The sequence below is a fragment of the Amphiura filiformis genome, chromosome 17 (assembly GCF_039555335.1).
Source record: "Amphiura filiformis chromosome 17, Afil_fr2py, whole genome shotgun sequence".
NCBI lineage: Eukaryota > Metazoa > Echinodermata > Ophiuroidea > Amphilepidida > Amphiuridae > Amphiura > Amphiura filiformis.
The window spans coordinates 346,758-418,846 of NC_092644.1; the positions used below are offsets into that span (position 1 = coordinate 346,758).

A 72,089-nucleotide genomic window follows, 5' to 3' on the forward strand; every position below is an offset into this window, starting at 1 on the left:
AAGCACCTCATTTACAACCTGTTCCACAACTGCCAATCAATTCCTCATTCGCAGTGATTGGCACATTATTGATTGATATTTTAATCCGTGGAATGGTTTAAAAATGAGATGGGTCGTAAAGTGTTCTATTTTAAGAACAGAGTAGTCAATTGTCAAAATTTAAAAAGTATCTGATTGCTGACTTATTCCTCAACCATTATTATTTATTTAGTTATTTTTGGTTTGGACATTTAAATGCAAGAAAAATCAAGTTTCAACGATATAGTTCTTTCACATGTTTCAGGAGCACCTGTATAAACATAATGGCAAACTTTTTGTACAGCCATGTTACACAAAAAATATGATATTTTGCTACTCTAGCTTACTGTGAATTAAATACTAGAGGACTGCCAGATGTTGTGACAACGTCTGCAATAAGACATGAATTGTACCGCGTGGGTGCATCAAAATCACCCTTTCGTCCGTCTTTAAAAGTATTTCTCACGATTTCGGGCACCACAACCCATACCTTCTCTCTAAATCTAAAATAATTTACTTAAGATATGTATTATATTGTTAATTCACAGAGTGGCAAACAGTTATATCTACAAGCGAAAAAGGTACAATGACACTACCAAAGCGTGCAACTAAACCCAAAGCACCTACAACAGGTTAGTGTTGCGGTTTGACGACCAAAAGCTGTCTAGTAAACGATAACAATGCATGCATGAGTGAAAGTAGGACCAAACAAAAAAGAGAATAAGCTTAAGGACACGCCAACATTTTCTATTATGGATAGAAAATATAAAGTCACTTTCATTGTTTGTCATATTTATAAATGATTTATGAAGATTACTGCATGCACATTTTGCACCAAACTTGCAGTAATATAGTATACAAATAACGGTTACCGAATTATTGCGTCCAAAATAATCATTATACGTGTAAATTTCAACTTAATTACCCGATTGTTCTAAAACTATATTCATACAAAACCAGGATAAAGTATTTTGAGCATTCATCTTTTAACATATCAAAATATCCAAGATGTAACAAACTTTTCACTTAACTAATTTGTCACATACACTAGGTAAATCATCTGCGGCGACTCAGATATATTCCAAACAGCCCGATCCAGTAGACATTAAGAATCTGTTGGAGTTTGTTAACAATAAGAAGGCTAGCGCAGGTGGAAAATTGGCATTTGGAGATCATTATGAGGTATATACGTTATAAGTGATTTCGATTTATGATATTTTACATTACACTTCACAAAATTGATGTTTAAAAGTAACAAATAGATGTGAGTGGACACTACGAATGAGCCGTAAACTCGTCAAATTGTATTCTGAGATACAGTGCAAAATATGCGTGAAAGTCGTATTCATAGATGTCTCAATTAGGCGCGACATGTTTCTCATTTGATAGCGTTTAAACCAATCAATAACCCTACTGCTGAAGAGGATAATAATCTTCTACATATAGAATCATTAAATAGCTGTAGTCTAAGTATGCTTTGGCTACACCCTGTTCAAGTGGTGGGTTACAATTGCATTGTATTTTGTCTGTATAAGCAATAAACAATGAGAGGACATTCCTGAACCTCGTTGACTTGGGGATGATTTGAAATGACCGCCAATTATGACTTTAATACCAGCAATATGGAAAAAGAGACATGTGTAAAACTGAAAAAAGTGTACCATTTTGTTGAAGGAGCAGAGTTCAACAAACCATAACCCCGCTTCTGGATTTGAAGTCAAATGATACACTATTTTAAAACGTAATAAAACAAAATTGATCGGTGCCGAGTTTACGGCTCGTCGTGTCCAGTCACATATACTGGATGTCCCTGAAAGGACTGTACCGTGGGAAGCTTTTGAGAGATTTTAATGCCCCAACCCAGAGAAGATTTATAAGCAGTCCCATGATACCACTGAAACATCCGGGTACTTGAGAACCAGTCTAGTAATCACAGAGTTTCGTACAATTCTTTTCATTCCCGTTCCAAAGACGCGATTTTCAAACACTCAAAATATATCCAAAACTTGGGTCGATAAGCATTTTGAGATGATCTCTGAAAATAACATCGGTACCCTGTTTAAATGAGCTCTTTTTTGTTACTATCGACCCACATTTGAATGAGGAATATTAGTCTGAAAGTACAAGAAATCAGACAATTTAATGGACACAGCTGTACGCGATGCGACCGATTTCGTATGTCGCGTATTTCAAAGTACAAAGCGAACGCACGAAATACTAACCAATCATGAGTGAGTTGGCAAGGTTTGATTCACTTCCGTAATTCACGCACACGCGGGCGTCATCACACATTGTACGCAGAGAATCATCACACTGTTGAGAGCTGTATTCTTTCAATTGAAATTTATAGTAGACTGGTTCTCAAGTACCCGAATGTTTCACTAGTATCATGGGATCGCCTATACATCTTCTCTGGCCCCAACCAAACTAAATGCTGTTGTCGAGGAATAAAATTTTGACCATTGACCGCTCTTTTCTTGAATCATGACAATTAATCCATTGCGCCTCATGCATTGCTTGGTACTCCAAAAACTAAAAGTGCCAGACTGTATAGTTCTTGGACACCCTGGTTAGAAATAGGCATTTGATCATATTTGATAAAAAATTTACAGGCTAGCTGTAACATTTAAGGACTTGGTTTTGTGAAATGTATTAAAGGTTCTATTAAAGAAATTCAGAGAACATAAGAAAAATGGTTTTCACGACATTCTTTTATCATGTTTATTAAACTTTAGATTTTGAATTGATATCGCATTTCAATGAACATCATATTTTAGTATGACTTGCATGTCTTGGTGTCACAATCATCTTGATTTCTTTTGATTTCAGTTACTACCTGACGAGAAGCTTCACTCATGGAATGTAGCATTACATGAAAACAATAAATACAAGAATAGATATGCCAACATAATAGCGTGTAAGGATAGTAGTATATTATCTTATAATGGTTTCATTTCATATTTTCCTTTGCTATGATGGTGATCATAATGCCAATGATGATGACGATGATGACGATAATCCTCATCATCAAGATAATGATGACTATAACAATGATAATGATATTGGTAATAATGAAGAAGAAAATATTATGATGATGATTATAATATTTACTATAACAATGATGATCGTGACGTTGATGAAGATAGTGATGATGATGATGAAGACATAATTATTAATAAACGTGCAACGTACTTAATCAAAGTGATACATTGGTTTTTTGTTCGTTTGTTTCTTTAATTTTAGACGATCACTCTCGTGTTGTGCTTTATACACCTGATGGTGATCCGGACTATATCAATGCGAACTACATTGATGTAAGTACTTTACAATAAGGAGAAGTACGAGTAAGTTTAGGATACTTAAACAAGTGCGCCAATTTATCTAAGATCATGAGGATACCGCTCGAATCAATTATACATCAAAATATGAAATGTTCTACCAGAATATCTTGACATCCATTAAATTCAGCTTTCATTAATTTTTTTAACAAGCATTAAGGGACTGATCGTTATTTACGGTAGGGGTTAATGGGCGTTTTGGAAAAAATATCGACAAAAAAATCGTGTTCCTCCCTCACGTCCGCTCAAAATTTTCGGATTCCCCCTTGTTTTCCCGAGTCCCCCCCCCCCTTTTGGTTCAAAAAATGTCGCGTTCCCCTGTCAAGACCCCCCAAAAAAATCGGGTTTCCCCCTCAAAATGCCCATTCACCCCCTGTTGTAAATAACGATCGCTCCCTAATGTGCTTATATGAACAATGCAAATGACAAACGTGTAAGCAAACTAATATATACAAACAATATCGGATATTTTTAAATTAGGTAGCATATTATTTTCATTCTAGTACGGCTGTCGAATTCGGAACCATGGTTGAATGTGACAGACAACGATGGGGATAAGTATCAAAGAACGAGTCATGTACAAAGCATGAGCTGACATAACTTATTCACAACATTTTGATCATTAATTGAGCAGTAAGAGCTGTGAGGCAATATGTAGTTTACAGAAAAGCTCAGATGATCCCTTTAATAAAATATGGTGGCTTTTGTTTATACTCATAAGTTTACGTGAATTGGTTTATTTATCGTTCTAATTTTGTTGTTGTAAACAGGGGTACTCTAAACCGGAGAAATACATAGCAACACAGGGTAGGTATAGTATCTAATTACCGGATATTAAATTACGTGTAGTTTTACCTACGAATCACTTTTCTGCCATATTTCAAAATAAAGGATAAATCCAAATGTTGAGAATAATATTGCATCATTAAATTTTCATTATGAATACATTAACCGTTTGTATCTGATGAATACATTTTATGTAAGAGTTTTTTCCTATAATAGATATCATTTATATTTTTCAAACATTTTGTTAAAATAAATTTTCTAAAATATGCAATAACTCGTATTTTCTAATATGCAATAATTTGTCTTTTAACACATATTCTTGTTTACAGGACCAAATTCTGCGTCCATATGGGACTTCTGGCGTATGGTATGGCAGGAGGGTGTTCAACATATCGTAATGGTCACCAATTGTAAGGAGGAGGATAAGGTAAACGTGGAAAACGTGGAAAACTAATTGACCTTTTCGGTAAATCCCATAAGCCTTTGCGTAGCCCCTGATGACTTATCCGCGATGAGCACATCTTTATTGCGCAATTCAACGTGCGCAGTAAATATTTGCGCATCGATGATACGTCATCAAAGGTAAATACGCAAAGGCTTATGGGATTTACCGAAAAGACGAATTAGGGAATATACAAGTGCCTTAAAGAATATATAATTTCACCACCCTTACCAGCTAAAAGATCTATGGTGATAACCACTAGTCACACTTTGCCTGTATCATCGGTCCAACACATGTAGAGTGAGAGCTGTTTGTATCGGGAAAGGTCACTAAGTTATCTTCTGTTACTCGTGATCAACAATACAATACAATAAACGAAATTTATATAGCGCCTTAGCATAAGTATGAACAAAGCGCTTTACAATGATCTTAAAAGTACAACTTACACTACATCTTAGGCTACAGTAAAATTACAACTTAATTAAAAATAAAAACTTAGTTTGGAAACAAATAGGTTTTCAGATTAGATTTGAAAGTGGCCAGACTATGTGAAGTACGAAGTTTTACAGGTAATTTGTTCCAGAGAGCTGGCACAGAATTGCAGAAGGCATTATTCCCATATGATGTGTGAGTTCTTTTACATTCAAGCAGACTGCCATCAGCATGTGATCGTAGGAACATACCATCAGAAAATGTGTGAGATTTTAGGAGATTTTGTATGTACAGTGGTGTTGTTTCATGTCTACTTTTATAAGCGAATGTGAGTAGTTTGTAGGTAATACGCTCTTTTACTGGAAGCCAGTGAAGCTTTTTCAGCAGAGGAGTTGTGTGTTCCATACGGTTTGCCTTGAAAACAAGTATGGCAGCTCTGTTTTGTATCTTTTGTAGTTTTTGTGTGTTTTTACAGTTGTACCATATAATAAAGAGTTACAATAATCAATTCGAGAAATAACAAGTGAGCGGACAGCATGGTTGCAAGTATCTTTATCAAAATAACAGCGAATGCGTCCTATATTACGAAGATGATAATTTAAAGAGCGAGAGACAGCAGATATTTGAGATGACATAGACATGGTTGAATCAAAAATAACTCCAAGGTTGCGTACAGAATCAGATGGTTTGATAATTGTTCCACATACGTTAAGAGTTGGTTCATATATATATTTCAAATTATATGCAGAGCTAGCAACAAAGAATTCGGTTTTATCTTCATTCAGTTTAAGCTTATTTACATTCATCCAATTCTTGATTTCAGCAATACATGATTCCAATTTGAAAAGAGCAGTTACACTATCTCCAGGTATGCGGGGATTAAATTCTGTATATATTTGTGTATCATCAACGCTCTGCAGGGTTTATTGTTCTATTGTTCTATTGAACAAAGCATTACGTAATCTATTGCCACTCTATGTTTATTAAAAGCTCTTTGCTCGTGATCATTGATCTGGATCGTGTCAGGCATCTGGATATACGAAGACCTCTTTCACTTCAGAGATACATATCCTGTTTATTTTTGATCAGTTAGGGATAGTCGAATACCGTAAGAACTCGATAGTTAGCATATGTGCTTACTATCGAGCGCTTTGAAAACATGAAATTGTACCAAAATCCGGCGCTTTACCAATTGAGCTAATGGGGTTGAGACATTTGCAGGTTAACTTGTTCGTATATAACTATGTCTATCAATGATTTGCTCAAAACCCTTTACACTTTTGTGGATGGGGCTCTTCATGTTTGCATGTTTGAAAAGCGCTCGATAGTAAGCACATATGCTAACTATCGAATTTTTACGGTATAGCAAAGTACAATTGTCAAGTAAACATAAAATAGACACTACACAGCAAATGCAAACGTTTGAGTTTTGTTTGTATGATTATGTTAGGCTGGCGGGTAAGCATCCTTAATTGATCTCATACACTGTATGTAATGTGTTGTTTGTACTGTTCACCCTTGACTGCTCATATGCATAAGTACCAGACTTGAGTCCTGTTTATCAGGGACAGTCTATGTAGCTCAGTGATAGAGCGCTCGCTCGACAAGCGAGAGGTCTGGGGTTCAAGTCCCCGCAAAGGCAGGTATGTCCGTTTTAATAACATAAAATGTATGGTTTTATAAAAGTCATGAAAACTATAAGAACATGTTGTGCAAATGTTATTATAAAATATCTGTTGCAATCATGTTTTGCCAAACATTTCGTCAACACTTTTAATAACATTATGTAAGAATATTTTGCAGTAAATTTTCAAAAATGTTTTTGAATTTTATGAAAACGTTTTATACCATAATATATAACCCGACATTTAAAGATTTTCTGGCAACCTTTTCTAACCTTTTACTAATAATGTCGTTTTGTGTTTGCTGGGTACCTGGAGAGAACAATACATTCTACCCACTGAAATGGGAGAGAGCGATTCATTCTATCCACTCTCCTGAAATCCTTCGCTATGAGTGGTTAACTACATTTTCAGTTTATTTCATAGTCAGGCGGATCAAGAGCTTTCTCAACTGCACTGTCCAGACGATTTTTTTTTATAAATGAAGACGTTTCTCTGCCTGAAATATCAGTTACGCGGTCAGTTTCTGCACTTTCTATGAGCTTCATTCAACCCAAATTATTCAAGAAAATTTCATTTCATTTTGTAACAGGTTAAGTGTAAACAATATTGGCCAGAAGAACTTCAAAAAAGTGAAACCTATAGCGACATTGTGGTAACCATGATATCTGAAGATGTACAAGCAGACTATACTGTTCGCCATTTTGAAGTCAGGAAGGTAATACATAAAAAAGCAACATAAAATGGCGCTTTTCGCCTTTCTATCCAAAAAAAAAAAAAGTCGGGTGTTTCTATAATATAAATATATATATTTATTTTGAGTTTAATCACTGTAAGGATTCAAGGATAAAACAAAGATAGTTAAAGCCCAAAGTACCATACTATAAGTATAAAAGGTGTAGTGCATTTTTATTTCACCAAGCCAGTAACGTCAACACTTTGACGCACACCTTTAACTCTGCGTGCTAGCCATGCGCTTCAACGGAAAAAGTTGAAGTTTGGAAATATGTTCTCTTAAGAATTACTGAACCAATACTAGGCTTGTTTGTACTCATTTTAATGCATTTTTCAAGCTGATTCCAAATATGGTCATGACAATTTACATTTATGAAATTTGTGAATTTAAATTTTTTTGAAACATGTCGTCTGCAATCGACACCCGCGTGAAAAACTCCATTCCAAAACCACCACCCTTGTCAGGAAAGTAAGAACACATGTGATCACGCTCATGTATGTTCTCTCCCATCATGCTCAGGTGTTTGACAATGACTCTCATATAATCAAGCATTATCATTACACCACATGGCCCGATCACGGAACCCCAGAGTACGCCACTCCACTCCTGAATTTTATCAAGATGGTAAGACGCGCAACTGGAGAGGTGAAAAACAATCCAATCATTGTACATTGTAGGTAAGTTGGAAGCCCAGATGAAAAGAAACAAATTTCTGTCCACTATTGACTACGTGCGTGAATTGGATCAATTAGACCAAGAAATGGAATTTCATCAATTATGTATTTCTTAAATCCCACTATATTAAATAAGTTGTAAATTTTATCACATCGAATTGTATTTATATATTCATATTATGTATTATATTGTGTAATATTTTTTGTAGCGTGAGGCCCATGGAAAAGAAAATATAATCTCATTTTAAATTCTTACAATTTTGTTTGTTAACCGTTGTTTCCTTGCAAATAGTGCTGGTGTTGGTCGAACAGGAACATTCATAGCAATAGAGAACCTGTTGGAGCAAGCTAAATATGAGGAAAAAGTAGACGTCTTCAAGACTGTCTCAGACATGCGTCAAAAACGAATCAAGATGGTCCAGACTGCCGTAAGTACCGTATTGGCTAATTAAATCAATTCATAAAATATCTGCACCTCATTCTCTGAACAAGCTATGCAGCAGCGCGTAACCCTAGTCCGTTTTACGCGATATAATGAGTATTTGCGTCGGCCATCGCGAAAGGACCAAGAGCCATAATTTGCAGGGCTTATACTTGTTAAGATCCGGGCGAAAAATATTAAAATACTATAAAGCAATTGGTTTAGCGTTTATAGAATTTCTAGAAAATATCTGTTTTATGGTATTACCACACCGTGGAACGATTCTAAATCTACATGCCACGCCCACAATCGGGAAACCTCGGAAACACCGGTTTTCAATGGCAAAACTGTGACCAAATCTTTTCGGACACAGATTATACACAATTTAGTCTTGGCCCCCCAATTTATGAATATGGTGAGCCGCCATCTATAGTTACCATGAAAATAAATAGGAAATTACAATAGTAACGCATGGTAAATCTGCAATCATATACGAGCCGTTTATATCTAACTTGTCAATCAATTATTACGACGCATAATCCTACATCATTAAATTGCGCTGTTTATAACTCTTTGTGGGCATGCCGATTTCTGTGAATTATCATGATTATTTTGGCAAACTGAATTTGATGGTGTGCGGTATTTTAATCCGACACTGAATTAAAAAGAGCAGTTTGTGTCTGACGTCACGGTCAATCAAACTCCCCACGACCCTTGATTGGTTAGCAGCCCGTAAAAGGAAGGTTGATTCAGAAAAGAATAACAGAAAATGGCGAAAAATTATGATACTTTTACAAGGTTAAAAAGCAACTTTTCTAGGCACTGTTGATGGTGCTATCAGGAAAGAAGTTTCACATTACCAAGACCTAACTTTTGAGACGGTTTGTATGTTTGAAGGTGCAAAATTAATCATAAGTCGTGCTGTTTTACCATCGCGTTCAGAAACTCGATCATAACGACAACTTGTAATATGAGTTTGATTGACAGGTGACGTCAGACGCAAACTAGTATTTTTATCTGTGGCTCGAAAATACAGATATTCGATGAGAGTTTGATCATTTGCGGCATTTTATTCAACAGGAACAATATGACTTCATATACGATGCATTAGTGGAGGAAATAGTTTGTGGCAATACATTGTTAACCGCTAAACAATTCCATGAGAAATACCATGAATTGGAAGCAACGAATCAAAACACCAAACGATCTGGATTACAACAAGAATTTGAGGTACTTATAATAAATGTAGTAGTTTTAGAAAAATATAGGAAAGAAATTCATTTTAAAATGTGGCGATAATGTTTAAATACATAAATGTATAATTATCATTATTATCATTATTATTACTAATATTATTCGCCAAAGCAACATTGCATCAAAATTGTAATAAAGACATCATAATTATGGAAAATAAGCATGTAAAGCTGCTACATATACTTTTGTATCATTAATATTGTCATTTTCCTACATCTGTCTCATATCAAGAGGTTAGTGCAAGCAGGCTTTATCTGCAATAGCTACCCTATAAGCATTTGACAATTACACATTTTAAAAATATGGCACCTGGCAGCTATTGCAGATTGGGCCTTCTATCACTAACCCTTCTATTTGTTATTTGGCTTGTAAAGAAACTGCAGAGATTAACCAAGGCACCTCGGAGTGTCACGAAGCGAGGAGGTATGGACCCTGTCAACGTTAGCAAGAATAGATTTCCAAATCTTGTACCAGGTAAGAAAGTTTCGATGATTCTTGAACCAGTTTCAAATGCCTTAATGATATATATACTTGAAACAAAGAGCATGATAATTTAATAACTACCTAAAAACCCTTACGTAGTCATCTTTTGTTTTTGTTTTAACGATTTAGTGGACAAGTATCGACCGTACCTGATTACGCAAGGAACCGATGGCAGTACAAACTACATTAACGCTGCATGCCTAGATGTGAGTACTTTACATTTTAAATTACCAGTATGTGACATATCGTCGGTGGCATCACATACTGATCTATTCGACGCAACACACTTTTCGAGAAAATCAATCGTGATTGAAAATTCTGTTGTTGGATTTGGTTTCATACTTACTTATTTCCCAATAGAATTTCCTCGGCAAGGTATTTATGAAGAAGAACTTGGAACTTTTTGGTGAAATTTTGGTGAAATTGACACGTCTATCATTCAAATAAAATTGTTCAGTATGGTGTTAAAGGCACATATAAAATTAACAGATGTGGAAATAGGAGTATAAACTGACCAGCAGATACCAGTTGTAGTCCTACTAATTCATGGCATATTGGATGGCCTAGGGGAAAGTTAGCCCATATTAGCAAGACTATCCTTGCCTTCAAGGTGAAACAAACCTACTCATGTTACCCTCTGGCCATGCGCTGGTCTGGTGTCAGATCTTACCCAGGGAAAGATGACATTCCAATATATACCTTTAAACTTATAGCTCTGTATGTAAAACAATATTTTTTATTGTGTCGCTATATTATGCCAAAGTCTCGCTATGTAATGCGCACATGTATTTGTTACGAACGAAAATAAGTTCCGAATAGATCTGTATGTGATGAGTTGTTCACTTTATAGATCTGCATGTGATATACGTACTAGTGAATGGGCAAAAGTAGTTACGTCGTAGCGCTGTATGTGAAACATTAAATTAAGAAAAACCAGCAAATAGATCAAAGTTTTATATCTCATTAATTTGAAATAATTCAGGTCTGTAAGTTGGTGGATTTGAAGAGCTCCAAAACATATTGCTGCAATTTTCTCAACAAAAAAATCAAAAATCTGGAATAGTACCGTATGTGACGCGACCGACGATTAGGCTTGGCATAATTTTGAAAATAAGTGGAGGCAATATTCATATTATTGAGATACGAAAACAGAACGATTGTCAATCTGATGTTGTGTAATAAGAATCAAAACAACAAAAAGGAAAACATCGTACGACTAGAATCTTCCTAAATACCCAAAAAGACGACCAGGTTTTTATTCAAACAATTAACGCACTTAACTCTAAATGTTGAAGATTTCAAATATTAAAGGACTTGGGTTATGGACAGATAATTCGTTAAATTTTAATGTACATCTACATTTCGATTAAAATGTTTAACAATCATTTAGATTATTTTACATCTTTGAAATTAGTAGTATTAGCATACTACACACGTGCAATTATATACAATATGTGTAATTCAAACAGCTCTTTTCAGAGCTATTTACGGAACTCTTCGAAACCAATGGAGTGATATCAGATTGACGATTGGCTATACGTTCAGCTACTGTGATACCATGTCTTCTATATTCCTATATCAATTTAAGTTTATTTTCTATTCTTAAATAGGGACACAATCGTAAAAATATGTTCCTGTCAACGCAAATGCCGCTACCAAATACAGTGGGAGATTTATGGCGAATGATGTATGATTATAACTCTTACACAATTGTAATGCTCAACCCTTTGAATACGACTGATAAGGTAATGTACAGCAGTAGTATTCGGCATCAGATGCAAGGAATACAATATATACAGTAGTAGTATTCGGCATATTAGCAGTAGTATTCAGCATATCAGATGCAAGGAATACAACCATCAGCACACTTTTACAATTTGTCAAGGAAATAAGCATACGCCATTTTCGGCATGATGTGGCAGTGACGTCAATGCGTTGAGCCAGCAGTTTCGCGATCGCATCTATGTGGCGTTCTTAAGCGCGTGTGAACGATAGCGATTAGCGATTGGAAGCTACACCCAATGGGGACTGCTCTATAATCCGAAGGTTCTATAATCCGAAGGTTCTTTAGTCCGAAGGTTCGCTAGTCCGAACACGTGTTCATAGCATTCGTTAGTCCGAATTTTAAAATAGGTTCTCTAGTCCGAAACAAAATTGAAAAGAGGTTCTTTATTCCGACGATTCTTTATTTCGAAGGTTCTATAGTCCGAATTTTAAAAACGGTTCTCTAGTCCGAATATGAAAATAGTCTCTATAGTCCGAATTTAAAAAAGGGTTCTATAGTCCGAATATGAAAATAGTCTCTATAGTCCGAATTTTAAAAAGAGTTCTATAGTCCGAATATAGAAATAGGCTCTATAATCCGAATTCAAAAAAGGGTTCTCCAGTCCGAAATTGTAAAACGGTTCTATAGTCCGAAACGGATACCGTGTTCTTTAGTCCGAATCAGTAAAAAGGTTCTATAGTCCGAATATTTAAAACATTAACATATACTGCGCCCTCTAGCTAGATAATACTAAAGCAGAGTAGGCCTATATGGCAAACGGAATATGACGCTACTGCTATTAAAAGGGCGCACACCACCAAATCACGATGTAATGACGATGTAATGTAGATGGATTCCGGTAAAAACAAAAATCTTTTTAGAGATATGTTGGCCTTTCTGTGGAAAAAAGAGAGGCATGTTATAGCTTAAATAAATATTTGAGATCTATACATGAACTTGGATCGCCCAACAAGTTGCATAACACAATTTTTTAATAAAGTAGGCCCTCGGATTGAAAAATGGCCAGAAACGGGTATTCAGGGTCTACCCTGAACGGGTCGAAAATGAAAAACGGATAAAAATGAAGAAAATATCACCAGAATAAAGGTGAACGTTAATGTATGCTACGAAAAATATCCAGAGAAACCAACCATGTTAAACTTCAGCGGATTTATATTTAACAAGTGATGATTTGACACTGAAACAAATGATAAAAATAAAATTCGGACTATAGAACCCGTTTACCAATTCGGACTAAAGAACACGGTATCCGTTTCGGACTATAGAACCGTTTTGCAATTTCGGACTATAGAACCTTTTTTTAAATTCGGACTATAGAGCCTATTTCTATATTCGGACTATAGAACCCTTTTTAAAATTCGGACTATAGAGCCTATTTTCATATTCGGACTAGAGAACCGCTTTTAAAATTCGGATTAAAGAACCTCTTTTATTATTCGGATTAGGGAACCTTTTTTGAAATTCGGACTATAGAACCTTCGAAATAAAGAACCGTCGGAATAAAGAACCTTCGTAATAAAGAACCGTCGGATTAAAGAACCTTCGGACTAAAGAACCGTCGGACTAAAGAACCTTCGGACTATAGAGCTTCCACCCACCCAATAACATGCGCACTGACGTTACTGCCACATCAGGGTACAAATGGTACAGTATATAATTATTATAGAAACTATAAATGTAATAACTGATGTGTGATCACAGCAAGAACTTCACAAGGTATAAAGAAAATTCGTAGCATAATAGCGCACCTTGGTTTGTAACAATCATCAGTGCTTTCATCAGTGCTTTTATACCGATTACCCGGATCAATATCATATAGATGTTCTCCATGTTGTGCCGTATTCATAACATCATAATTTGTAATACTTTTAAGACTTCATTATTACAAAGTCAATGGTTATTATTATATATATATTATTTTTTGCTGATTTCTTTGTTTTATTTTCAGACTATGGCAAAGTATTGGCCAGAAAGGTCCACGACATTCCATGGTCCGCTAGCCATCCAGTTTGAGTCGGAAGTCGAACTGATCCATGGAATAATCTGTCGGACGTTTAAATTGAGCAATAGGGAAAAACCGGTAATAAATCAACTCTTGGTAAAAAATTGAAATAGAATAATTGTAAATTGAAACTTAGCCTACTACGATTTAGCGACAAATAAATTTCATTAAATTGTGTTCACATTTTTCTCACTTGAGAGCCGAATGAATACATTGACATATCGGTTTTAAAATAAGGAACTGTGAGGTCAAAAATGGAACTTAATTTATTAATGCAAGAGCTGGTTAATGGACGTTACTTTTACCAGATTCCAAACGATCTAAAAGTTTTAGGAAACGGTTAGAGGTCATTAGACCATTGTCTGAAATAGGGACAAGAATTAACATATAGTACTGAAATAGAGACAAGAATTTATCATACTATTGATATCTTCCTTATCGTACGCTGCCAATAATCGGATTAACTACCATAGCAATAGGTGAACACAATTTCTGAAACATCGCGTTGCACTACAAGCAGGTTGCACTCATCACCTGTGTATGTATGTTATCATAGATTAAATACAATATCGGTCATTTCAAATATACTAATTTTACAGGTGCGAGTGAACAGCATGATGTGGTTCAATGCAGAGGTATCGCGTGAACGTACCAATGTAGCACGGTATATTTAAAGTTAACCCAATTATTACATCACTTTGCCAGCGTACAGAGCTGCTAAATAGTATTTTTGAGTTAATGAGTCCCTCAATTGGTTATAAAACCCGTATCAGTACAAATCCTGGCGTAACTTATTATAATGATATATTGTTTCGTTTGACCTTTTGCAGAAAGAAGCACCTCGTGTCATACGCCAGTATGTGTATCCTGATTGGCCATTGGATAAAGATGTTCCAACCAATACCAAATCATTCTTGAATCTAATCAATAACGTAGACCAATGGCAGCAAGAGGCACCCAATAAAGGGAAACCAATCACTGTCCATTGCATGTAAGATAACCAAGCTTAATAGTGAAAAAAAGATTTATGGGGAGTGGAGGGTGAAACGACAGAGAATGATATTGTTAGCAACAAGATGGCGTTCACCATGCACAATACACACAATATGGTTAGCCATAGATATTACAATTTATCATAATTTCATATCAACATGCTATAGAGATACCTGTAGGCTGACAGAACGTATATAAAAGTGACATACATATTCCAAGTTGCCCTTTACTGCAAAATATAATTAAAAAAACACTGAAAGAATAGTCAACATTTCTATACTAAAAACATAGCATCTACTTATTGATTACCACCAGATACTTCAAAAATATCTGCCTCTCGAATAAAATAACGTATCTGCTTGGTTATTTATTTGTAGATACGGTATTTTATTTTTAGAAGAGACTAAGTATAAAACACTTGTCTCCCATTTTGGCTTTATAGTGACGGTGTAGGAGACTAAGTATAAAACGCTTGCCTATAAAACATTATAAAACAAAATATTATACTCCTTTGGTCTTTATAGTGACGGTGTAGGTGTCAGCACAACCTACTGTGCCCTGACTAGTATTGTAGACCGTTTGAAAGCTGAAGAATGTATTGACGTCTTTCAGACTGTGAAGAGACTACGTATGAACAGATACGGTGCCGTAAAATCTCTGGTAGGTTATTTTTGCACTGAAAATGTCAAAGTAGGCCAACAAACATTTCTTCGATTCCTGACATAGTATCAAAACCGATTTTAAAATATGGTATTAATTTGGGTTTGTTATAGTCATTTTGAATTTTGAATTTCTAATGCAGTTTTCTTATAGATAACTACAATGACATATATAGCTGTAAATAGTGTTGACCTTTCTATAAAAAATTGCTTACTTTTTTATTTATTCCAGGAGCAGTACACGTTCCTGTATGCAGCTGTTATGGAATACATCAACTCCTACAGTATCTATGAGGACTTCTCACAAGTGTAATGAATACATTAAAACTTTTTTGATACACCCTTTAGCTGATGACGTTACTAGATTATCACCTTACTATACTAATTTGACAATAATTCTTTATCACTAATAAAATATAATTGCCTTGATCAACTTTAGCAAATGGGTGTCATTTTAAAGCTTGCAAAATGCTTTCAGCGCAGTTAATTGACTTCACTTAAAAATTTACCGCTTTGGAGGTGCTACATCTTATATAATTATGGTCGACAAATATACCTCACTCAGAGGAAACAGCCACAGATAAATATAGCAGAGTTATCGCTGCCAACAAAGAAGGGGAGACGTATGAAGTGTATCAACAGGACACAACTGACGACAAAAGAGAGGAGTTCAAGAAGGCAACGAAAAACCTTGATTATGTCATGTCTACCAAAAACGACTTCAAAACTAAATGTAGGCAAGTGTAGTATTTTACAATACATGTACGACTTTTTAAGTTGAGACGTATTTAATGTATCCTTGTATATACTTGTATAAAAAGTAAAGTGTAATAGGTTAAGTGAAATAAAATACTACAGGGTATTTTTTATAAGTTGGTATACTGATTTTAAAATTTAAGGTTAAAATGGTCTGAAGTACCCAATTTATTGTTGTATTTTTGACAGTGCCCCTAATCGAAGTGAAAATTTTGAAAAACTCCCATTCAAATTGCCGGAATACATTTGGTTCCCCTTTAATCGAGATCGGTGCTTCCTCAATCGAATGACTTACGTGAGGTGGACACACCAGTAATGTAAGTACAATCGTCTATCATACGCATTGTTGGGGTGTGTCGTCCTTAACATTATTATGAGTGGTATCTCAAATATGCAAGTTTTGTAAATAATTGACACCTTAAGGGATCTAAAATGAGCGTTTATTGCGTTTCGACAGTATTTTTTGTGGGACATGAGAGCACCTCAGACCTATCGAATTGCATTCTGAATACGAAGCATGTCTTTCTGATATCAAATAATTTTCATTTTTTGAAAATCACAATATAATACAAATTTTATGACAAATTATAAAAATTGATACTTTTTCAAATTTTTGATATATAACAGTCCTCGAAGTAAATTATATAAATCTAATGTTATATTCTTAAAGTGTATGTAGGTGGGATGAAAAGCCGACGATCAATTGAAAATTTTGACCTTTCGTATTGAAGATATGGATTTTTTTTTCCCAAAAGACCTAAATTTTTTGGTGTTTTGGGAAAAAATCCATATCTTCAATACGAAAGGTCAAAATTTTCAATTGATCGTCGGCTTTTCATCCCACCTACATACACTTTAAGTATAAATCATCAGATTTCTAAAGTTTACTTCAAGTACTGTTAAATATCAAAAATATCAATTTTTAATGATTTGCTATAAAATGTGCATTAAATTGCGAATTTCAAAAATCAAAATTATTTGATATCAGAATGACATTCTTCGTATTCAGAATGCAATTCGATATGTCTGATGAGCTCTGATGTCCCAAAATAAATACTGTCCAAACGTTCATACCCCATCCCTTAACCTTAACGTACGATAGTGTAGAGGCATAGTCTGTTACTGCCAGTCATTAGAACACTGGCACATATGAAAATATTGTTATGATTTTTAAAAGTTGAGTGCTGATCATCCTGTAGAGCAAATCATATAGTGCCGATCATAATTTGAGTAAGGCAGGAGTAGTTTTGTACATATGAAATTAATTACGTATACTATTATATATATAAAAAACACGTTTTTTACATTCCATTTTATAACCATATTAAGACAATGGTGATAAGAACTGTTATTAATTAGGCTAACTATTAATAAAAGAAAGTGCCTTTGTTTTGTATTTTGTACTTATTTATGTAGCTCATTTTAAATTATTAAAGAGAAAAGAAGTTATTCTACTTTATGTGTAAAGGTGTGTATGATTTAATTTGACGAATTCAATTTAAATTAGAGCAAACAATGAAATGAAAATTTAGAATAATAAATACTTTGATATTTTTGTTTACCCGTTGTCTAGGAATTAGTTTGCATTGTGTCTCTTTCAAAATATGTCTACATAATTGAATAATAATAGGCATACCATAAAACCCCGTCTACAAGCATATATGGTGTTTTTTTATAAAAGCTTAATTAATTCGAAGCAAGCGTTAATATACCAATATAATTGATCAGTCTTAAAATAATACTTGTTTGTATATGCTTGGATCCGTAATTCATTTGCTCAAACTCCATAATTGCGACTGGATTAATGTAGCTTTCATCAGAAGCACACTATATGCTTGTAGACGGGGTTTTACGGTATTTGATTTAAACATAGCCCGAGGGCATCCACACAGGAGGATGAGAGTTCCTTAGGTCTTAAAGGCAATGTCGCGTGAGTTATTACAAACAATGCTGGACTTAAGGTCGCAGTTCACCAAATCACTACGCGAAAGGTGCAATGGTGATGAGTTCCGGTTAAAAGTATATGGCTACTGGAGACAATGTGATGTACACAGGGACCATGTTCTTCGTGAGGTTGGCATGTTCTTCCCTAATCTGACAAAACAAGAGCCATCTGAGTTTACTATTTCAAGATGTTCAATCTGCAATCAATGTCTGGATATGACAAAAAGTATACTACGCCGAAAAAGTATTCGAAAAATCATAATTTTAAAACTAAACTATATTTGGGTAAATGTAGTTTTTGTAATAGATACGTTATCTAATCCTGCACATTATGACACCCCATTGAATCCAACTTGACCTCAAGAAGTGAAGTTACAATCATTTGATTAGATGAAGGTACAGTTTTAAGATTGACAAACTGACCTATACAAGGCGAACAGATTCCAACAATCACAACAATGAGGCAACACAGTTTCTTCAGTCAATCGTTATTTAAAACATTTTTATTTCAGTTTTTTTCGTCTATTTTTCTCCACTTTTATTGTATTTTTCAGTTCTTTTGTTCTAGTTTTCTTTTGTTTTTATTGAAATAAAAAAAAAACATTAGCCATCCACCACTCTCAAACAGAGTTCTAGTCCGTGGATTTTTGAATAGGTCAGTTTATCACTTTTAAAGTGGCCCTTCGTCTAATCAAATACTTGCACCTTCTTGGATTGGATTCAATGGGATGTCATAGTGTTCAGGGTTAAAGGAAGTTGACCTGATATATTTGGAAAATCAAATTCGGTAAAACTAACATATAACATAAAATGTCATCCCTTTCAAGCACTTATGAAAAAAGAACATGTAAATGTTTTTTGTTAATGTGACTTATTCCTAATGGAATTACTGACATTTATACAGCGTGATATTGGTAGTCTACAGTGTTTTTCTTTTAAATTATAATCATCATGATCATGTAATATATTGATTTCAAGTAAAAGGCCTTATTTTTCTCATAAACATATTGAAATTAGAAGTTCCAACTCAGTGTATTTCCGAAGATATCATCAAAAAAACTGCCTAATTAGTCACAAATGGGCTTGAAAAACATCAAGGCAGCAAGGCAGGAAGCCCGGCTGAGGCCGTAAACTATAGTAAGGACTTGCTACTAATGGAGTTCCAGTTTAATGGCCCCGCAGGTCAAGAAAGTAAATATTTATTAAGTTAACTACCTAATATATAATAACATTTACTTGTTTTTATAAACAAAATGCTTAGACCGGTAATCAACTACGTGTACGTCCGACCACTATAACTGGAGTAACATTTATTATCACACGAGGATATAAACATAAACGAATATGACGCTTCACGTGCTGTAGGTCAGGTCAGTGGCAGAGGATGATTTAAGCACTTCTCGGCACTCCACTGGGGTCAACTTGCGGTTAGCAACTGTGTGAGTGAACATGACACCACTGCCCGGGACCACTGCATAACCGTGAATGGTTAAATTTGAATTTGGACTGATATATTTACAATAAAAACACATTCAAAATGTCGGTCGATTTCACATTTTATGTTATCTACAGAAGGTGTGAATTATCCTTCATGCATACACCACTTTAGATCTGAAATCGACTAAGCAATAATGACACACGGGGAATTCTAAAACAACATCTTTTGCACAGACTTCAATGGGATTTGAGAAGTTAAGTGGCAGTTGAAACTCGCGTGATAACACTTTTACAGTGCATGATGGGGCTTCCTTAAATCATCCTCTGGGTCAGTGGTTAAAGATTTTAAAATCACTACACTGGCTGGCTACCAAACCAACGTTCATAGGTTTGCGTTGCTAATAGAACAAACCTGAATTTTGTGTCACCCCCTTGCTCTTACTCGGCCCTTGTATTGAGGTCAGCGCGTAAAGGTGTCATAAGTTTAGCGAATCTTACCTGTTGACGAAAGAACAAACGCCCTCTAGCAAGGTCACGGCACACAGAATTACTCCAGCTACTATAATTCCATCAAGCAGCAGAAACTTTTTTCAAAATAAGTGTTCTAATTTGATATGGAAATGACTTTTTGCAATAGTAATGTAGAAATAAGGGCTTGCTGTCAATAATACGAAGGACATACGAGGTATAAGATATGAAATACAGTAGTATTTGATGTCACAAAAACCTTTGACATCTCACCTGACCTTCCATCATGGCGCCGTATAAAAGACAAATGCCTCGACAACTTGGAAACAGCACGTAAACAAAAATATCAAAGATTAATGATTCCAATTTTCTATTCATTGTTTTTATTTTCTAAATCGTCACATTAAATCACTATAAGCCATTTACAGATAAAGTAGAATAATTTCTCCTCTATTTAATGTTGTGAACTACGTAAATATACACAAAATACAAAAGAAAGAAACAATTTTATTAATAATTTATTAATAACATTCCTTGCCCACTAACGTCTCAATGTAGTTATAAAAAGGAATGTAATTGACAGCATGTGAAATGTGTTTTGCATTTTAAAAGGGCATTTCGTGATCCACAGCCTCCCCCACTTTTTTTTGCACCAGAACAAAACTACAACACATTTTGTCTATGGAGCAATGTAATACACATAATCATGCATAACTCGCAAACGCAAAATCGGAATCAACTGAAATTTTGGGAATAAGCTTTTTTCGTGGACATCTACTGAAAAATGACATAAAAAGAGGATGCTAGGATCACGAAATACTCCTTTAAATAGAATAAAGTCCACCCTAGGACATTTTGGTATAATCCAACAACTACTTGATCAATTCTCTTGTTTTAAAGTTTCGACTGAATAGTTATGCATCAAGTTAGCGGGTTTTTTGTTGTTATCTTTTGCCATCTTCACTGAGAAATACAGCCATTTATGAAATTTTCGAAAACCTGTGTTATTAGACCTTATATTTGAGACACAAACCTACTAACCTTACACACCATAGGATTCTCTTGGACCCCCAAATGTGAGAAGTAAAACGGCTTTATGTGTCCAGTGGACGCCTTAAATTAAATTATTTATTAGCTTTATCTCTGAAATGCATCAAGATATGAAGTAGGTACAAAAGAAAAACATAATAAATTGGGTACATCAGATCATTCTAACCTGCCTTGCAAAAACAAGTATACAAACAAATCTTAATACCTTGTAGTAGTATTCTATTTTACTGAACCTATTACATTTTATTTCTAATAGAGTATATAGTCAATGTAAAATCATGATACATTCAATGCGTTAAAAGTACATACGTTGTATAAATCGTCAAAAATGTGGTCTAGTTTGACAAATTAAAAATTTAGTCATTGCCATGCTGGGAATTTACTTGTAATGATGGAAGACTATTTATAGTACTTTATATTATTTTCAGCATAACAAAATTAATAATTTTCATGACTGATAAAGAAACATTAATGAATGACAAATTAAATGACAAATTATTTAAAAAATTTGTCATTCATTGGTTTGATTTGGGGATTATTTCTCGCCAAACATTTTCCACGAAAAACGTCTCGTCGTCGTAAAGACTTGGCATCTTTTAAGTAGGCTTACACCTTGCTGGTCATGAACTGATCCATCTATTTGGTACCATTCTCATCTGACCTATAAGAAACATATCAGATAAAAACAAGTTTTATGCGAGTAGTATTAAGGGGTACTACACCCCTTGATAAATTTAGTGACTATTTTTGCATTTTTCTCAAAAATAATAACACACTGGTAAAAGTTATGTATATTATAGGGGCAAGGAATCCAAACACTGGAATTTCTGTGACTCAAGACAAGCGGTACGTTATTTATGATAAGAAAAGAGTTACCGCTAGAATGTCTAGAATGTACCTCATTTATTAACATATTTAATGAACCCCTTTTCTTGCATCACTGAAATTTCAGTGAAGTACTTGGATTCCTTGCCCCTTTAATATACATAACTTTGTTACCAGTGCGTAGTTATTTGTTGAGCAAAATGCAAAATTAATCACAAAATTTATCAGGGGGTGTAGTACCACCTTAAGATCGGAGAATATACGCAGCCTCTCAGGACCATCCTGTTTATCAACATACTATAATGAGATATGAAACAACTAATATGGAACAACTCGTTACACATTTACTAGGGACGCACCGTTAGATTCTCGGGGAGGAAGTTTTTGAAAAACTACTACTAAAAAAAACCTTTCCCCACCTAACTGTGTATAAATGTATGAAATTATAAAAAAACCTCGAAAAAATTTTTTCCCCGACCCAAACTTGCTACACGCCTCATAATCAAATGGTGCGTCCCTTAACAGTGATAACAAAGATTTGAATAACAACCCTTTAATTGAACCAATACGGAGGGGCGATTCCTATTTTCCACCATACGAGTATGCCCTTATTAATTTTAATGTGTGATGCGTTAATTTGATAGTCAAGTTAGTACGATGACATGAATTCTACTAACGGTTATCAGCTATAGGGTGTATCAACAAAGTTAAAATGTATTCATTACGCATGTGAGAAGTTCTCATAGATGCTGTAGGAGTTGATATATTCCATAACGGCTGCATACAGGAACGTGTACTGCTCCTAGAATAAGAAAAAAGTAAGCATTTTTTTAGAAAGGTCAACACTATTTCCAGATATTCATGTCATTATTATAGTTATCTATAAAAAAATATATTAGAAATTTATAATGATTATATAATAAATCTAAATTAATACCATAGTTTAACCGGTTTTGATACTAAGTCAGGAATCGAAGACTTGTTTGTTGGCCTATTTTCACATAGTGCAAAAATAACCTACCGAAGATTTTACGGCACCGTATCTGTTCATACGTAGTCTCTTCACAGTCTGGAAGACGTCAATACATTCTTCAGCTTTCAAACGGTCTACAATACTAGTCAGGGCACAGTATGTTGTGCTGACACCTACACCGTCACTATAAAGACAAAAAGTATATTATTATATATTTATTTAGTGTTTTATAGGCAAGTGTATTAAAGTAAGTCTTAAATATTTTTCGGAATCAGGAGGAGTCTCCTCCGAAAGCAAAACACAAAATCTACAAATAAAAAACCTAGCAGATACGTCATTTTGAATCAGTCCGCTGGTGTCAACCGCAGTGTCTGGTGCAAAGATATATCTTTAGTTTGGAGGATAGAGATGTTAACTATTCTTTCTTACCTTTGATTGTCAAGAAAATCTCATTAACATGTTTAGTGTTTTTTATTCATATATAACATGCCCGTCACTTTTATATTCGTTCTGGCAAGCTACAGGTATCTTCATTGGCATGTTGACAGCAAATGATTATAAATTATAATGTCAAATTGCAAAATGAAAATGAAGCATAGGGGAAAACAAAACCATACATACTTTTTAAAGCATCGCAATATTATTTAAAAGAGCATTGTGTGATCGTCATAAAATTACTTTCATCCGTCCAACCATGTTGTGCATTTTCCCACCCTCCACTCCCCATAATTTTCTTGCTTATCTTACATGCAATGGACGGTGATTGGTTTTCCTTTATTGGATGTCTCCTGCTGCCATTGCTCTACATCATTGATTAGATTCAAGATTGATTTAGTATTGGTCGGAACTTCTTTATCCAATGGCCAATCTGGGTACACATACTGGCGTATGACACGCGGTGCTTCTTTCTGCAAAAGGTCAAACGAAACAATAGATCATTATAGTGCACAATGATTTGCAGTGTATTTTTGGTACTGGTGTTATTACCGCTATTGAGAGGCTAATTAACTCAATACTATTTAGCAGCTCTAAGGAATATATCAATAGTAATTATGTAATGATGTACAGTATATTCATACGTCGAGGTTAACAATAAATAGAGTGCAAAATGATACGTCTATGCTACTCAAATTTTGTACACTCACCGGAGTGCTTTCACCAGGTCAACCGGCGTCTTCAGCGGATGTTATTGCTCTGAAGATTTGTTGTTGCTAGTGATGTTGTTGAGACACCTCCGATGACGTCACAGATGTAGATGTAAAATTGTACCAAATTTGAGCAGCGTAAAAGTATAACTTTACTTTCTAGTTATTATGTTATTTCTTGTCCTTATTTTAATTAGGCAATGGTCGCGGTTTAATGCCCTCAATCCTTTTCCTAAAACTCTCAGTTAGTTTGGAATCTGGTAAAAGCAATGTCTCTTAAGCCGCTCCAGCTTTAACGACTAAGTTATATTTGGGACCGCAGAGTTCCATATTAAACAAATAATGTGTTCTCATTCTGCTCTCAAGTAAAACAAAATATGAACACAACTGAATACAATTTATGGGTCGCTAAACCGTAATAGGCCTACTTCTAAATTCTTTATCATTATTTTGGTATATGGTCAATTCCAGCGAAAGCGGGACAAAATTCTCTCTATGTTAACTTTCCACTTCAAAATGTCATTAATAAAGGAAATCACGTTATTGATGGAGCATATCATGTCACGTCCAATGTGCTCTCTTTGTGCATATAGGCCTTTACTAGCAAGTCATACCAGGGGACAAGTTATGATAGCTTAAATGAATTGGCGTTACCCACGAATTCAAAGATAAAGCACCATATATGTCATTGAATGTCCTTCAATCAAAATGAAATTATTACCGTTAGAAAGACGTTTGCATGATCTCTCATCATATGTAAAAACGATTGAATTCCACCAAAGTTTGTGGACTCTAGAGGCCATTAAGTCAATTTGGCTAATAATTTTGTTACCCGCGTATCAAAAATAAAATGATCGTTCTGAAAATGTTAAGTGAATATGCCATAAATGACTATATCATGAAACGAAGTTTCGTTCTATAATTCTGAGGTCCAAGTGATTATTTTATGCAAATACGTTTTACCCATAAAATTACATAAAATCAAATTTGACGTTACCCACGTATGAACTGTTACCCACGAGTCCAGCAAATATAATTGCCATAACTTAAATTAACATTTAATGACTTTGGACACTGAATTTAGTTTGACAAGCGCTTAAAATTGTAAATCGTAAAAATACGTTCACCTCTTTAAAAAAGAATCTACGACGGTTTAAACTTTTGTTACCCACGAATCCCGAATAGATGCTAACCTTGAAAAATAAGGAGATTGTTTATTTTAAGTTTAAATCAGCCCATATTCAAGCCATGATTATGCTATAATTTTGACAGTACTTACAGTTTATACACCTAAGAAACGCAAACCCCAAACGGTACTATAGTACTTATAGCTTTACCCACGAATTCGGCGTTACCCACGAATCCAAGGATTTACTCGTAAATGATATGTTTCTTATGCATCTTAACATTTTGAAAACATGCGAAATAGGTTCCAAAACAGTCCTGTTTAATAGCGTCCTCTTGAAGGTATACTGAAGCTGCATCATGAAGTTTTGATTGATTATCCTAAATTACCATTTTTTGGGTAAATGCAATTGGTTAGAGAAACAGGAATCATTGAAACACAATGGAGGAATAACCGCATGGTGGTTTCCAACCTTCTGTAATATTTTCTATTTTGCCGCTTACCAATACATACCTTCAAATACGTGTTACCCACGAACATTTTGGTTACCCACGAATCCCTACTTAAATTATAGTTAACAATGTATTGATAGTGTTTTAGTTCATAGGAACTGTCAAACACGAGTTAATAGAATATTGCTGCATGAAAATATGGAATGATTTTACTAAAATAATAATAAAAAACTGTTTGCTCTGTCTATTTAAATTTGGCAACTTCATTATTCTCAAAATTTTTATACCCAAAATGCCACTAGATCCATTCTAAATATTCCATGTAGTCTGTATTTTGATTAAAATTCATTTTAGTGCCATTGCAGCCTGAATTATTGACATACGGAAAAGTATTTTTTATTTTTATTTAAAAAAGATTAATAGGAATTGCTATTTTCCAGACGCTGTTACCCACGAATCCATCCGAGATCCTCATCCTGCGACGAGATACAAAATCTAACTTTATATTTATATGAAGCATTTATTCTAATCTTTCGAAATAATACAGTAATGTTAAATGACAGCCACTTTGGAAAGAGTTCGAAGAATTGACACAATCTTAACTGTACACCTGGTTCTTTCTTAAAATTTGTAATAACCAAAATATTTCTTTGTAGATATATGTAATAAAATTCTATTTTATGTTCAAAGTCTTCACCGATTTCTAGTGTATATGAGTCACACATAAAATATTGAAAGATATTAAAGAAAGTGAAATTTTATGGCGTACAACAGGTGAAAAAATGCTTGAATTCGTGGGTAACATGCATATTCGCATTTAACACTTTATTTGGTCTAGCAAGAAAAGTTATTTTGCAATCCGATGGCACTTCCACCTGATGATTCACTAGACATGATCGTCTCATTTGATAAGTCTAGAATTGAAAAGGAAAATATTTTCAAAATGGCCCCCAGAGAGAATTTTGGCCCGCTTTGGCTGGAATTGACCATATAGATAAGTTGGTAGATTACCGGTTTTTCCTTATTGCTCAATTTAAACGTGCGATAGATTATCCCATGGGTCATTTCGGCTTCCGACTCAAACTGGATGGCTAGTGGACCATGGAAGCTCATGGACCTTTCTGGCCAATACTTCGCCATAGTCTGAAAAGTAAATAAAATAAATCAATGTTCATTTAGTTCTTACACGTGGGAATACAATGTTTTCCTTGACACCGTACACCGATTTTGGAATGATGATATGATTGCGGTTTAAAATGGTTTAATATGATTTCGGTACATCTGAGAGTAGCATCAATATAATATTGCTCCAGGTATTCAGTTGTTACGCATACAACAAAAGCGCCGATGAAAGACAAGAGTGTACATGTAGACAAATCAAGGTACGCTGTTGTGTTACGTTTTTCCTTAATATCTTGTGAAGCTCTTGATTTGACCACACATAAATCCACCGGGATTCCCACTTTTTAATGTTTGCATTGACCAAACTTTACGTTGTATACATTTCCCTGCATCTATTGAAAACCCTTTGTAAAAGTGTGCTAATGGTTGTATTCCTTTCATCTGATAAGCCGAATACTACTGCTGCTATGCCGAATGCTACTGCTGATATGCCGAATACAACTGCTGTTTATATTGTATTCCTTGCATCTGATGCCGAATACTACATTACCTTATCAGTCGTATTCAAAGGGTTGAGCATTACAATTGTGTAAGAATTATAATCATACATCATTCGCCATAAATCTCCCACAGTATTTGGTAGCGGCATTTGAGTTGACAGGAACATGTCCTTACGATTGTGTCCCTGTTCAAGAATAGAAAATAAAGTTGAATTAATATAGGAATACAGAAGACATGGCATCATAATTGCTGAACGTATAGTCAATTGTCAATATGATAATTATAACTCCGTTGGTTTCGAAGAGCTTAATAAATGGAGCTGAAAAGAGCTGTTTGGATTACTCCTACTGTGTGTAAGTGCACTAGTGTGGTATGATAATGCTACTTATTCCAAGGATTTAGAATAATCTAAATCATTGTTAAATATTTTAATCGAAATACAAGTATTTAAATTTTTTTAGATGTGTATTAAAATGTTACAAATTATTCTTCCATAATCCAGTCTTTCAGCCACGGTGGTACGGTAAATATTAATATCTTTACTTATTTTCAAAATAATGTGCACATATAGTAATTTGAAATGTTTTAACATTTCAAGTACTCACATCTAGATATGCAGCATTAATGTAGTTTGTACTACCATCGGTTCCTTGCGTCATCAGGTACGGTCGAGACTTGTCCACTAAACCGTCAAAACAAACACAAAATACCTTTGATTATCGAAAGGTTTGTAGGTAATATAAATTACTATGTCATTAAAGCATTTGAAAACCGATATTTAAAAAAAATCATCGAAACTTTCTTACCTGGTACAAGATTTGGAAATCTATTCTTGCTAACGTTGACAGGGTCCATACCTCCTCGCTTCGTGACACTCCGAGGTGCCTTGGATAATCTCTGCAGTTTCTTTACAGGCCAAATGACAAATCGAGGGGTTAGTATAAGAAGGCGCTGTCTGCAATAGCTGCCGGGTGCATTATATTGAATTTAGAATACATAAATTGACAAATGCCTATAGGGCAGCAATTGCAGATAAAGCTTTCTTGCATTAACATCTTTAAATTGTGACTTAATGCGAATGGGTGAGACGGATGTAGAAAAATAAGTATTAATGATATAAAAAGCGTTTATAGCAGTTTTGCCTGCTGGTTTCCTTATTATGTCTTTATATTATTTTTAATGTAATGTTGCTTTGGCCAATAATAATAATAATAATAATAATAATAATAATAATAATAATAATAATAATAATAATAATAATAATAATAATAATAATAATTATTATAATAAATGTATGTATTTAATGAATTGCTTTCCTACATTATTCTAAAAATTTATTTATAAGTACCTCAAATTCTTGTTGCAATCCAGATCGTTTGGTGTTCTGATTCGTTGTTTGCAATTCACGGTATTTCTCTTGGAATTGTTTAGCGCTTAACAATGTATTGCCACAAACTATTTCCTCCACTAATGCATCGTATATGAAGTCATATTGGGTCTGTAAAATACAATCATCAAACTTTCAGCGAATGTTTGTAAATACTGTAATATCCATGGAGCTATTAAAGATGGAGAAGCAATAGATTATGTAACGCATTGTTCACTTGTGCCGATTTGAAATCTGACAAGCTATTCATCGAAAGGTACCTTTTGTTTGAGACATAGGGCTTCCGCCATTAAATCGGTAAGCTGACCCGACAGTGTATTAACGCTTTACCTAGCAGGCTACTGTCAATAAGTGATCAAACGAAAGTCGCATGAAATCGCCTACTGGAACGAAAAGTACCTTTTGTTACCATAAAACCCAAGGGTGTGATTGAGTAGCCGTAAGCACAAAAGGCACACATTAGCCGCTGACACGTACAGTTCGTTGTCACCCCACTGACTTTAGGTGCTTCATTTAAATAAATTGAATGCGCTTGCTGAATGATTAAACATCAAGGCTGCCATGTCTGCATGGCTATAGTACTGTATAATGGTAATCATAGCTACGTATACATGTAACATATAATAAGTATACCGGTATAGGCCTATATAAAAGTTGTTTCCCAAATTGACATTTTATGTTATTTTAAGAAGGAGAATGTCATAAACAGTGGCGTACTGAAGGGGGCAGCTCTTCTGTAAGAGGTCTTGAGAGGGGATGAGGGAGGAAGAGGTGGAGGAGGGGATATGAAGAATGAGAGGGGGACTGGAGGAAGAGAGAAAAAGGAAGAAATTAAGAGAAATAAATAAATAGAAGTAAATAAATAGAAAGGTAAGGAAAATGATAGGACTGAGAGGAGACAAAAAGTAAGAGGGGATGGAGAAGGGAAGGGAGATAAGAAGAGGGAGTGATACTTTAGCAAGGAAAGAATAAGTACAGAGAAAGGAAAAGAAAGGAATGACAAATAAATGTAGGCCTTATAATAATTATTATAGAAACTAAACACAGCCCCCCCCACATAGGCCTAACACTAACAGCACTATAGGCAGCCATTCGATGATGTCAATGCCTTTATGCGTTACGTATTTAAAACGCGCAGTCAGATGTATTTTACACCTGCCAAGCACAAGTCACCCAATTTTGAAAATTGGACGTTGAATGTATACTCTCATGAATATTGATTTTCCAATATGTCAGCGCTCAACTCGGACACAATAGAACAATAGACCATTCAGTGCGTTGGTAATATCACACACCATCAGATTTAGTTCACCAAATTTATTCACAAAAATCGACACGCCCATAAATCCACCGCTGTAACGGTATATGTTGCAGATTTACCTCTCATAATTCCTAAAAATATTTTTATTTTTAATTAAACATGACCCACAATTCTTTGTGGACGATATTCCAAAAATTTTCCGAAGGCAGCGTGTTGACTTTAAATGGATTAACACAATACGGTACTCACGGCAGTCTGGACCATCTTGATTCGTTTTTGACGCATGTCTGAGACAGTCTTAAAGACGTCTACTTTTTTCTCATGTTTAGCTTGCTCCAGCAGGTTCTCTATTGCTATGAATGTCCCTGTTCTACCAACACCAGCACTATTTGCAAGGGAGCAAGGGTTAACAAACAAGTTTGTAAGAATTTAAAAGGAGATATTGTTTTCTTTTTCACGGGCCTCACGATACAAAAAGCAATATCATATTCAACAATATAATACAGTCATGGACAAAAGTTTTTTCAAAAGAATATTTTCATTTTGGTATCAAATGCAGTTTTCAATCATATTAGGAACAGGTTGATTGTTCTGCAGTAGTGCTCAGTTGAATGAATTGAATTGAAAGATACAAATGTCCTCTGATGTTTATATTACACAGTTTGTCAATTAAGCAAAGAATTACCTGAGGAAGCGCATTGCAATGGAAGGATCACACAATTGCAACACTTTTTGGTGGTCACTTTGTATCACAAAATGAGATTAAAGACTCTAGAAAACTTTTTTGTTTGAAAAAAAATAAATTAAATTTTCACTGTGACTTGTTCAGTCTCTTACTTGCAAAGTTGATAATTGAGCAAGTAATATCGTAAAAGTCTCAGGAGAGATCGGTCTTCCCTGGCGGTTGTCTTTTGGGGCCGACATGACCAAGGTCTAGGTGTGGTCTTTCGACGGTAGGAGCGGTCTTTCGACGTCTCTTTAAAATGTTAGAAATGGCACCTTGTGTAATTCCGAAAGCGGCACCAAAATCCTTCTGTTTGTAGCCGCGATTACGTAAGTCAATGACGCGGGCGTTTAAACCTGCGCTCAACTCGCACACCAAGATCAGAAATATCGTATACAACAAAAAGATGCAACAAAGTTAAGCTGGTTTTTTACACGGTAATGCAAAAGGCAATGCAAGCTTATAAATCATATCGCTAAAATAACTGCGATTGTTCATTGGTCAGGTTTAAGAAGCCATTGTAGTACATTATGTGTAATATAGACTGGTACCTGAGACAGCCGTGATCCATTTTGCATTGCTGACAGGTCATTGATGGTAAGAAATCTGCACTTAAAAACAGGGATATGCAAAAAATAAAAATATTCCAAACTTTTGTCCGTGACTGTATGCGGTAAATTTGAATTCAAAATCAATTTACGCACATACATAGTCAATAGTGGACAGCGATAAAATTGTTTCTTTTCATCTAGGCTTCCCACTTACCTACAATGCACAATGATTGGATTGTCTTTCTCCTCTTCAGTTGCACGTCTTACCATCTTGATAAAATTGAGGAGTGGAGTGGCGTACTCTGGTGTTCCGTGATCGGGCCATGAGGTGTAATGATAATGTTTGATTACACGAGTAGCATTGTCAAACACCTGGACATGATCGGAGAAAACATTATCTAAACATATACATGAGCGTGATCATTTGTGTTCTTACTTTCCTGAAACAGTGACAAAGGTGGTGGTGTTGAATAGGGTTTAAGATATGCGTCACAGGCTTGATGAAACAAAAATGCACTATACCTATTATACTTTTTTATATAGTAAGGCACTGTTGGTTTTTACTATCTTTGTGTTACCCTTGAGTCCCCAGTCTTTAAACTATAGAGATTTATAACGCGCGACGTATGTCAACCATGTGAATCGAAAAGCGATGCTGGGAATGGATGGGCAATTTTATGCTGCCTTTTTATGTATTACCTTCTTGACTTCAAAATGGCGAACAGTATAGTCTGCTTGTACGTCTTCAGATATCATAGTTACCACAATATCGCAATAGGTTTCACTTTTTTGAAGTTCTTCTGGCCAATATTGTTCACACTTAACCTGTTACAAAAGCAATTACATTTTCATGAGTTATTTGGAATGAATGAAACTCATACAATGTGCAGACATGGACCATGAAACTGATTATTATTATAAAGATCGTCTGGAGATCTTGACGGTCCTGTTGAGGAAGCTCTGGATCTATGAACTATGAGATAAACTGATATTGTACTTGACAATCATTGCAGAGGATTTCATGAGAGTAGCTCGAATGAAATGCTCTCTTCGAGTGGATAAAATAGACAGTGTGTGTGTTTTTGTTTGCTTGAAAATTGTACTTGTAATTAGCTAATTTCGACTATTATTAACCAATAAAAGAATAAACAGGGATTGGTTTTACTGATTACAAACTATAAATCAGTGACAGTTTGTCTCTGGATTAAAAATATCAGTACATAACGCTTCGCCTGCCTTAATTTAATTTCGCATTTTCACTGAAGGTCTATGAAGTGACCATATAAATAGGTTGTCGTATAGCCTGAGGCAGGACACGGATCAGATGGGTCAATGATCATGAGTTACAGAAAAAAACAATGTGCAATCACGTAGTGACCATCGCTGATCACTCTGCATCGGTATATGATACAGGCAAAGTTTGACTAGCGGTTATTACCATATATCTAGTTTCTGGAAAATGTGGTTCATTTTTTTTAAAGACATGTGTAGTCTAATCCACCTTTTCTGTCAATCCCATAAGCCATTGCGTATTTACCTTTGATGGCGTATCATCGATGCGCAAATATTTACTGCGCACGTTGATCATTGATTTGCACAGTAAAGACATACGAATCGATACGTCATCAGAGGATATTCACAGAAAAGGTTAATTAGTTTTCCACGTTTACCTTATCTTCCTCTTTACATTTGGTGACCATTACGATATATTGAACACCCTCCTGCCATACCATGCGCCAGAAGTCCCATATGGACGCAGAATTTGGTCCTGTAAACCAGAATAATAGACGTATGTACAGTTATATACGAGTTATTGCATATTTTAGAAAATGTAAACAAACTCTTACATAAAATATATATGTATATTAATCAGATACAAACAGTTAATTTATTCATAATATTTATTCAATATTCATTCTCAATATTTTGAAGCTTTATGATTTATTCTCTATTTTGAAAGATTGCAGAAAAGTGATTCGTCAGTCAAAACTATAAGCAATTTAATATACGGTAATAAGACACTATACAAACCTTGTGTTGCTATGTATTTCTTCGGTTTAGAGTACCCCTGTTTCCAAAAAAATAAAACAAAACGATGCATTAACAAATTCCTGTTAACGTATAAGTATAGACCAAAGATATTTGATTATCTCTTTGGTATATAATAGGGAGTATTAAAGGCAGTATTAAAGGCAGTATCAGTGCTTTTCTGTAAAATATATATTGACTCACATCTCTCACTGTTCAATTAATGATAAACAAGTGTAAATATGTCTATATGTCAGCTAATGCTTATTTCATATAATAGTGCTTATAGCATCTGTATGTGTAAATACATTATCATCGTCGGCTCGCGTTCAACCATGGTTAGAATTCGACAGCCTGTCTATCGTACAAAAAATATACTTATATGATCCTGTGTCATATACTGGGGTACCCAAAAAGGTGGATTTGTTACATTTTGATGTGCAGCTTGGACTTCAAAACAGTGTCGCTTGAGTATTCCTTCACTTAGAAGATTCAATTAGGTCTTAAATTAAGTTTTTATCCTGTTTTAAAATTATTTTTAATTATTTTTACTTATGACGTTTGGCATGAAATGTGCCAAGGGTGGTTGAGGATTAGGAGGAGGAGGATTAAGAGGAGGGATTCGTATCGTACATTTGATCTAAAACCCCCATTAAAAATTCGAATCTAGTAAAAAAATGTCTAAATGAACTCCCAGACATCTAAACCAAGTAAATAAATACAGAAGGTCATTTAAAAGACTAATACTTGCTCAGAATGATTGTAAATATGGAAAAAAGAGGTGGGGTTTAAAATCCCACCTACTTTGTGATTGTTTTTGCTCGCACTCTCTCATTTTTTAACCGATATCCAAAAAAAAGGTGTCAAAATGCTCAGGAGGATGAACCACTTCAAATGAGACGTGTATGTAAAATGTTTGAAACATTTCATTTTTTTACTATGTAACACAAATGTACCCCAGGTTGTGACACAGGACCATATCTTACCTAATTTCAAAATGTCCGATTTTGATTTATATATTAGATTACTTTCACGTTTCCATTTGTATGGTTTATATAAGCACATTAATGCTTGTTACAAAAATTGATGAAAGCTGAAACTAATGGATGTCAAGGTATTCTTGTAGAGCATTTCATATCCTGGTGTAGTATATCATTGATTCGAGCGGTATCATGATCTTAGAATAATTGGCTCACTTTTAAGACATTATTTAATCATAATATCCTTGAATTTGAAATATGTGACGTGTCATATCAAAACGAGACACTTTTGGGCAGGATCGTAAATGGAAAATAGCCAAAATTCTGCCCGGGTGATTTTTTTTCACAATTTGGGTTTGTTGCGAACTTGTGATGTTATTAATGTTAAAAATATTGTCTGATAGTTTCAGACCGGAATATATAACTGGCATCTTATATTTTTGAGACATTTTTCAAGGTAATTCTTACTTTCAACATCGTCAATAATAATTTTCAAGGCCGATATCTCAATTTCTAATTTTGAAATACCATAACTTACGAACTCAATATCTTCGCTTAGGAATGTCCGATTTTATTGGGAAAAACGGCCTTGTGGAGCAAAATATCTCTATATTTAAGATATGTAAAAACCATGACACGTCACATATTGTAAAGTACTTACATCAATGTAGTTCGCATTGATATAGTCCGAATATGGATCACCATCAAGTTTATGAAGCACAACACGAGAATGGTCGTCTAAAATTCCACAAAAAAAGTATATCACTTTGATTATAAATTTCTTAGAATATTACTCTCTTACTCTTTTTTTCAACATTATCATCATTTTCACCTTTAGCATTTATCATTATCTTCTTCTTCACCATCATCATCTTCACCATCATAGCAATTATTATCTTTAATGATAATCATCATAATTGTCTTCTTCATTATCATCATCATCGTTATAATCATCATTTTCATCCTTCATCATACTCATCATTATCGTCATCATCATCATCATCATCATCATCATCATCATCATCCTCGTCGTCGTCGTCGTCGTAATCGTCGTCGTCGTCATCATCATCATCATCATCATCATCATCATCATCATCATCATCATCATCAACATCATCATTATCATCATAAAAGATGAAATTGTGTAATAATACAATTATAAGATAATGATAATTATGTATTCTTGCGCTTACACGCTATTATGTTGGCATATCTATTCTTGTATTTATTTTTTTCATGTGATGCTACATTGCATGAGTGAAGCTTCTCGTCAGGTATTAACTGAAATCAAAAGAAATCAAAATGAGAGTGACAACAGAAAATACGGCATATACAAGTCGTACTAAAAGTTCTTATTCTTTGAAATGCGATATCAATTAAAAATCGATAAGTTTAACAGACCATTATTCTTTTAAGCTCTTTGAATTTATATCATAGGACCTGTAATACTTTATTACATTTCACAAAATTACAGTTCACAAAAAAAGCCTAAAATGTTACTAGCTGTAATCAATACGATCAAATGCCTATTTCTAACCATACAGGGTGTCCCTGAAAGAACTGTTCCGTCAAGCCGACACACTTTACCTGATGAATCTGGAGTACCACAATATTGTTTATATATGATTCCGTGAAATAGATTATATTGTACAACGAGGTGTGATTTTCAAACCGCCATAGATCAAGAACAGAGCGGTCAATTCTAAGTATGTGACAGCTGTTTTAATCATCTACAAGATCAACTATTTAGTTTGGTTGGGGCATTGAAATAATAACTATATCATCTAGTTTTTACTTTTATACATCACTTTTGTGATGTTTAATTTAAAATATCATAAATTAAAATCACTTAATATAACGTATATACCTCATAATGATCTCCAAATGCCAATTTTCCACCAGCGCTAGCCTTCTTATTGTTAACAAACTCCAGCAGATGCTTAATGTCTACTGGATCGGGCTGTTTGGAATATATCTCAGTCGCCGCAGATGATTTACCTAGTGTATGTGACAAATTAGTTAAGTGGGGGTGTTTGTTACATCTTGCATTTTTTATATAAATGTTTAAAAAAATAAATGTTGGTATTTATACAGCGCCTTTCACATGTGAACATGTACCAAAGCGCTTTACATTTATTCCGCCGTCATTAGAATATGTCAGCTGACATACAATGCCCAAGGCATACTCATACCTTTGGGCGGCGCTCAATGGACAGTATTCATAACAGCTCCCCATTTCACACCTGGGTGGAGAGGAGTAATCGAGATAAAGTGCCTTACTCAAGGGCACAACACGATAGCGTCGCCGGGGCTCGAACCCGCAACCTTACGATTATGAGTCCTAGCCCGTTCCGCTCGGCCACCGTGCTATATACGCCTATCGAAAGATTGACGCTCAAAGTACTTTGTCCTCGTTTTTACAAGGTCTTACATAAGATGTTTAAGGATAAATTATACTCTAATCAATATTGAAGAAAAACAAAATAATGTAGCATTCTATAGCATTGCAACTTGTTGCAGATTGTATGTTTTATGTTGATGATTGTATACCATATTACTGCAAGTTTGGTACATGGAAATACAGTAATCTTCATAAATCATTCATAAACATGACAAACAATGAAAGGGACTGTTTTTTCTGTCCATAATAGATCATGTTTGACTATGTTGTTTCTTTACTACATAGTGTTAGATAAACTTAAGCATATTCTCTTTTCCTGTTCCTACTCACCACACATCAGTATTTTTGAAATTACGAGTTTCACAATGAATTAGCAAAAATCTGATACTTATACAACTCTGCAGCTTTTGTGGGCTCATTTATTTGTAGCCGTGTAGTATTGTGAGTAGGGACTATGGATGCTGTGTACTTTCGGTTACGGTTGGCAATGGCATTATAGATTTTTGGTACTATTATTACTACAAACATTATTTATTGACCTTTTCGGTAAATCCCATAAGCCTTTGCGAGTACACCTGAGAACTCGTCATTTGATGTCACACCGACTTGCAATGCGCAGTAACGATGTTCGATAAAGATGTGCGCATCAGCGCAGATCGGCGTGATGTCAAATGCCGAGTTCTCAGGTGTACTCGCAAAGGCGTATGGGATTTACCGATAAGGTCAATAAATAATGTTTGTAGTAATAATAGTACCAATGACCAGTAGAAAAAAGAGAAAATTGGTGATTAGATACTCCGTTTAAAAATCTATAATCATGCCAACCGAAAGTACACAGCATCCATACTCACAATACTGCAGGTATTGATTAAGGTCGATTAACTCATCTGTGAGGATTTGATTTTCATTTCGTTTTTTGTTTGTTTTTTGTTTACTGGACGGCTTTTGACCATCAAACCGGAATACTAACCCGGAGTAGGCGCTTTGGGTTTGGTTGCACGTTTTGGTGTGTTTGTACCGATTCCTTTGGTAGATACTTCTGCTTGCCGCTCTGCAAATTAACAATATTATTTAGATAAATATGAGTTGTGGAGCCCGGAATCGTGAGACAATTTAACACTTTTTAAGGCAGAAGAAAGAGTGACGTTGAGTAGAATTCCAACTACCAAGTTTATATGCCTCTTGTATTGCCTTTTTATGCCTTTTTATTGACGACAGACACGAATGGCAGACATCCTCCACAAAAACATTACAATAAATTGGTCTTATAATAATACAAGTTTGTACAGCCGCCTGTGTCAGTAATATCTGAATTTGTTTATTTACAAAAAGTATTTCTTCAATTGAATTTTTTTGGTATAAAATCATCAGAACACTCGTAGCATCAAAACTCCGTTTTCATACTTTACTTCATGATTGAGTGAGCATATATCAAATGAAAAAGTTCACTAGTTCAAAAGTTTTAAAAAGTAAATCAAGTACTCGAAATGCACATTTTCCTTCTATCGGGTGCTCGATTATAATCCAAGTGTACTTGTCCAATTTTAATGCAAATTGTCCTGATACCGGGTGCCTGATTATAATACACGTGCTCGATTGCAAATGCCTATTCGGTCAGACAGGCGGAGCGTGATATCAAATTGAAAATCATTGATAATGATCAAAATGCAGGCAACACCATTAGCCTTTCAGAGATATGGCGTACACAATTGGTGGGCAGTCTTCAATATGGGTACCAATTTCATGCAACCAATGTGACTGAACGGAATGACGTGTGACGCCATAAATTGGTCCACATGTGTAAAACAAAAAAGACCATACATATCTTTTTACATTTTTACATTTCGTAAAATATTATTCGTGACTTATTCTAAAAAGTATTAGGGGGAACTTATAAGTTTTGTACCGTATAGTACAAATTTCGCCACAATTTGTTTAAAATGTCTCCAAGTATCGATTTATTGAGACTTACCAAGTTCTATGTTGTCAAAACCGGCATTGGCGTGTCCTTCCTTCTCTAGACCTTTCGATTTATTGCGACTGTAAAATAATATCAATTTATAAGCCACCATCATGAGTTGTCAATCTTTTTTCATATAATTCTATATGACCTAACACTTGAGCTTACTTGATTGAGAGACCAATATCGGTGTTTTCGGTGAGTAAAACATGATGCGCAAAATCGGGAGAAAAATTATCAAATTCATGGTAAATGGTAACTTTTGTGTTTTTAGTAGGTTGTATGTGGCCACACATGTACAAGAACATATAAACACACAATGGAGAACGGTTGCTCGAGATAAGACGTAAGGTCGTGGCTTCGAGTCCTTGCGCAGGCTAAGAAGAAGAAGAAGAAGAAGAAGAAGAAGAAGAAGAAGAAGAAGAAGAAGAAGAAGAAGAAGAAGAAGAAGAAGAAGAAGAAAGGAAGACTTTTCTTTACTTTCTATCTCAATCAGATAATTTTTGTGTTTAGTGTCACTTACTTTTTAGCATAATATACGCCGAGTATCAACAGTGGAACAAGTGTGAGTATTACTATCAATGGAGCTAACCATGGCCAAATCGATGTATCCGCTATAAAAACAAAGATACAAGATATCTTTAAGCTATTCTACAATATCATAGACCCATAAAACAATATTCTTCTTAAATATTTTGACATACATTTAAGCATAAAAGTCGCCAGTTAACCTTTTCTATATTTCATTTATCGTAACGCATTATACATTAATGGACACCAAAGGCCACACCCCCTTGTCCAAGACAATTTCTTACAAAAAACGAGCTTTTCCAACATTGGGCTGACTGGACTTGTTATAATTTTTTAGAACAGACTACTTAAATCGACAATGAATCAAGATCAGATGTCGGAAAAGAAGAACAAAGACTTGGAGTATAGGTATGGTATTGGGAATGTGGGATACACCCTTATTTAGAATCAGAATGCCAGGAAGCAGAAGTAACGCATAACGCATTAAAGCCATATTATAACATTTCCTGAGGAGAACGCCCTCAAAAATATTTTAAATTCTGGTTTTTACACGATTGTAATGTACTTTAGTAAACAAAGATACTCTGCAAAAATCAAGACTTTGGGTGTTGTAGTTTTGTCAAAATCCGAGATTGTGAGTAAACGCAGGAACCGTCGTTTTATTATTACGATGGAAAATATTAGTCGAACACGTATGCGATAACAGAGTACGTACACGGCGTGCGGCACATACCCACACACATCAGAGGGTCGTACCGTATTACAACCGCTGGAATAACATGTATTAGCGCTGGTAGTTAATTCCAATTTTCTTTGCATTACCTCACTTGCTCGGCTCAAAATTAAACGGGGACATATCTGACAGTAAAAGCTGACATTTTATGGAAAATTAATACTAATCTACTTTTACAGAAATGTTATAATATGGCTTTAATGTTCCATCAATATCGACCATTTGTAACGGTTTTGATTCACGGTAGGCTATAAACCTTTTCAAACCCCATTCGGAAATCATCGGAAATTGCTCGGAAAGGAGATCACGGGGACTCTTGAGCAACCAATCACGTATGAGCACTTCCGATGTCGCATTCACCTCAAACTTTGTAAACAAAAAACTTCTGCTTCGAGTTTAATCGGAATGAATCGGTTAAAAAGATCTATCATGATGCAGTCATGTCTACAGTATAATTCACCACGACCTTTGCAGGACTTAAACCCCATTAAAAGCTATTAAACCAAGATAACACTCATTGCAAACAGCTCAACTATGTTACATCAGATCTTCTCTGGTTAAATCCACACACACATGTGTCTGTTTTACCTGTGTGATGAGCAATGAGCTGGTATTATAGTTTCAGTAGGTAACAATTACTGTGTGGCCTTTGTTCACGAAATGAGACAATAATGTGCATATTGTTAACCACATTCTTGAAAATGAGAAACATAATGGCTGTGGGCCGTAACACGGTTTGGAAATAATTTCTTCATATTTTTTGGTGTTATCTGTCGTTTACATATCCTTCCTAAAACGCCAAAGTGCGAATATTTCCAAACACCTAAATTAGCTAAATTTAGGACATGTTACAAAACTATATTTTCTAGAATTTCAGAAGAGTACTTTTAATATTGGCCGGTTATTTTTCACACAGCGACGTTAACTAAGCAATGTACTATTACCTATAACATACACTAAAACACCAAAGTGCGAATATTTCCAAACATCTATATTAGCTAAAAATTTAGGACATGTTACAAAACTAAGATGAAGTTACCTGGTTGAGCGACAATTGGTTCATAGGCCCATACAACACCGACTTCCTGCAATATAAATAAACAGACTTATGAGAATGTTGGCATTCTAAATCTATTTTCTCCTTCAAACACTTGCCTAGTTGGTAAATTGTTATATCGGTACATTGCATTAGTTGCTTAAAATCTATATACCTGTAGACTAGACTTGTATCTATTATTCTGCCATGATACGAAGAAATGTGGGTGGGGTGTGGGGTGTGGGGGTGTGTATCTGTCCTAAAACACTTTCCTGTGTGGAATATTTTAAATTTAATATCGATTGACATTAATTGCTGGCACAGTTTGCAGGTTCGTCTGATTTGCTGTAATTTTTCTTTGACTATTACTTGCTCAAGTTATCAACTTTGTAATTTCAAGGTTCTGTAATATTTAATACCAATTTCAGAAAGTGATGAATTTGACAACCTTGCCCCATTGTCCTGAATCTTGTCTCGCGATTCATGAAATGGTAATTATTCGACTGGTTTTGACATTACTTGCCACATTGTTTATATTGTTTTAAAATTAATATTGTTACTGTTTAATTAATTTTCTCTATTCTGTAACAGGATACATAAGTAACATACCTGAGCGTTCAATCGGCTTGCATATCCAATGTATATCTCATACTTCCGATTGTTGGACAATTTTGAATTACAATACAACCCATCCAAATAGCTTGAATCATCGCCGACGACAAACTCTGTAGCAGATGTATCTACTTCACCTGCTATGTAATTAGTTGCTCCACAATTTCCAAAATCTGGTGTAGAGACTTCTCGTTTATAGTTGTTAGTGTTAATCACTGGTGCAACTCCAATTTGATATTTGCTGAAAAGTGACAATAAGAAGACCCATATATTTCACTAGACACTATAAAATAATTATAAGACACTAGGAAATGTTCATTGTACATAATTATTGAATATTGCTGTTTGGTTTCTTCTAACACATTGATTTGTCAAATTTAGTTTGAAATTTCTAAAAACAAATGTGTTTTGATTTGAAATTTAGTGGTCTATGATAACTCTTTTTTAGAAGAATGTATTCAAGGGTATCAAGGGTAGGAAAGCATTTTGTTGTATTATCTAATTCTATTGCGCAAATCATTTATAGGTAGGGTTAGGATTCAGTGTTAAGTAAATCAATGTACCAACCTCCCTTAATCCGGACATCTTTTATACTGATCTCTCTGTCATCCGGAGGTGTGGAAAGAGAGAGAAAACGATCATGAATAGAGAGGAAGGCACTTTTTTCCTAAGTCACGTATTTGACCCATTTTTAAAGACTGGAAGTAAGACTACTCACAACCGGAAGCCAGTTTTCCCGGGAATGGGGATCAGATGCTCACATCTGACGAAGTCCTCCGACGAGATGGACGAAATATTAGTAAGTAAAAACTTACTGTTTTGGCAAGTAAAATTACTAATTGACTATAGTTTAACATTGATCGCTATTATAAACTATATTACACAGTAAAACTCCATGTTCTAAAATGTGGGCATAGAATGTTAGCAGGCAATAAACACTGGACCAGCTTGGAGGGTACAATGAAATAAAATGTTACATGTGACCCTTAAGATTGAATTTCAAATTACTATAGATAGCTCGAAGGGGATGACACTATGGAATCAGGAACGGGATTCCAATAGCTAACAATTCGCTATAAAAAGCTATTACAGGTGGCTTCAGTGGAAGGAATGGAGAGCTGAGTGCTCTGGTTCCGGCGATTAGCTATAACACCTCACAATTTAAAATTGTAAATATGTTAACAAAGTGTATTTTTGTATCTATATGTATTAAAATACGTAAATAATACCATGTAGCAAACAAAATCCATGTCGATTCAGATTATAGACATGATATAACACTTTCAATCGTGACTTTGCGTGACTTTTTGTCACTCGTTCTTCCCGATTAGGTAGACGTTCCCTGTTGACACCCAATAAGTCTTTAACTTACTTTACATATGTATACGCTGCAGGTACCTCTGGTAAGCTTATGGTAATGGTACTAGTTGTTTTCGTGGCAGGCTTTTCTTCGATTTCAGGTAGTGGTTCTTCAGAGGGTAGACCTTTACATAAATAGCAGAACAAATTCAAAAGATGTTAACAACACAACGGCTGCACCGATGTATTAATAACACCTTAATTCCCATCTTATATGAGTAAATTAACCCTAACCGAACCAAACATAAAAGCAAATCTTGAACCAGAGCACCGTGATGCCACGTTATGCGATTGCGTCATCATTCGAGCACACATATGGGTACGGAAAGCTTGGCTGGCCAAGATAGATCTCAATGGCAAGAGGGGTCCGTGGTTAAAAACCGCACCCGAGAAAGAAAAGGTTTTTCTCTTCATCTCCTTCCTTCCTTCTTTCTTTCTTTCTTTCTTTCTTTCTTTCTTTCTTTCTTTCTTTCTTTTCTTTCTTTCTTTCTTTCTTTCTTTCTTTCTTTCTTTCTTTCTTTCTTTCTTTCTTTCTTTCTTTCTTTCTTTCTTTCTTTCTTTCTTTCTTTCTTTTTCTTTCTTCTTTCTTTCTTTCTTTCTTTCTTTCTTTCTTTCTTTCTTTCTTTCTTTCTTTCTTTCTTTCTTTCTTTCTTTCTTTCTTTCTTTCTTTCTTTTCTTTCATTCATTCATTCTCTCTCTTTCTTTCTTTCTTCTTTCCTTCCCCTTCGCCTAAAAGCACCTGGGGCGTTAGAGCTAATGTATTACTCTACAATTCATATGATCTTAGTCCACGCACAAACACAATAAATAACAGTCATACGCAATGAAGCACCGTCGCCACACATAAAATCATAAATGGTTAAATTAACATTTTCATGCATCATCCGCCAATATTCAACAAACGAAACAAGTATTGATACGCTACTCTTACGTAGCAGCAGACAGACAAATAAAGAGAAATCACAAACTCGCAAACTCACTTGTCGAAGGTTCAGTATCTCCTTCCACAGATTCAGATGGTCCAGATGTGGGATATTTGATATTGTAAGCGCTTACTTCAAAGAGGTATGTTGTGGAAGGTTCAAGAGTCTCTATCAGGTAGAAGTTATTTGGTGTGTCTATGGATGTTGGATCTTCACCTGTGAAATCATCATCGTAAGGCTTCTCTATTGCTTGCCATGAAACCTAAAACGAGCAAACAATGTACAGGTACGTGACGAAAATTGACTGCGACAATTATAAAGAATACAACATAATACTTTCATTTGCAGGAGTTTTGAACACTGTCTTGCATTTTATTAAGAAAAACACATTCAGTCACTGGTCATGCTATGTAAAAGAAAGGAAGCAAATTGGTACAATTTTCAAAGTTAAACGCTTATAAATACGTGGCTTTCTTTTGGCCACTTTTTATAGTCATGTGTCAAGCACCTAAGTGATGTTTGGTGCAGTTAACAATTTAATGGTGGAACCCCTTCGGCCAAGACAATTGTACCACTTTTATGATTAGCCTGGCGGTAAGGTAAATCAATTCGGCACAAAGGAACCATTGCAAATTCCTATCATTGTGTATTTATGACCCTTGCATAATAGCACCAATGAAATAAACAGACTAAACAGGCTATCGAAGGACTACCCAGAACATCTGGTAGACTTTCGCTATATATATATTTGAAGCATCAGTTATTGCCATTTGGCAGAATCGAATCCTGGGTATTTTTTATATCAAACCTAATAGGAAAGACATTGATGCTCTCGAAATGTAGTGCTACAGTGCGAGCTTAGAAGGTGACCTTAAAGCTGCTTGCCGGATAGTTATGTTGATATGTTGGTTGAAGTTAAATATTTTATCATATGTTGTTTTAAATTTGTATATATATTATTGCAGGGCCCCGGGTAAGACCAGCGGTTAGCTGATTCGGGCCTACCTTGAATAACGATTATAAGTAATAATTATAAGTAATGATAGCAGAACAAATATCTATTTGGAGAAAAATATATAACACTTTGATATTTTGACCATAACATCGAAAAGAATTTTTCTGGAGTTCTAGAGTTCTAGAAGTGCAGAGGCAAAAGTAATCCCTCATGTTTGACTGTAGATGGCAAAGGATGACGAATTCTTCTGAAGGCCACTGTCCTGGGGGGGGCACTTCAATTTGAAATGGATATAGGTGTAGGGCTGGCACTTTCGCACTAAGGGGCATTCGGTGAGAGCAAAATGTAAAAAATATGGGGTCATTGGGTGAGAGCATGATTTTTGGCATTCAGTGAGAGCAAAATGTTAAAAATATGGGGTCATTGGGTGAGAGCATGATTTTTGGCATTGGGTGAGAGCAAAATGTAAAAAATATGGGGTCATTGGGTGAGAGCATGATTTTTGGCATTCGGTGAGAGCAAAATGTAAAAAATATGGGGTCATTGGGTGAGCACATGACCTTTTTTTAAATGGAATCTTTGGGTGAGAGCCGAAACAGCGCCACAGAAACCTCGAAAATCGGATTTCTAGTTCTAAATAGCTTCAAATTTCTTTGTTTTTTGAAAATAAGTGACAAAATCAGTGATAAATGAAAGTTGCTGTTAAAATTGAACTTGTACGGGTCTTTGGGTGACAGATCAAATGAAAAATAGGGGGTCTTTGAGTTACTGAAAATATGTTCGTAAAAAATATGGGGTCTTTGGGTGACAGCGACGCTGAAAATGGGGGTCTTAACAGCCCTACATACGCGTCACCTCCAAAGTTGGATTGCCCCCCAGGCCACGGTACGTAGCGGCCATGTGTGCCTTCCGACAAGAAAGGGATTGGATTCAACCTTAGTATATAGATGAACGAACGTAAACGCGGGATGTCAATTTGGTACCATTCAATATTTTCAAGAGTGCAGATTGGTCATAACGGAATACCGTCCAAGTTACACTGTATGTTGATTTCACACATATGTATAAGTTCACGCCTTGATTTGAAAGCTCCAGTGGCAGAACCGGAAATACAATTTCGGGATGAATGGTCAAAGTTAGAGGCCTTGTGTTTTGTACGTACAATGAATAGAAACCGGGAACAAGGATATTGAACAGTGCACCTTAATCAGGAATACCGTATGTAGTTTTTCGTTGGAATCCGGTAAGTCCATGTATCAGTATTAGCTAATTGGCCTTCTACACTATCAATATGCGAAGTGTGATCTTTGATCAATTTCATTTAGGAGTTGATGTTGTCAAAAGTCTAGAAACAAAAACAAGAGCAAATTTGGGTTTTTGTGGCTTCATGGGGGGCGGAAGTTTATTTGGTGGATTCAACCCTCACCCCTACACCCACAATGGATGCAAATACCACCCTGAGGTACCTTGTATTGCGTTATTTCACATGGCAGATCAGATATTTCATCCCACTGTAATGTAACCGACGTTTCCGTATTCTCCGTAACAACGACATTAGTTGGCTTTGGGGGTGCTGTAAAAGATTTGAAAACAAATATGTTGGAAAATGGAATGTTACACTATTCAAAAATTATTAAACCGCAATGCGCTGTTTTACGAATAAGTTAAATGCTTGGTACCCTGCCTATCATGCCTATCAACTGACATTTTAGAGAATACATGACCAATGTATTGCCCAATTTCAAATGGACAAATATTGCATAAAAAAGGAATCATAAAAACAAGACAGAATAAACTACGTAGAACATGCTGTTCTGGTGTCTTGGTAACCAGAACATACAGAAGCTCTACACTAACCCCTATTATATACCTCATAAATAGATTCCTCTCATTTGATTGGTTAAAAGTGGAGTCATTAAAATAGCTGTGTCCCCTTTTTCTATCAAGATGACGTCATAAGCAACAACTGTGCCCCGGGCATAGAATCAACTGTGCCCGGGAAATAATTGGATATTCGCAACCCCGAATACACAGATCGCTCGTATACATTGCGCACCCACTATACGGCCAGCGTTGATTACAGTGTTGTAAAAGAGACTATCGCGGTCACAGTTCGCAATGAATTTGACCTCTCCTTGACGACGATCTTCCACCGGCCGCCGTGAGTGCAGTGATTGTTTACAATCTGTTACATGTCAAGGATTTATACCGGCCAAATGTCACTTTTTAGACAAATTACTACGACCTGGACACTCGGCAGTGTGTGATGTTAGCACAGAAACGGTAGGGTTGTTTTAGATATGAAATCGGTAGATATCGGTCCAAATTCTGCACCCTGTGCTCTTGCATGCACTGTGTGCATAAGCCTAAGGCCTATGCAGTTATAAAGCTTGTAGGCCTTGTCAGTCAGGAAATCTTTTAACCAATCAAATGAGAAGAATCTATATTATTCGAGTATATAAAACAAATATTGACTGCTTAATATTCAGGGCACAGTTTAAAATTATAGGCCCTCGGTGATGTCAAAACCATGACTATGCCTCAGCTTCGCTTCGGGCATAGTCATGGTTTTGACATCACCGAGGGCCTATAATTTTAACTGTGCCCCTCATAGCAGTCAATATTTGTATACTGGCAAACAGGCCTGGGAATGAACGAGTTTAGATGGAGCTCATAGTTTAATACACATTTCAAGATTGAGCCATTCCATTTATAAACACACTACCCCTGCATGTTGAAGATTTTGAAAATATCTTCCACAGAATTCACTCTCCTCTGTGGAAGATTCAGGTTGAATCTTTCTCAGAGGGTATATGTAATTCAAATGGACCAGACAATCAGACAAATAATGTGTAGTACATTAAAAACATTATATCAATAGTTTCATTATTAAATTGGCAATGATTTGAACACATTATGACACTCAGTTTACGCGTCCAATGTTACTGTGAGTTCGGGTAACTTGCCATGTCAAGCAATAAGGTTTTAATGAGTGTGCCGTCAGATGGAAAAGGTTATCCGACGGCGCAGCCTTTGAAACCTTGTTTCTTGTTACGGATTACCGTTGTTTCTTTTGACCTTGTCATATATGTATTACTTACCAACCGCATTTGTTTCTATATTGATTATTTCTGTTTGTGGTCCTCTATCAATTGCGGTCTTCGCATATACATCAAATTGATACGATCCACAAGGTTCTAATCCTGACACATCAACAGACGTCTCGGTTGTGTCATTCTCTATTCTGTTGCCATCTGAGTTATCCACTAAGGTGTATTGGTAACTAACGATGCGCCCACCGCGGAATCCGCATGGTGGTTGCAGCCAACTTACGGATAGACTTTCCGATGTGGCTTCATAGGTGACGTTTTCAGGTGCGCCCGTTGGTGCTGTGATAATATTTTAAAAACAAAATGGGGGGAAGTAAACTCATTATTATAAAAGACCACTCGTAATGACCATACGATACAGCTAGCATAATATACTCAATCCACAGCGGACACCGAGAACGGTGTAGGACTCGGTATTATAAACATTGCTGGTTCGATATTCAATTGTCAATCATTAAGGCGGTGATTGGTATTTCGCAGATAGAAAGGAAATTGATATTTTGTTTTGTCAGTATTTTGTCTTTATGGACGTAATGTGTTCTACAACTTATATATAATTTTCTTACTTGTTTCACTTGTAATTCCTTGTATAACTTCCGTCTGTCCTGGCCCAGCTTCATTTATAGCAGTAATAAACACATTGTAGGTAGAGTATGCAGACAAATTTGTTATCGTGGTACTGGTTTCAGTACTATCATCATCGTCCATTCTGATTGGATTAGCAATCTCATTACACTGATCTTCGTTGATTAATTCATATTCAATTTCATACGAGTCAGTAGGACAGGCATTGAGAATCTGTTGCTCCCATTCAATAAATAACTCATTTGGTGAGGACGTAGGTGATGCTGCTGGCGCCTGAACGGACCCAGGCCCTGAGAGGAAAAAGGTGTAAACATTTTGCTGACGTCTGCAAACTTTAATGTTTATAGATGAAATTATTAGATGAAATTAAATCGGTAATGTCTCTATTTTGTTTTTTTGTTATTACAAAGCGCCGGAGCTTCATACAGTTGACCCTCGCCGAACTTGGTCTTCTACAGAGGATCATTTCTTCCTAACTCTGCAGGTATATATTTGGAATCCCATGTCAGGACACATGGCTTCTAACCATGATTTGAAGAGCTTGAAGTGGGAGGTTAATTAAAGCTAACCTGGTGCCAACACATCTGCGTTGCCTAAACAAGATCTTGTTTACAACAAGATTTTGTCACTTGACCAAAATCAATCAATATATCTGGTAGTCAAGAGGCAAGTCAAGTGGATAAATCTCTTCAGTGGCTAAAAAAGACCTGTAGATGTAGGTCGCAAGCTGCCACAGCTCTGCAAATAGTAAGTCTTGTGACTATACTACTGTACTAAACAAGATAGCTGATGACTTAATGACTAGAGTTTTGGATCATGACTGTGTAACCTTACGTGCAAAATCTGTTCTTGTTAATGTTGGATTACTCCTTGTTCCTATACCAGCACTATTCACGCCTGCAATATTGAACATGTAGTCAGTGCAAGCTTCTAGGTTATGTGCCGTTATATTCAAATTTGGTGTAAGTTCATCTTCAATCACAGTGTCATTTGTGAATGTTAGTTGGTAGTTGTAGCTGAGTATATCCCCGCCTCTGAACCCACATTCAATTTCGTTCCAACTGAATGTTAGCGACGTGTCCGTCTTCATGGTGTTGGTAATATCCCCTGGAGCTTGGGATGGTTCTGTAAATTTGATTTTAATAATAATAATAATAATAATAATAATAATAATAATAATAATAATAATAATAATAATAATAATAATAATAATAATAATATACATGTATGTATTCAGTACACACGCAGTATCCTTACTGTTTGAGCTAACTTTCTGGTTGGTTTAATATCCAATGGATGCAAACAAATTCTTAAGCCTTATCCATATCCAAGGGGAAAACCTACTCCAACTTATATCTACCGTTGTAGTTATAATGCAAATGTAATTTCTTAATATACATTAGTTCACCACAGACAATGTCAAAGGTCGTTGTTTCTATATATGGTGTTCTCAGGTTATATCTAAATTTATACACAAAACACAAAAAAGTCAACTTACCAATTTCCGCTGTAGTTTGACTCAAGCTAGTTTCATTACTTTTGCCAATATCATTCGTAGCGACTATGAACACTTCGTAGGTTGAGTATGGAGACAACTCGTTAATGGTTACCGAAGTAGTATTAAAAGTACCGTAAGTCAGCCTCGTTTATTAAGTAAGAGAATGACAAAATATCAACATCATTATTTCTTGGTCAATGATCTTTTTTCTCCTCTTCGTCCACCTCTTCTACCTTTGTTTCCCCCTCCTCCTCCTTCTCCCCTCCTCATTTTCATCATTATCGTCATCACCAGCAACAGCAAATAAACAACAGCGATATCATTATCATCAACCCCATCATCATGTTACAGCTGGTACACCACAACAATATGCTCCTCATGCCTAAAAGAACTGGACGCAATGTCTTTATATTATATATTATATTCATGATACATGCGATCCATTCATTTGTATTTATTTGCCAAAACGCAAACGCGGTTACTATTACTGGTCGCTGTATTTAAATTACTCGCTAGCATATTTGCACAGATTGTGATTCGCGCTTCTGTTATTGGTCGTCCTGATTGCCTTTCGATTTTTTGGAGAGACCAAATGTAAAACTTGTTTATTTTTACCACCTGGTGAAGTGAAGAGATGAAAGTGACGGTTATGAACGAGGTAATCCCTCGGGATATTCCCCCTTTCGAAAGGCAAGGTGTTTAGATTTTTCACAATGCCCTCTAGATATGCAGTTATTAACCTCTAACTAGAACATTAGTTTACCATGTTTACTGCTATCATTAATGGTCAAATCGTCACAGCAAGACGTGTTTTACTATGTTTGATTTTGTTAAACCGACCTGTAGGATATATAATAGTGGCGTCACAGTTTTGGACCTTACCTTTCAGGTGGGTTTGGATATTGACATTGGTCCTCGTAAAGGAGTTCATATTCAACAATATACGAGTCAACAGGGCACGGTGTTGTGGAAGGTTTGGTCCAAGCAACATCTAATTGCGTCGCTTGAGTACTTGGGGTAACACTGAGACTTTCCACGATATCTGGTTCTGGAATATGGTAACGGTGACAGTTTGTAAATTTTAAGTACATATCGAGGCAAGAAAGTTACGTAACAAGAATGTATTTTCTTACCTCTATTTGGAATTAAACTAATTTCAAGTTCATATTATGATATGTAATGATTGCATTAATATAACAAAAGGTAAAATATCAATACAAATTTTAATATCATTTTGGGATGTAAATATATGATATCACAAAACAATGTTGTAATCAAAGAGCAAGGGAAAACGTCCCAAAGTTTTTTTTAAATTAGCGCAGAAAAATATAATAATCATCACTTTACCAATTCGTCGGTCGCAACACATAATGGCGTAGAGTGATTTTCAAAATTTTCCGTTTCACATAGTGGCGTATAGGTTTAGAGCTAGCTATTATCCTAAAAAGTTAGTCCTTGTTAACTATTAAAGATTCAATTTAATAGGTTAAACCTTAAACTTCAATTACAAATGGAATCGGGGCACTGAGATATAACCATAGAGGAGTATCGACTCTGTTACTAGTAGCATATCTTTCAAAAAAGTTTTGATCAGAAACATATTTTTCCTTCATGTACGCCACTATGTGTTGCGACCGACGAATTACTCTTCCAAGGTAGGCCAGCTTGTACCAACAATATTTTGAATATAGTTTCAAAGAAGACTGTAATCAACTTTCAATTAAGAATGACTAAAAAAGGCCAGCGGCCGGCGATCTACTTTGATCGACTGATTTTGAGAGCCGCCAACCTGTCACTGGACAAGTGACCGGCCGCTTTACAGAGCCACTTTTCAGTGGCTCTTTACAGAGCCACTGAATCTTCCATAGGAAAGTGGTACCCACTGCAATTCTTTACAGGGTCACCATATTGGGAATATGTGACCACCGATCACTACTTAAATGTCAAGTACTACGTGATATACATCATTTTAAAGCTAATTTCAAGCAGAATATTTTTGTTGAATATCTCAAAAATGATGATTGGTGACTTCAGGGCTCAGTTGTGCTGGATGGTCACATATGGCGTACTCATTGGAACTGTCACTCTGTAGTATGAGTACCTGTCGTAAAATCCTATTGAGTAAATATTGTGCTGTTGAACTACTTGAACATTTTCTTACCTGCAATAGTAGTATTAGTATCCTCTCTTACAGTTGGTCCATCTCCATTTTCGTTGCTCGCCAACAATGTAAACATATGGTGTGTACACGGTACCAATCCGTCAAACACAACTCCTGTGACAGATTCATTGACAACATCTTCGTACAGTAAATCATTGTCTTCGTTCTCAAGTCGATAATAATATTCCAAGGTAGATCCACTGCGGTTGCCACATGGGATGGGATCCCAGGTGAAACTCAGAGTGTATGGGTTAAGCGGCTCTGCTAATGTCAGCAGTGGAGCAACTTCTGGCGCTGCAAAGATATTAATGAGTTTCAGTTAAGAGGCGAAGTGGGTGCACTATGCATTGTATTGTCCCGCCATTAATCAAGACTGAATAGGGCATCCGCGTCTATACGTCTTCACTGAAGTAAATGCAAACCATTTCAGCGAGAACTTCAAGTAAGTTGAGCCACAATTTATGGGATTTAAAGTTATGATAATGCAAAAGAGGGGTAAAATGCGATGTTAGATTCTAGAGAAAGCTAATTTGCACTGATTGCATTTACTGCGTCACATTATTAAAAAAATTGTTTTGCTATTAGTCTACTTTGACTTTCGAATTGAAAAGTTTTTTTCCCCTAAAGTTACAATTGTCACAATCATTACATTATATTATGGGCAATTAGGGTCATTTTGCACCTGCCTCTAATCTGCAATCCAAACACAATTGTAGATATTAAAAAAAACAGTGATGCGTTATTTAAAAAGGAGCAATATGCGTCAAGTTTGTGGGACATTAATGGCACAGTAATAAAATTGATATTTATTATGAAAGACCGGGCAAATAAAATATAAAATAATGTGTTATTATTAATAGTACGTACTAGAAGAATTTGTCATCGATGTGTCACTTTGGACAATTCCATCTCCAGCCTCATTTCGTCCACTGACATAAATTCTATACGTAGAATACGTTTCCAGGTTCTGCAAACTGACGGATCGGTTTGTTGTGGTTCCTTCGTCAATGAACTGTGGAGGGTCGATTATCTCACACTGATCAAGATTGATGAGCTCATACCGGAAGTTAAACTCGTCAATAGGGCATGGTTTGTAGGCAGGGTCATCCCATGTCACTGTTATCGAACTGCTTCCGGTTTGTGTTAACATTAAAGATTCGACTGCTTCTGGGGCTAAAACGAAAACAAGAATAAAATGTATATGTGATAGCTTGGCAATATATATAGTTGTCTTCACCGAATCTAATTTCATGGAGGGATACGTTTGGGCATGTTGGATATGACATGATGAATAAAGATAATTCGGAGGTAAACCTCCGATTTATATAGAGAGACATATAGTTAGACAGAATGGCAAAATATATTACAACATTATCGCAATCCTACCTTCAGTAGCAGTGACATTACGCCAATCATCTGTGTATGGACCGTCACCAATACGTGTAACCGCAGTTACACGAAATGTATAACCGTGACATGGTACTAAGTCATCGAATGTTATCATTGAATTTGATACAGGTAGAGAATCATTCTTCTTGATTCCATCTAAGTCATCTTTGAGTTCATAGTAATATGACATCACTTCACCACCACGTAGACCACAAGGTATTTCGTTCCAAGAGAAGCGTAGTGTTCTGCTGTCTATTACTGTTCCTGATATATCATATGGAGCCACGTCCGGAGCTGAACAATAAGAAGACATAATAATTTTTTAGCAAAAGTTTGGTAACATTAGGCTACATACATCTTGGCTGTATCACAATATCTTGCGTGTGTGGACACAATAAGAAAAAGAAGTGTACTCCCGTACGTAGTATGACTTTAGTATGAGATTGCAATTTAAGCAACTTATTCGTAAGAAATACTCCAACTAAGAACCTGATGCGCTATATTGGGAATCATGGAATTCCGAAAAAATGACAAAATAACTATTTACCTCTTCGTTGGCAGTATATATACCTAAAAAGGCATTTCTTGAAGGCTACTCGACGACTCAATTCATACCATCTTTTATACCTTTACCGAATTTAAGACCTATATCTTTGATGTACAAAAATGTTTTGTGGATCCACATGGGTGGATTCACATAGAGGAAAATCCGGCGTACTCCTCCCTAACATTCCCCCAAACATAAGAAATTGCGCTAAAATTAATTGCCGAATTAATTTCAGCCAATCTGGACAAACCTGAATCCGCCCTGTTATAAAATGCCAGCCCTACATTGATATACAAAGTCAATATTACTTCGCCTTAAAATTATGAGGTTTCATAATGTTTTATACTCAATGACATAACATCCTATATTTATGTATATCCATGATTTTCTCTGCAGTTAAAGTATATTAAGGATCTATATACCTGTCTCCAATGTCATGACAGTCTCATTCACAGCTGTACCATTTCCTGCATCGTTTTCTCCTTTAATATACACGTTATATGTGGAATACGACTCTAAATTTGTAATAAGCAAAGAAGTGCCCGTGGTGGAGTCGGCTGCTACTATTATCGGCATATCATACTCGTCACACTGGCCCAAGTTCACTAGTTCTATACGATAGTAATAGCGGTCAATCGGGCACGGTTTGAAAGCGGGTTCCGACCACGTGATGTTGATTTCTCCAATGTTGCTTGGGGCAACATTTAGTTCTGCAATTGGGTCTGGAACTAAAATTGTTGTAAAAGGAAAATGATGTATTGGATGATAAGACTAGAGTATTGGGGCTAATACGAAAACAAGAATAATATGTTTATTTTATAGCTTGGCAATATTGTTATTATCTTTACCATCTTTTATTTCATCGAGGGATACATTTGGGAATGGAGGATGTGAAATGATGACTAAAGAAACATTAGTGGCAAACCTGCATAATTATTATTATAGGTAGGTTGAATGGGAAATATTTGAACAGAATATAATATTTTACAACATTATCATGATTATCGTAACCCTACCTTCAGTAGCAGTGACATTGCGTAAACCATCAGTGTATGGACCCTCACCAATACGTGTAACCGCAGTTACACGAAATGTATAGCCGTGACACGGGACTAAGTCATCGAATGTTATCATTGAATTTGAGGAAGGTAGAGAATCATTCTTCTTGATTCCATCTGAGTCATCTTTGAGTTCATAGTAATATGATATCACTTCACCACCACGTAGACCACAAGGTATTTCGTTCCAAGAAAAGCGTAGTGTTCTGCTGTCTATTACTGTTCCTGATATATCATATGGAGCCACGACTGGAGCTGAACAATAAGAAAACATGATTAGCAAATATTTGGCAAGATTAAGATACAAAACAAATCGTCTTGATGGTAACCATGCTAGGGCTAAGAAAACGCTTCCTGAATCCTGCATGACACCAGCCTGTGTACAAAATGTCCAGGTTGCACAACCAATTGCCTCAAGCAGTGGTCACTTCCTGGAAAGCTGGACTGAACAATGTCATCTAAAGAACCTTGGATATATTGGATGTATGTATATGGATGTATACAAACTGTTTGCCTTGGATGTATGGCAAACTGGTAACCTGTTCATTTCAGGGACAGGGAACAAATTTCTTTGGGGAACTAAATCTGATATGGATCGGTAGCCTAATGACGTCAAGAAAAAGACGGATTGAGAATATTGCCGTGTCTGTTAACATAATTATAATATGGTAAATACTGTCTTTACATGAATGGAATATGTCTGCTCTTCCAGCAACAACATCCATGTACATGACAAAGAAGAATTTCCCCTGGTGCCGACTAAAACTGGGCAGAATGGAAATGCATCAACAGACAGAGAGCTGGTACTGATTGATGTAATGTGAATCTCAAGAAGTGGGGATATCTAAACTCCAAAGATCTGACTTGCGTATGTGGCACTGAACAACAAACCAACCATGGAGCGCCTATTGAGATGTCCTCTATTGGAGCAAGAATGCAAAGTTGAGGACCTTGCAGGGAACAATTATATTGCTAGAATTTGTGGACGCGATAATAAGATGTCTGCTCCCGTTGTACGACTTTAGTATGATATTGCAATTAATTAAGAAAAGTGTGCGTAATCGTGGGATTCCCACATAGATGACAAAATACAAACTGTTTGCCTATTCGTTTGCAGCATACTTTCAAAAGCAAAATAAAATTGTCAATTTCTTGTGGGCAACTCGGCAACAAACCTCATACCAATAAGCCTTTGAGATGATTTTTAGAGCATAAAATGTGTGTCAAATCAAGGATGACTAATGCCCATAAGTCAGACCTATACCGTTGACATACGAAGTTAGAACTAAAGGATTATGATTTAGCTATGTGTCATTTGGCAAATCAAAATCCAAAAAATTAGTGCAGTATTTTTCTGGAATAGGGAGTACGTTTTGGCGTAAGAAATCAAAATATTAAAGTGCTACCTATTTCAGACATTATTGTTATAGAAAGAATTTAATTGTAATAATTCCTAGCAACACATAATTTACCAGTCTCAGATGTATTTACAGTTTCCATAGCTTCAGTCGCATTCCCTATTTCATTTGTTGCTATAACATAAACATTGTAGGTAGAAAATGGCGACAGTCCCTTGATTGTAGCTTCTGTAGCGTTCACTAAGTCATAGGAGACTCTTTGCGGGTTGTCTATGGTTTGGCACATGTCTAAGTTGATGAGTTCATATTCAATGTAATAACCATCTACTGGACAACTGCTAGAACCAGGTGGGTCCCAGGTTATAGTAACCTCTGTTGCTACTACGGAAGATATGTTTATGGATCTAACAGCTGCAGGTTAAAAGGTTAAAAAGAAGAAGATTATTACAGAAAGTCTTTATTGCGTAATTTCAACTTCAAATAACATAAATCCGTGCATTTAGTGAAATGATGCAACAGCCGTTTAACGCCATATTGTAACATTTTCATAAAAAATAGATTTGGATTTCTTTTCCACAAAATGTTAATTTTGTCGGAACATTTTGTGGGAATAAATATAACTCTATTTCTTATGGAATGTTACAATATGGTTTTAATACCAGCGCATAATGTCGCCAATGCGCGTCACGCTGTCAATCGGGACTGAGTTCGGTTCTTTTGATTTGTTATGACCTTCCCGCATGCCCTGTACGTATGGTGTTATATGGGTATCACGTATGCCTTCGATTAATATTTTGATCACGATAATAAAACGACCGAAACGATCTATTATTAAAAATCTCAGATTTTGTCAGAATTACAGCATACTAGGATTAGATTTTTCTAGGGTATCTTAGTTTATCAATGTACATTTATATTTTCTAGAAACATTGATGGCGGGCACGAGAGAAAATGTTACAATATGGCTTTTAATAGAACATCTAATTACAAATTAAAAGTTAAAGGTATGAGGCAGAGTATGAGACATCACCATGAACTCTGTGCAACATCCAGCATCTTGGTTAGATTTGAGGATTCTGAAACATCTCTTAATGTCTGCTAAAAAGATCGAATTTAATCATTATTTTGATGGTCCTATTTCATCAACGAGTATCAGAAAAGTATTTACAGATATTTAAAATCATTTAATAAAATCAAACATCGTTAAAACCATATATTCGAACAGTGATTTTGAGCTCCTTTACTTCAACAAGCACCTTTGAGGGGGACTTATTTTTTGGAACCGTTTATGTACAGATCTATGTACACGAGACCAACGGGTTTACATCACCTCCTAAGAGTTCATTTACCTAATGATGACATCTCAGGTGTACTCGCAAAGACTTATGGGATTTACCGAAAAGGTCAATATTGCAAGTATGATTCCCTAATCTTTATTACACTCGCCTGTTAAATCGGTAACTCCCTTAACACCTTTACTGTATGGTCCATTTCCGACATTTGTTGACGCAGAAACACGAAATGTGTACGATGCACAAGGTAATAGATCTGGCAGAGTAACATTGGTTCTTGGTGCAGTTACAAAGTCAGTTATTGTTGTATTGGCTGTATCGCTTTGAAGCTCATAATGGTACCGGACGATATCGCCGCTTCTGTTGCCGCAGGGTAACTCATCCCAAGCGAAGGTTAGCGAGTCTTTTTCAAGTAAACCAACACTTACAACGTTACCGGGTGAAACAAGTGGAACTGGAAGATTAAGAAAAGTGACGTGACATTTAAAGACCGATTGTTGCAAGATATTTAACTAAAACTTATTGTTCACAAAGAACAAAATTTGACTATATCAATCAAGCTTTAAGAAAGTTAAAAGAAGTTGAAAGGTTTAGACAATTAGGCAGGTATTATGGCAACTTCATCAGTGGGACATGCGATTACTCGTGTGATTATTTATACCATCCAAGAGGAGAAAGAGTATCTTCCCGCAGTCTCAAGGACAACATCAACAAAATAAATCGGTCCTATTAAAATTCATTAGATGCCTTTTTTTTGTCAAGAAAGCATAAGTTTAAAACCAATATCGCTCTCACCTTCTTCATTAGTTGTCACATTAACAAATTCTAGCACTGGTCCATAACCAATTACATTATGAGGCGTAAGATAAAAGGTGTACGTAGAATATGTTTCTAGTCCGGTCACATTGAAAGACGACTGACTTGTTGCGTTAATCACAACCGCCTCGGTTAAATCGTCATGCACAATTTTGCACCCATCTAATGTGATGAGTTCATACTGTAGTGTGTAGAAGTCAATTGGACAAAGAGTGTTCTCTACTGTCCATTGTAGGGTCACCTGACCTTCGCCTGGTGTTACTGTAGGCGATGAAATGGTGGCGGCTGTAAACAGAAATAAAATAATAGATGTATTGTTAAAGATCCTATTGGTTGCTTGCTTAAGTCACAACTCGCTTTCTACCTTTTGACACTTTTTATAGAAAATAATACTATAATACCACTGACGACTCGTGATCAATGCATTTAGACATTGGTTGGAAAGAGCATGATACCCACCAACGGTATCTATCATTTCGACCACCTGACACCATTAAGGTATTGATTTCTTATGGTCACTTTTGTTGGCAACTATTGTTTTAAGGTATAGCTGGAGATAATAGGACCACTGTTTTGAAGCGCTTGTGTAAATCTATGTTAAAATCTTACCTGGACATCTGTCACAAAATTCACCCGCAAATCCTTCAGGACATGGATCAGGAACTGAAGAAATATACATTTGAAGATGATTTTTAAAAAGATTCGTTAAAAACGAATCAAGATACAGTATTTAATAATAGTTTTAAAATAGAAAAATATTATACACGTGCTCCCGGGAAATGGTAAACGCACATTAGAATCACCATGCTCGTCCTTCTCTTATCTTTTCCTCTTTTTTTTCTTCCTTTTTAATTGTTCTTTTGTTCGGCTTTTGTTTGTTTGCTTGTTTGTTTGTTTGTTTGTTTGTTTGTGTCATCGACATATTTTCTCTCCCCTCTTATACTTTACCTGTTTTAGTAACTAGTGCTTAATTTTCAACTGGTACTTTGTCAAGAAATTTAATTTTCTATTTTTCATTTCTGTTTCTGCATCGTTCACAGATGATAATGATAAAGTACAAACTGTTGACGCAGCCTACATGTAATTACCTTGGCAACTCTCTCCTTTCCATCCGTCCTCACATCCCAGCCCATCCAGACAATCTCCAGTATCATATCTACACTCAGAATTTCCACCTGCACAATGACAAGTCTGCCCACAATTCCTTCCGAATTTACCCGTGTTGGTAGGATCACATTCTGAAGACAATTTGAGAATTAAATATAAAATTTTCTCAGACTTTTGTTCCATGTCATTGCTACATAGGATAAGATTCAGCATATTAAACCGAAAGAAAACGATAAAAATCTACAAACTTACGTGCTGACAAATGCAGACGGTGTCGCACAAAATTGATTGTCGGGTTCTTCAAAAACTCTTTTTCAATTTACTACACAATATTTATCAATATTTTTGAAATAAAGATTTGATCAGAATTAGAATAGACTGCAACTAACAGCTGAAAAAAAGACATTAGGTTTTCCCTCATTATGCTTATTCCTCCACAAATATGACTTTTGTGCAGTTTCAGGGTACAAAATACATTAACATTTTACAAAACTGTTCGTAAAGATATCTGCGAACAGTTTACAAATCCAGATACAGATACATATTCTGTGTGCACAAATACATAATCTGTGTGCACATTTAACTAACATATGCGCACACACAGTACAAACTAATCTATGTGTACAGTTAATCGTGTCTATGTGCACAATTAACTAATCTGTTCGCACAGTTAACTAATCTGTGCGCACAATTTAGTGTTCTGTGCGCTTGAAGTACTAAACTTTAATTAAGTCATATAACTACACAAACCATCATTGCAATCCAGCCCTGTGAATCCAGCTGCACAAGCACATCCAAAAGGATCTTGTAGACACATCAGTCTTCCTTTACATTTATCTGAATGTACATCACCACCACTAGAACAAAGCCACTCTCCTTGCTGTCCCCAGCGATTGCTTCCTTCAACTGTGAAGGTAACGTATAAGTAAAATCATTCTCAGCATGCTAGCAGAACAATAACTTTGTTTATATATGACATATCAGAGCCAAGGTACTGTTTTTAATATGTGACTCTGACAAAACCAGGAACAAGTCGCATTTTTGACTTTTCATGGTTTTAATATAAATGTAAACACTAGACAATAAGCTTAAAATGATATCAGAATTATATAAACAGTATTAATACTTTTCCAAATATGGATAATTTTGTAAATGATACCTTGATATTTTTGCCCAACCACTATTCGGACAAATTGGCCAATTTGTTTTCCACTTTACACAAAATTGAACAGGGATTATCCTATAGTTCAACTGGTAATTGTTGATTAAGTAATCCTCTTTTCAATAATTACTTTCAAGGATTTAAAAGTCCACTTAGTCCCACAGTCAAATACCATTCAAAAACTTAATTTTTTTTTATGGGAATGGCATCTTTCAAAGCCTATAACTCAAAAACATGTCTGGCGACATGTTCCGAGGTTTGTTGGAGTGGGCCATATCAAACCGTCTTTTAATGCAACCGGAACGGATTGTGGGTCACATATGAAACCGTCTTTTAATGCTACCGGAACGAATTGGTGGCGTGAAACGCATCAAACCTGATTGCGAACTACATGTACATGTCTATGTACACGAGACCAACGGTTTTACATCACCTCCTAGGAGTTCCTTTACCTAATTATTTATATCTCCTACGGTAAGAGCGGATGTTTTAACTTAATTTATAGATGTTGTCAATTAAGGGTAGACGAGGTATTGTTGGTCGAAGCAACCTAAAAATCGATTTTCATTATCTATATCAATATATTATTGAAAATTAATGCCTTGATGTTTTGCAAAAGTTCATTCTACAAATCGTATACTTGCTTAATTTATTGTTGTTAATGAGTTATGTACGTTTTACAAAAGTGTTGTTGTTTCAGCCCTCTTTACAACGTAACTCAAGAACCGCAGCACCTATAAAAGTGTATCTGTGATATTTTAATTCTTCTACACGCTCGCTATGAATTGAGCAATGCAGTTTTTGCCAAAGCTCACTACCATTCGTAAGATGTTGTGAACTACCAAATCACAACAGTTTAAAATAATTAATAACCTTAAGTTGAGACTTGACTGAACATGCTGAACGGGTTCATCAGCTATTAAAAGGTGTTTTTGTAAAGACCAAAGGAAAACGTAGGGGTTTCTGCTGATAGTTTTGCTAGAAACCTTCTGACAGGAATACTAACCGTAAAACAATAACATCCGGTCAAGATTCCAGCTCCAAGCAGATGGATCAATAAGATATCATTAACGCTTTGAGAAAGCCAGAAGATTTCTGGTGCAACTGTCAGCAGCAGAACGTAATTTTTCCTTTGTTCTTGACAAAAAACTCAAACTAGTTCGATTGAGACTCCGCCTGAAATTGCACCCTAACCCTTACGCAAAGTTACAATCTACCATAATCGGGTTTTTTTGTTTTGTTTTTACATTGCTGTTATTTATATTAACTAAGCTACTGTTTTTATCCTTTTAATTAGTCACAACAAAGCAGTGGCGTAGCCAAGGGGGCAAAGAGGGGCAGCCCCTGCATCTTGTCCTCCCCCCCCTGTGGGAAGGTGGCCGCCCCGATATTTAAGATTTGTTTGCCATTTTAACCTATAAAGGGCCAATTTTTTTCGAGCTTCGCGCGAATTTATTCCATTTTTATACCATATTTAACCAGTTTAACTTCAATATGGCAAAACATTTCGCGCGCATTTGTACCATAAACTGATTTTGTTGCCAAAAGGTGCCCCCTTAAAATTTGTCTTGCCCCCTTTGCCCCCCCCTCTGAAAAAATGCTGACTACACCACTGCAACATAGTCATTTAACAAAGCGTTTTAACGCGCTGATACAATGTGTAAATTGTTTATTTTACATTCATTCTTATATAATTACTTACGTATTTCGCAGTTTGTCCCACTGAAGCCTGGAGCGCAGATACATTCGCCCGATTCCTCGTCACATATGGCTCCATTGTAACAACTTGTGCAGTAATGGTCACAATCTTCACCCCACATGCCGGCAGGACATCCTGATAACACGAGAAAGTGAAGTCAAAACAATGACGAGAAAGTGAAGTCAAAACAATGACAAGAACAATGATGTAAAATTACAAACGATTTGTTCCTTCAGCTCAAAATGGAAAACGTTATGGTTAACATCAGCAGCTTCACCATGTCATGGAATACTCTTCCAGATGATATTCAGAGCTCTGTAAACATTGCTGTTTACAGCAAATCGTTTTCTCTTATCTATATTTATGCTCCCTTGATCTTCTTGAAAAGCGCATAGTTAACGATTGCTATAGAACGGATTGTTGTTGTTGCTGAACTATCGTACTTAAGTATATAGATAAATAAATAAATACACAAGCATGTAAACTTACTTCTGACTAGAAGTCTCATAAATGCACTTAATCCATTTCTCGCTTCTGAGCTATGACATTCATATATTCCTGCATCGGCAACAGTCACATTTTCAAATACCAGACTACTTTGTCCATCCGTGCCATTTAGAGGGTATCCATTGTGCCGCCATTGTAGTAAAGTTTGATCGATTGACGCCGTGACGTTCAATGTTGTCGATTCACCGATGTTGACTGTTTGGGTTAACGTTACTGGAGATATCCAAGCTACAGATCAATTGAACCAATGTAACTTAAGCTTATATTAATTAATAATATTGCATATTATAAATTAATTATAAATATAATTAATTAATTATATTGCATATTGTATACAATAAATAAATAAATATGCTATTTGTATATTGTTTGTATTTGATGATGAATTGCATAAAGTTAAACTGAACGGAAATTGCACAAACAACGGCGATGATGACGACATGACCGTCTTATTTTAATAATAACCCCGGAATAATAACCTTTTTCAATTTACTAACCAAAATGTATATGTGTTAAATGGTATTTGATGAATACAAGACTGAATCTGCGCTGAAACAATAAAACATTGGAGTAAAGACTCCTACCACCGCACACTTGTTCAACTAGTCCGTTTAAATTCTTTAACAACAGTAAATGACTCGTCTAACTGAGGTATTTTTTGTAACACATCTAAAGAATGGGCCACAGTGTCGACACCCTGTATTATAACTTAATACTCCGTTGGTGAGCGACGGGCTATTGGTATTTCACCGAACGCAAGAAAAGGAGCCTATCTGAAATCGATCGCTAGATCGCTCAGTGGTGAAGTTGCATAGTGTATCGATATGTGCATTGTGTTATAGACTTGTGATTTAATATTCTATACAGCACGTGGATCCGAGCTGAATGTTCCTTGTATATGATTGTAATTCTCAAACAGTTGAATATATCACATTTTTAACGTACGATTTAAAAATCGTAACACTGAAAATGCAGTCAAATATATCCACAGCAAACAGCAATCGCCGCTGATTAGCATGATTAGTGTATTGAATTTCCAGTTAGTGTATTGAAAACAAAACCCGGGTTTACCTGACAACAAATCGAATTTTCTTGTAATGGCAACATCATATGGGGTACTGATCATGCGCAAATTTTAAAAACGTGTAGAATAGAAACTGTGGTATCTCATATCGTGTAAATGGTATGCTAAGCCTAAGTCGCTCGGCCTATCTCGAACAAAATCGCCATGCGTAGATGTTAATAAACGTGAGGATTCGCCGTACTATCACGGCAATTTTTGACACGATGATATAGGGATGATGACGCTGTGTGGGGGTAGTTGCAACTCACTCGGTAGCTTTGCTATTGAACGACGTCTACATCTTTGAAACCAAAAGAAGTATAAATATCCCAGAATGACGTCATACCCGATCAAAACCTCGAAAATCGCCGATTTATTACTAAAAATTATAGGAAACCGCTATTTATTATAGAAAGTTTCATGCTCATAATTTTAAAATGTGTATCTGCGTCTCAACAACTCGCCCCTGCCCTAGAAGTTGGACGGACTAGCCTACCCCTGGGTAGGGTAACAAATTGAGCGAAAAGGATGGTTGGAATTACATAGAGCCGTTTGGTGGTTTGACTGAGAGCATTTTTTTTATGTTGGGCATATCTAGGCATCAACAGCTGAAATCTAGGAGATAACGCTGACGAAACTTCGGCCAGGTACAAGTGACCTGGTGAACGAAGGGGTTGCCGTAGATAGCTGGTCGGGGTATTTTTACAGGACAGGCAAGTGTAGCCGACAATCGGGCGATACCCTGATCGGAACAGCCTGTAAACGAGGTCTTTTATCATGGATCATCTGCCCTGCCAATACCATATGAACCACGGGGAGAGCGGTTTTTTATGGTCCTGCGGGGAATCGAACCAAAGGCACATTTGACGGCGTCAGGACAAAGTCTGGAGAGGTATAGCATCTATCCCCTTCTCCACGTTAGACTGGGGTAATTAAAGTTATACTATTAGAATGATTGTCTCTCATAGTGTTTTATTGACACAACTTAATGAAAGCAATGGTTACATTTCAAATAAAATAATTGTTGAATTTGTAGATAAGTCTCTGTTCATATGATTATGTATACTTGATGCATCGATGCATTTTGCTATAGCAAAAACCAACAGGACATGAATGTTTATGTCAGTTTTTTCTTTGTTAATTAGCTGTAAAGATTTGTTTAAAAATATTAATATCCTTTTTGCCAAATAAAACTTAGCTCAATGTTATTCCTTTGGGTTGAACTAAGTGGCATTAAAGGTAAAACATTTTCTATTCTAGTACATTGTCTAGTACATTTCATATTCCAGTTTATAACCCATTATTAAAAAATAACGTGCTTAGACTAGTGTCAAGTCTTTGACCTTGGTGACTGCAATGGCTAGAAAAAATGCAAAGTGTCATATTTTTGGCCGAAAAAAAGGTTTGCTAGTCAAAAGTTTGGGTAAGGCTTATGCTGGTTTCATACTACCCTGCCCCTTGCCGCTGAGCGGCGTGGCGCACGCGCATTGCTGACAAACGGACACAATAAAGGCATGGCATTGGTTGAAACGCCCTGCCGCTTAGCGCAGCGGCAAGCGGCAGGAAAGTATGCTGGAGGCTTTAGGGTTAAGGTACCAGTGGCGTAGCTAGGGCTAAGGATACATAATAGCGCCTCTCTCCCATCCTTGAAACAAGTGTGCAAGCGGAGCGCGCGGAAATTTGCACATAGGGCCTATCCCTCATTAATTTTGGTTATAATGAAGTTGAATATCGCTCGGTCTGATCTTTCAAATGATTTTGTCCTGAAATGCGCGAAAATTTAGACTTTCATCGCTAGGTGGGGCGCAGAATGGATGCTAAATTGGTCAATTCGGCGCGCGCTAAAGGGGCACCCAGGGCACGTGTCCACCACTACCCCTCCCCCCTTCTCACCCCTTCGCTAGGCCACTGTATGGTACAAGTAAACTCTGACCAGCGGATGTAGACCACTGTGGTGTGGTTGAGATTCTCTAAGTACAAGAACCATAGCTTTATAAATTACCTTGTGTTTCCATTGTTATTGTAGTGATATTAGTCTGAACTCCCAGATTGTCAACAACGCAATTAAACACTCCTATCCTGTCACTTCCATCGAGAGTGTCGTCGTCCGGCATATATAAACGTGTATTATCCAATTTATTATTTTCTTCCTCTTCGACATAGCTGCCGGCAGGTAAACCTATACCTGTATTTGTGTCTATAGCTCTTGCAAATGAAACAGTGACGTCTTGAAAACCTGTCCCTTCATATCCACCGATAAATGGATTATCGTTAGCTTGCCCAGAATTGTCTGCGTCTAAAATGGGAAGTCTGTTGAAGCATGTGACATCAAGAACAGCACCTGTATAATATAAAGAAAAATATTTTCAACAATTTTTAAGAAAGTTGTCAGTTAATGTTGTGACAACAAAGATTGAAAAAACACATGCCATAGTTGCCAGAAAAATGTCGGATATATAATAATTATCGGTTAAAAACATATTAGAATAAGAACATTTTTGGTGTTAGCTGTGCTGTGAATGGATGTGATGGGAGAGCACTTGGTAATCTTCCACTTACTGTATCATTTCTAAAGATGTCCAAAATATATAATACAACAATTTTAAGCATGTAACAGTTTCAATGTCACTAATCTTACCAATATACTTTTTTCTAAAATACTCGTATTCCTTCCTGTTAATTTGAGGCGCTTAACTTTGACAATTGACCACTCCGTTCTCGAATTATAAACTTTAATTCATTCCAAGTCAAACATCAAAACATAAACCATCATTTGAACAATGACAGTAAATCCTCGTACTATAAAGTGCTCTGTGGAAAATTGAAAATTATATATTTCCTTTAAATTCTTATATTTTCAGAACAAAGCGTCCATTTACAAATGCACGAGGGAGTCGGAAATGCTTGATTCGGCATTAAAATTTAAGTTTCAGATTCATAGTGTCCGATTGTACGGGTCTTTCATGGACACCAACTTGAATGTTATTTGCACAGACTACTAAATCTCTTTCGTCCATGGTTATTTGACTGTCAATCTTTGTGTTTCTTTCCATTATATTTCCTGGTGTTACGACATGGCGCGACTCGGCAAGTAGAACCCGATTTCCGCTACTCCACTCATATCCTGACACATACTTGATGAACCATATCAATTTGTAGCGCTCTTTAGCCAAATATGTTCAAATGTCTTGGCCATTTGTATTTGCTACTGTAACGATGTAGTCTTAAGAGTGTTGAAGCTGTTTCCGAGAGGATACTATTTGTAACATTCCATGGTAACCCTCAGTTTAGCATCACTGTTGTATATGCACCAACGGAGTGCCCAACATCTTCTGACAAGGAGGAATTCTATTCATCTCTATCTGACCACCTGGATGGTATAAAAAGGCACAACATCCATCTCATCCTCGGCGATTTTAATGCCAGAATAGGAACAGATAGTCATCTTTCCCAATCTTGGGTCATTGGCCCATACTGCTACCATGATTCAACACTTGCCAGGGGTACAATCTCAGACCGGCCCAGATGAGATTCCCCCAACCGAGGAACCGTCTCTGGACTTGGACTCATCCATGCACAGTTAGATCACATCCTAATAAACAGCAAGATTATACTCTCTCCGAAACTGTCGAGCACACAATTGAGTATATAGTCGGGTATCTACCAGGTTTTAATGTGCATCCCCCCAGGACTCTACCAAACCAACTTTTTAGCTTCCCTTTATGGCCCTATAACACATTCAAGATGTTAACAAAAAATATTTCCCGGCACTCCGGCCATATTCAAGGTTAAAGGTCAACGCAGTGGTCAAATTTCTTGAGTTATAAGCAAAAAGGTCAAATTTTGGGCGGTGGTCAGTTTTTTTGGCCACACAGGGGCCAAAAATTAAAAATGCTCCACTGTGCTCCAATTTTTCACTAGATCTCACACATCTCTTCTGATGTTATGCACTCAACCGTGTAGTATAACACAGACTACGCACTAGGCTAGACTCGCTGTGCTGGAAATAATGTGTGCTTGGGTGTATCGAGGTGGAAACTGTGCGTAGATGCATTTATAAGAGAATCGTTTTTGTAGTCAAACCTTTTCATATGAATGGATGGGACCTTTCCAGCAAACGCAAATCACAGAAAACGTTTAAATGTCGGGTTATATAAAAAGGTATAAACGTTTTAAAAATATTTTATAACACTTTTTGGCAACTTGATGCAAAACATCGTAAAACAATGTTATTTTGGTATTGACAAAATATTTTGAAAACACATTTGCCAACAAATATTTCGCAATAACAATTTGACTTTTTTCATAAAAACCGTTTTTAATATTTTCATGACCTTTATATAACTCGACATTTGAATGTTATTAAAACGTTTTGACTAGAACCAAAACGCGTTTTTACACTTTTATAATGGATTTAAAAACCATTTTGTGTTTGCTAGGTTTTACAAGAGGCACAAAACGTGCAAAAATATTGGTATCAAAGAGTACATAGGCACTAATTCAGTCTGAAAATGTGAATTTCTTCAGATGACTAAAACAATCTTGGGTTCGCACCCAGGTTCCCACCGCCCTAAAATAATGCATCCTTGTTCTATTCCCGTCCGGTGTTTGTAGCACTCTCAATTTATGATCACATTTCTATTTGCTCGTGCATTGTAGTGTAAATTCTCGTCATCTGCATACATGGTATAAAATATGAAAATGTAACATACCTTTTGTAATAAGAATAACATTGGATAACCACCAGACGATATATCCTATGTTCTTGGTAGCCATGTTGTCATCGTTCATCAACCAGTTATATCAAAGTTTATCTACTCCTCATTCCTGTGTTTCATTGTCCCACACCTTGGCAAAATAAGTCTTTATTTGCCTCGTCCAAAGGTTAAAACTTCTGTTGATGAGTTTATTGCATGTAGACAGATACTCCACTTATTCTGGTGAATGCGGATGTATTCTAAGTAAATAGTGCATTGATAAATTGATAGATCCAAATTATGTAAGGTACACAAAATTTACTAGTAACCTTGCATTTTTTGACTAACTTATTTATATTAATTAATCATGTGAATTGTCTTCACGTCTCAGGCCCGTAGCCAAGATTTTCGCAAAGGGTGGGAAGTTCCAAAATATTGTCCTTTATCCAAAATGATGTTCTTACATGCAAGAAAAGTGGACCCCCCTTATTATTTCGGGTTATTTTGTCAGTTTAGCATGCAAAAGACAGTGTTCGTTTTTTAATCTAATTTGGGTACATTTTTCTTTCTTATTTTTCTGAACATTGGTTGTAGAGCATTTTAAACCCACTGTCACATAATGTGAGATATTATCTTTTTTATCAGTGAATAAGCTGATCTGAGGTCTGCTAGAGGATTCTATTACATTTTATTTAAATAGAACGCGGTGGTGTTGAGATAAAGTTGACAGTGTTTGCTTTAAATTGGGAGCGCCTTGTTGTAGACCTACACTTAATATTATATCATTGGGTTGTATATGTATTCGACATTTAGATAAGAAGAAAATTATGATAAGTGATTGGTAAAAATCGCCGGAAAAATCATCTTCGGTGTGAGCGTACTAAAAAAACATAGCAAAGAATTATAAGAAGTCCGAGGAACTACGAATTTCAAATGTATAGTTTACTATTCATACAAATAATTAGCCTTAACGCTTTACAAATCCGGAAACTGCAAACGATTTACATTTCTGAAGCAGCTATAGCGGGTTAAATTTGTTGACAACGAAAACTGAAACACTCGAGATTCCAATTCCATTTTTGGTTTTCCCTTTCCTCTTTTGAAAACTTAAAAGTCCTTTACCCGGTCAACAGCCTCATCCCCCATTTTCACCATCACTATACTGAGTTTTGGGTATCATTGACATTTTCCTCATTTCCCAATGAAATATGCCCGAGATATTTTTCGTTTAAATGGTGTGAACAAAATCGTAGTGAATTGTGGTAACCACATCGGAAGTGGGCATTGCTATCTCATATCAAACCACTGGAACAATACAACTCAAAATTTGGAAAAATGTTGTTTTAATGGTAGCCCTCAATCTAATATAGAAAACAGAACATGAACAATTGGACCACGCCTCTTTAAAGTAAATAAAGAAATAACAGAATGTAAGCGTTTTAAGTACATTCCGGCCCAAATTGTGATTTATAAGTTGATTTTTAAGTACAGGGTGTCCCAAAAGTCTCGATACCATTTTAAACGTTCATAACTCTGGTATTCACCACGCGATAACAAAAGTGAAGGTATCGTTGAAAAGAGAAAACTCTGGCAATTTTTTTGACACCAAATTTGACATGTAAACCCACTACCATAATAAATAATCTACGGTGAAACAGCTGGGCATATTACACAAAAAAACATACAATAAGTTTACAGCTCATCTCCGGATCCCAACTATCCACTACCTCCTCTCAACTTCAAGACCAATGTCTCTCCATTCAATTCAATTGCATATGTCAAACAGTTCTCGTATTATAGAATTAGACTGTCATGATGATATACAACACCAGGAATTGTGTACTAATGCTTTGATTTCATTCAGAAATCAAGCCAGTAAAAGTTATTTTCTAAAGTTGTGAATATTCCATTCTTAAATCCTCTGCTCTCTCACAACATGCACAAGATTCCTCCACCAGGAACGTAAGGACATAACTCTTAATAATTCGCAGTGGATGATGAAAGACGGGAGGTGAACATTAAAGTATCGTTCTTCCTATTGTAATTGCAAACCCAAAGAAACAGCCAGTTGTTTTCCAATACAAGTGTTCAAAAGTCAAGGCATATTCTAAACATTAATAATAACACATCTTCAGTCGATGCTTCATCATCAGTGTGATCAGGGCCAGGGTTGAAACTTCTATTTGAATATATAACCATTGTTAGATTGGAAATTCTATGAAGAAATGATTTCAATATATCATCATCAACCATATCATAACAGAACAAGATAAGATTTTTCTTCAAAATTTTACTAGAATAGAAGGCGAGGAGCGAAGTCTAAAAATCGATTTTATAATTCTCAACGCGAAAAGCATATTTTTGTTTCCCAGTATTGACATGTTGCATTTTAGTTGCATTGTTCATTGGTCATGTTTGTCTTATTAACGAAGGAAAATGTATCACGTTTGGCATCCAAATAATTGCCCGAATTTACTCTTTTCAAATATGTATTTTGATTTCCCCTCGGTCAATCCTAGCAAAAGATATGACGGTTCAAAAAGGTATCGAGACTTTTGGGACACCCTGTAGTTGATATCTCTTGTTCTTCTTCCCCCTCCTTTCGTTCACTCCTTTTATATCTCCACTTCTGTACGTCTTTTCTATTTCTTCATATTTTTGTCTTCCTATGATCTCTTTGTCTCAAATTAATAGAATAATTTAGTTATAAAACTATTATTTATTTCGGTATCACACGTCAAAATTCATGGAGGCAACAAGCACACCCCTACCCCTATATATACTAACCGGGATCTGTGTACACATCATGCTCCACCCTTACATCTATACACTCCCACCTAAACACCCCCACCCCACCCCATCACATACGTTACACATATACAGTGCAAAGATATGACTTATGACCAGACAGAACTGATGAGCCATTATAATTATGTAATGTGAAATGTGATGAGCTCCTGGGTTATCACTGTGAGGTAGTCTGGTGGAGTAATACGATAGTTATGTTGGTTTTATGATACTGATAGTGTTATTTAAACAATTGAATTAACTCATCATGGGCTGGGCCTTATAATTAGACTATATCACGTTGTTAGGTTGTCCTGGACATATGACTGGAGTCAGTCAGGAAACACTATCAATTAATACATTCTAC

At 35.8% G+C, this 72,089-nt stretch overlaps 1 protein-coding gene across 1 annotated transcript; it reads right to left on the reverse strand.

The window, feature by feature from the left end:
- Nucleotides 1–21,058: 21,058 nt before the first annotated feature.
- LOC140138288 (receptor-type tyrosine-protein phosphatase T-like) lies at nucleotides 21,059–49,671 on the reverse strand. The gene is made up of 28 exons (XM_072160201.1): nucleotides 49,416–49,671; nucleotides 48,563–48,871; nucleotides 47,988–48,275; nucleotides 46,353–46,459; nucleotides 43,989–44,193; nucleotides 43,022–43,133; nucleotides 41,647–41,890; nucleotides 41,041–41,086; nucleotides 39,261–39,351; nucleotides 38,750–38,817; nucleotides 37,748–37,828; nucleotides 36,244–36,374; nucleotides 35,570–35,657; nucleotides 35,038–35,114; nucleotides 33,400–33,436; nucleotides 33,039–33,136; nucleotides 32,068–32,193; nucleotides 31,583–31,740; nucleotides 30,343–30,478; nucleotides 28,794–28,943; nucleotides 28,252–28,351; nucleotides 28,051–28,127; nucleotides 27,495–27,629; nucleotides 26,834–26,965; nucleotides 23,847–24,007; nucleotides 23,148–23,283; nucleotides 22,852–22,928; nucleotides 21,059–21,962 (listed from the first exon to the last, which is right to left on the reverse strand). Exons 1-28 carry the CDS (start codon nucleotides 49,669–49,671, stop codon nucleotides 21,938–21,940), a joined length of 3,651 nt encoding a protein of 1,216 aa, XP_072016302.1. The 3' UTR covers nucleotides 21,059–21,937.
- Between the last annotated feature and the right edge of the window lie 22,418 nt (nucleotides 49,672–72,089).

Excerpts from the sequence above, each read along its gene's own strand:
- LOC140138288 (XM_072160201.1), bottom strand. The coding sequence starts at position 49,671 with ATGAAGACGGACACGTCGCTAACATTCAGTTGGAACGAAATTGAATGT. Across the intron at positions 41,087-41,646 it reads CAAGCCGATTGAACGCTCAG|GAAGTCGGTGTTGTATGGGC; the intron begins GTATGTTACTTA and ends TTTATATTGCAG. Across the intron at positions 37,829-38,749 it reads TTTTGACAACATAGAACTTG|AGCGGCAAGCAGAAGTATCT; the intron begins GTAAGTCTCAAT and ends GTTAATTTGCAG.